Source organism: Nicotiana sylvestris, chromosome 2, assembly GCF_000393655.2.
Source record: "Nicotiana sylvestris chromosome 2, ASM39365v2, whole genome shotgun sequence".
NCBI classification, from domain to species: Eukaryota; Viridiplantae; Streptophyta; class Magnoliopsida; order Solanales; family Solanaceae; genus Nicotiana; species Nicotiana sylvestris.
Window position 1 is genome coordinate 99016939 of NC_091058.1, and position 72089 is coordinate 99089027.

General features: G+C 38.8%; 4 protein-coding genes across 5 annotated transcripts; 1 reads left to right on the forward strand and 3 right to left on the reverse strand.

The window, feature by feature from the left end:
- Positions 1 to 10149: 10149 nt before the first annotated feature.
- LOC138885308 (uncharacterized) lies at positions 10150 to 11179 on the reverse strand. Its single transcript, XM_070166244.1, has 3 exons — positions 11059 to 11179; positions 10518 to 10727; positions 10150 to 10379 (listed from the first exon to the last, which is right to left on the reverse strand). Exons 1-3 carry the CDS (start codon positions 11177 to 11179, stop codon positions 10150 to 10152), a joined length of 561 nt encoding a protein of 186 aa, XP_070022345.1.
- Positions 11180 to 18213: 7034 nt separating this feature from the next.
- LOC104221777 (leucine-rich repeat receptor-like serine/threonine-protein kinase BAM1) lies at positions 18214 to 22270 on the reverse strand. Of its 2 annotated transcripts, XR_011405424.1 has the most exons (3): positions 19507 to 22270; positions 19025 to 19146; positions 18771 to 18908 (listed from the first exon to the last, which is right to left on the reverse strand). XR_011405424.1 is itself a non-coding variant. In XM_009772930.2 (2 exons), the coding sequence occupies exons 1-2, from the start codon at positions 22097 to 22099 to the stop codon at positions 18442 to 18444; spliced, it is 3060 nt and encodes a 1019-aa protein (XP_009771232.1). In that variant the 5' UTR covers positions 22100 to 22270; the 3' UTR covers positions 18214 to 18441. The 2 variants fall into 2 exon arrangements, 1 of the variants encoding a protein (XP_009771232.1); XM_009772930.2 differs by lacking the exon at positions 19025 to 19146 and having other exon boundaries at positions 18214 to 18908.
- A 9293-nt stretch (positions 22271 to 31563) lies between these two features.
- On the forward strand, positions 31564 to 34642 carry LOC138885309 (uncharacterized). The gene is made up of 6 exons (XM_070166245.1): positions 31564 to 31829; positions 32094 to 32233; positions 32330 to 32898; positions 33052 to 33336; positions 33696 to 33801; positions 34323 to 34642. The coding sequence occupies exons 1-6, from the start codon at positions 31564 to 31566 to the stop codon at positions 34640 to 34642; spliced, it is 1686 nt and encodes a 561-aa protein (XP_070022346.1).
- Positions 34643 to 55944: 21302 nt separating this feature from the next.
- On the reverse strand, positions 55945 to 66065 carry LOC104221855 (probable hexokinase-like 2 protein). Its single transcript, XM_009773022.2, has 9 exons — positions 65710 to 66065; positions 65030 to 65213; positions 58138 to 58308; positions 57769 to 57843; positions 57526 to 57681; positions 57349 to 57447; positions 57142 to 57272; positions 56672 to 56753; positions 55945 to 56440 (listed from the first exon to the last, which is right to left on the reverse strand). The coding sequence occupies exons 1-9, from the start codon at positions 65979 to 65981 to the stop codon at positions 56132 to 56134; spliced, it is 1479 nt and encodes a 492-aa protein (XP_009771324.1). The 5' UTR covers positions 65982 to 66065; the 3' UTR covers positions 55945 to 56131.
- Between the last annotated feature and the right edge of the window lie 6024 nt (positions 66066 to 72089).

Below are 72089 nucleotides of genomic sequence, written 5' to 3' on the forward strand. Positions count from 1 at the left end.
TAGGAAGTGCGTCTCCTAGGGGTGAAACTTCAATGATTTAAACTAGGAAGTGCGTCTATGAAGGAAATCTTAATTTAGGAAGTGCGTCTCCTACGGGTGAAAACTTCAGTGACTAAAACTAGGAAGTGCGTCTCCTATGACTAAACTATTGATTTAGGAAGTGCATCTCCTATGATGAAAACAAACTTTTAGGAAGTGCATCTCCTATGGGTAAAAATAAACTTACGAAGTGCGTCTCCTAAGGGTAAAGATAAACTTAGAAAGTGCGTCTCCTATGGGAAAAATAAACTTAGGAAGTGCGTCTCCTACGGGAAAGATAAACTTAGGAAGTGCGTCTCCTAGGGGAAAGATACACTTAGGAAGTGCGTCTCCTATGGGTGAAACTTTAATGATTTAAACTAGGAAGTGCATCTCCTATGCATGAAATCTTAATTTAGGAAGTGCGTCTCCTATGGGTAAAAATAAACTTAGGAAGTGCGTCTCCTAGGGGTAAAAATAAACTTAGGAAGTGCGTCTCCTATGGGTAAAACTTTAATGATTTTAAACTAGGAAGTGCGTCTCCTATGCATGAAATCTTAATTTAGGAAGTGTCTCTCCTATGCGTGAACCATTTCCTTCTTCCTGAATTACCTTCTTACAGAACTGCTTTCCTTAAAAACTCGTGTTGTCTTCCCTCGAAACTGCTGGGGATAACACTGCTGGAGAATTATTTACTTACCTGTTGGGGGATAATACTACTGGGGGAATCTCCTTTCTTCCCCTTTTTTTTCCAAAACTACTTCCTTCAAACCTTTTATTTTCTCTCAACATTGCTGGGGATAAAAATGTTATCAGCTGGGGATAACGCTGTCGAGGATAACACTGCTGGGGGATATTGATTCCTTCAAAACTAGTGCTTCTCTCTTCTGAAGGCTGCTGGGAATGACACTGGCCCTTTGCTTTTTCCGAGCACAAGTTTCATCCTTTTGTTCTGTCCGCTGGGGGACAACTTCCTTCATTAAAACTTGTTATGCTGGGGGTAACACTGGTTCAAAGACCACTTCCCTTGAGACTGGTGTTATCTTTATTCTTCCCCAAATGGGTACATGACTTCCAGAAAATTTTTCTAAATGAAAGGAAAATTTTCTGCCCCAGTTTGATAATCTCCCTTGTGGCATGCATTTCCGTCATCAATGCCATTTCCTTTACCTGTTTCAAATCAAACAAAATTTGTTAGTTTAAAACGTGGTGGTTGGTTGTGATACTCCTACTGGGGATGGCTTTTCCCTTTCTCCTGCTCTGCGTTCCATTACACTTATCAAAACTTGCTTGGGATGATATTATTTGTTGGGGATGATATTCCCACTGGTCTTAGAGCGACTTGCCCTGCTTTACGTCGTTCGGCTATCTTGAAACTTTGGCGATAACTTCTGACCTTATTGTCGATTCCTTATTCACCAACCTCTCAACGTTGTTTTCCATCTGACCATGTATCTTTTCCATGATAGTTGATTCCCCTTGAGGATTTTGCAATGTTTTGCTGATAAACCACATTCTTTGTTCATTCGTGTCACTGAAAACAACCTTTTCTACTGGGGATATCCCTTTTCTTTTGTGGCATAGCTCGGAAACTGGCATTTCCACGACCTTTTAGTCTCATATGAATTTCCCAAATCATGCCCATTGCTCTCTGCGTTGTTCTTTCTTGATTTGTCCACGGGTCTTGGCCTTGAGGTCTATAACCTTTGATTTCGGCGGGGGTATCCCTCTTGACACTCGTCCATCCTTTTGTCAATTCCCTCTTGCTGGGGATATCTTTCTTGACACTGGCCTCGCACTTGTTCCTTGCTGACTATACCACTTGGATGTACTAGTCATATCTCGTCTTGCATAATTGGAAAGTTGATGGCAGATTTTGAAGTCATTTCTCACTTGTTCTGGCCAAACAGACTCTACTGGGGAATTTTTTCTATGAAAGGAGAAAGACAAAAAGGAACAGAATAAAAGACAAAAGAAAGAGATGACTCTCTAATGAGGAAACTATAAAATAAAAACCTATCAAATGCGGATACCAACTCTAATGGTCATGCCATGCACATATGGCCTATCCTCCGTCGTTAATCGCCTTTCACAACTTTCGTCTGGTGATTTCCATCTGATTCTCAATCTTTATTCGACTTGTAGTGCCCGAAGGGTTTTCACTGTCAAGCCTCTCTCATTTTGGTTTTTCTCTCAGCTTTCATCGCCTTATGGTGCCCGTGAAGATTTTCACCGATAAGACTCTCTCATTTGTATCACTTTCCAGCTGGTGATTGGGGTGTTACCGCTAGACTCTCTCATATTTTTTCTTTCTGCTGGGATCATAGTCTTTTCTGCTGTAGATCAGAGTGTTCTCCGGTAAGACTCTCTCATATGTCTAACTTGGCATTTTTTGAAGACTGATCAGAAGGTCTTTCTTTGGACTGTAATGTAGGATTTTGGATAGGCTAAAAAAGGGGTTTTTAAAAGCTCAAAACAAATCGATTTGGGTTCAAAATTTACAACCTTCGGAACCGGATTTCTTTACATCAAGCACAACTTCTTCCCCAGTTTCTTGCTTGGGGATTTTTATTTTTGTTACACTATGTTACACTATGCACACTATGCACACTATGACCGAGCCGTGAAGCACCTACGTATCCTCTTTGAGGAATCAGGTCAAACGTAGTTCCCAATTCCTCTTTTTTCCTTCTTTTTTTTTCATTTACCTATTATTTTCTTTTCTTTTCTTTCTTTTTCTCATTTCTCCTTTCTCTTTTGTCGTTTTGTTGTTTCTGTTGTTTTCTTTTCCTTTTTCTTTTTTTTTCTTCTTTTTTTTCTTTTTCTTTTTCTTTATCTTCCATGCTTGTGTTTTCTAATCTTTGCTACTGATTCCGAACGAGGGGTATGAAAGAAAATAAATAAGTCTCAAAAGGGGTAACGAAGGATAATTAGGTAGCAGAACAAAATGCCTTCGTCATTCCAGTCTTCAAAACATGCCAAGTGCAAACAACACAATTAAACAAAGATTGGTAGCCTCTTCTGATGGTGCTGGACTTGACAATTATATTCACACATTTTCTTTTTCATTTGTCATCTCTAAAGCACCGTTGGGCAACACTCTCACACTCACTATCATGAACGACCCTCATGTCAATTTGGCGAATCTTGCCTTTAATGGTTTTCTTTATGTTTTACTTGCCCCAGTTCCACATGACTCGAGCTCCGAATAATCTCAAACCGTCCTTATTTCCTTTAAATGTTTCGATAACCTCTCAATGGTTTTATGATTAACTTTTAAGATTAGGCTCAAACTGTGTGCGCATGTCATGTCACTAGAATCGGCGTTGAACAAAATGATAAAAGAACTAAACAAAAAGATGACTGGAAATAATAAAAGACCGGCTTTCACATTAGACTAACGGTGAAATGGTTTGAATAACAAAACAAACAAAACCAGACCAGAATAAAATCCCAAAACAAACCTGGACAAAACTAAACAAACCGCTATGACAAAAATGGAAAGATAAGAAAGTTTGACACAAGACAATATCCGGATTACAACCCTAAGAATAATCCGGACAACAGAAATGACAAAAAAATAAGCCACCAAAAGCTTCTCTCTTGCTAACCAAGGAACGGAGCGTCCTCCCACTTTATCAAACCTGGCATCTTAGCCACTGAGCTTCGCATCAATATTGCCAAGACCATTACCAACTTCAATATCATCAACCTCAGTCAACAAGTTCCCAATAGGATTCGAGTGCTCCCTGTCATCAGGCCTCATCCCCACACAGTGTGCATCATGATGTGCAGGTAAAGGATTCTGCGTGATAGTCTGGATGTCATTGTCTTGGATTACAATCAGGTTTTCCTGGATCTTGTGTTTCCGGCTTACCACAAACCAACCACCTTAACTTATTTTGCAATTCAAAACAAAACAGGTTAGAATGGACTCAGTCGGTCATCATTATTAACAACATCTTTTTCCTTTTTTTTCTTTTTTTCATTTTTCTTTCTTTTTTTCGATTTTTTTTTCATTTTTTTTTTCTCTATTTTTTTTGTGTGTGGTCGAATCTTATGGAGATTTCCTACGTATCATGACCCCGCATGAATCAGACCTTGCGTAGTTCGGACTAAATGAAAGGTAACAACAATGAAATATTTTTTATTTTTTTGGAATTCTCAATTTTCATAATAAAACAACCTGGGTTTCAAAGGTTTAAAGATGACCTACAAACTCGAAAATCAACCAACCCACATATTCTAATCAAAAGATTTACAGACTCAAAAACAAACGGCTAGCTTCCTTTCCATATTTGGCAAATGCAACCAAACGGTTATTTTTTGCCAACGTGGCCCCTTCCAAATTTCACATGAATTTTGAGGCCGTGGAGGATTATTTTATGACAGTACAAACTGGTACGTTCTTTTACGAAAATAGCCTTTCGAAAACTAAAAGATACTCTAAGGCTATCTCGACAAGAACGGTTTAATAAATCTCCGAAGCTGGAATGGCTTATTTTGACTAAAAATCTAAGCGGTATTTACTTGACCACTGACTCTCTTTTTTTTTCAAATTAAAATAAAAAGGCCAGGTTTTGCAAAGACGGCATTTCAGCACCTCGGCGGCGAAGACTTTAAGGCTGTGTGGGTCAATTGGCCAAAATCTAAAAAAATGACCCAAAGGTGGCTGTTTATGCAAAGTCAGACTTCCAGCGCCTCTTTCGGGAACATTCGGCTATTTTTGCCAAAAAACAGCATCACCCGACTTATTTATGACTTTTCTTTTCAAAATAGAAGACCCAATATTGTAGACACGGCCTTTTAGCGTCTCGGGGATGAAGATTTTAAGGCTGTGTGGGTCAAACGGCCGAAAACTAAAAAATGACCTAAGGTGGCCGTTTATGCAAAGTCAGCCTCCGGCGTCCCTTTCGGGAACATTCGGCTATATTTGACAAAAAGCGGCATCACCCGGCTTATTTATGACAAAAATTAAAATTGACACATTTTTTGGCTATTTTAGCAAAAGGGGAGGTTGGACCCGATTAGGGCTGCCTACGTATCTCACATCCGGTGAGAATCAAACCAGCGTAGTTCGCCCATAAAACAAACTTCTTTTGAAAATAAGACTCTTTTTCATTGGCAAATAAGACTATTTTTCATAACTAAAACCCTTTTTTTTCTTTTTCTCAAAACTTCGGCAGAGTTTCGACAGTATTTGGGTATTGGTTTTTTCCAAAACAATCAATTAACTCTTCAACTGCTATTTTTCTCTTTCTCTCTTTTTTTTTTTTGTTTAAATTTCTAACATTCCCGAGATTCAGAAGCCGGTCAACATGCAAGCCCGAGCAAATAAATGCACAGAAAACAAATAGGATGCATCAGGATGGTCTTTTCATTTCAGGTTGCTAGCCCTAGACGGACCCAACCCCTGTGTTGAGTCCCCTAAGTCAACATGCACATGATGCAGATAAGCATTCGTACTAGGGATCCGGCATGAAGTTGAGTTATTCTAGGTTCAAAACCTGGGGGTTTGTTCTAGACTGTGTACTCGAGCGGACAACTCGAGTCGAGGAGGGGGCTACGTACCAGGGACCCGCGGGATCGTCCGGCTTTGAAACTTGTCCGGACTCTTTCTTATTTCAGGTATGACACTAACAGAATAGGGAGTCTCGACCAACAAGCTCCTCCCCAGAGGTAAGAAGAGAAGGATTTCGGCACAGTTTATATATAGTTCAGATAATATCAAAGTGGTAAAAGCATCATTTAGCACATTAGGCCCAAACAGGTAACAAAATCAGATAAAGCCAAATATAACAATTTATCTAAGCTCGAATTTTGAACCCTGAACCAGAGATTCTAGGTTCGGATCCCCAGTAGAGTCGTCAGAGCTGTCACACCTCCTTTTTTACCTACACCCCGCAAAGGGGCGTAGAAGGAGTTTTTCCAATTAAAGGACAATCGAAACGGGATTTATTTATTTATTTCAGAGTCGCCACTTGGGAGATTTATGATGTCCCAAGTCACCGGTTGAATCCCGAATCGAGGAAAATATTGACTCTGTTTAACAGTCTGCGCACCAGAAATCTGGATAAGGAATTCTGTTAACCGGGGAGAAGGTGTTAGGCATTCCCGAGTTCCGTGGTTCTAGCACGGTCGCTCAACTGTCATATTCGGCTTGATTATCTGATTTAATACATGTTGAACCTATGTGCGAATTTTAACTTTTAACCGCTTTTATCATTATTATTATTTTTATCGAGAATTGCAACATCGTGGAAATACATCTCGAACCACGTCACATCAATGCACCCGTGGTTGTTGGCACATTTCAACTCTGTTGAGATTTGGATTTGGGTCACATAAATGTGCACCCGAGTTTAAGAAAAATCAATTATTAAAGGCGCGCCTAAAGCGACTAGCGTATCATTATTTTTGGGTGAGGCCGTGACATTTTGCTAAAACGGCCTATCCGAAGTTCAATTAATTATTAACCATTTATTGAGGGCCCCGTAGCTTGCATTTTATTTGGCGAGGCTCGTCTCATTTATTTTTAAAGGGCAATCCTAACGTGCTTACATTTCTATTAAGTTTGTTTCTAAAATAAAGGGAAGAATCCTAGTTAATAATACTTCTTAACTCATGTTGCAATTAACCTTAACTAATTATCCACAATCATTCAAATATCCAATTATCAACTAAAAATGCAAGTCCAGAATCAATTTCAAACTTATTTCCTTTAACAGAATTAATCAACAAACTATTCTAGGCTAATTAGTGATAAGCAGATCCAACAATCAAATTATACCTCCAGTTTTAAACTAACCCACAATTACCATTACTAAGCAAAAAACAATATGACTCCAGGATTATACTGCCAATTATTAGGACGAGTGAGGACTGTGAATCACAAGATCGCTTTATGTTTTGAATAACTTCTGATTTTTAAAACTTAACTACACTAAATGAAATTAAATTACCACATGTCTTAACAAACTATCGGATGTCCCGAGCAGTCCATGAGTTCAACAGTCCAAACCAATCTAAATCGTTGTAAAACAATTTTAATTATAGTCCAAACTGCTACAATCAATTATGATAAAATACGGCAAGAACTAAAGCTTTCAATGAAGTTATATTTCCATTTTTTTTCATTTCATTCCAACTGGACAGCTACATGGTTTGAGATTCAGGACATGTACCTGGAAATGGCAGTACAAGAAGAAGAGAAGGAGGAGTCAGCAACAGTAATAACACAGCAACGCAACAGCAACCCAACAGCAGCAATTCGAACCAGATTCAAGGCTCAGAAAAATTTGAAGAAAACCAAACAAGCTCGATAGAACAGCCCCAAAAGTTTGTGAAAGACTAAACATCAACAACCAACATTACCACAAACAGACTAAACAAGCGTGTATTAAACCCAAAACTAAACTCGTAGACTACTCTGTTTTTGTTTTCTCTTTTTAAACTCTCCAACGCTCTCTTAAGATTTTCAGAAAAATGTTCAACCCCTCTTCAGATTTCCAGAATGTCTTCCTCTCCCCCAAAAAAATCCTCCTCTAACTTGTGTCAAAATGACTCTTATTTATAGCAAGACCCTTGTCTTGAACCACTAACCCGAAATATTCTTCCCCCTCCCCCCACACTTGCATGCTTTGTTCCCCACTATATTAAACAACTACATTATTCCCCACTAACTTATGTCTTGTCCCCCACTATATTAAACAATTACATTATTCCCCACTAACTTATGTCTTGTCCCCCCTATATTAAATAATTATATCAACCCCCACTAACTTATATTTTGTCCCCCACTATATTAAACAATTATATCAACCCCCTCCCCCCCACTACCTCATGTCTTGTCACCCACCATGTACTATTTTAATATTATTAATGCCTAGTGGACAGAGTACTCCTATTAAATAATTGTTCAAATTTTCAATTCCAAAAATACCCCTCCGACCTTACTGAAATTACCATTTTACCCCTGAAAATACTGCAATTTACCAATCTACCCCCATCAGCTATAACCAATTCCTAAACAAATTCAAACAACAAATTCAAACTAAATGATGGACAACAAAGAAACAATTGGAATTATTTTAACTGAACAATATTTTTTAACAACAAACTTACTTTCAGATTCAACAACAATAACAAATTGATCATAACAAACAAGTAGATTCAAATCACTAAACTCAAAAATCAATTGAACTTCAAATTAAATCTAACAACATTATAACAAGGATGAAATGATTCAAACTAAAATGAACACTCGACATTAAATCACTTGACGAACAACTAACAAACTTCAAACAAAAAATGAACACAAATTATCTCTAATACAAACAAAGGTCTAGGTTTGAATTCAAACCAAACCATTGGCACACAAACACAAGAAGAAAAGGAATAGAAGATGAATTCGCTGAACGAAAACTAAGAGATAAGAGAATGGAAACCTACTAGTTTGAAGCCCGGATTCGAACGGTACCTTGACGCGCTAGTTGAATGGAGTTAGAAGCAGAACGATGGGGGTCACTGGTTGGTCGTTTGGAGGTTGACGACGAGGAGATGAAGCAGTGGGGGATGGTTCGTTTGTTTGCCAAGAAGAAGAACGAAGCAGCAGCAGCAGCAACGCTGCCCAACTGGTGGCGGGCGATGGAGGCGGTGATGCTCTTTTGGACGTGACGATCGAGCAGTGGTCGTTCATGGCTGGAGGTGAAGGACAACTGTGAAAGCTGCGGGCTGTTGGTGGTCGCCACTGGTCGACGAGAAAGGCAGCCATGGGAGCTCGAGCTCGATGACGAAGACGAAGAAGAAAGCAGCCTGCTTGGCTTTTGTTTGGAGCTATTGTGCTGTTGGTGGTCGCCGGCGGAGAGGTGATGAAGAAGATGAAGCAGCAGCAGTGGTCGACGTCGTTCATGGTGGTTAGTTTCACGACGGAAAATGAAGACGAAGCAGCGACAGCACTGGTCGTGAGGAGGAGGCTTGTGGACTGGAGGGTGGTCGACGTTCATGGATGCTTGCTTGGCGGAGCAGCTGGTCGTGAGGTGGAAGGGAAGTAGCGAGGGAAGCCATGGGAGTGTTGAAGGGGGTGTTTGGGGAAGATGGTGCAGCAAAGGGGGGCGGATGGTTTTGTTTTTAGGGTTTTGTTTTGTGAAAAATGAAAGATAGGGAGATAAGGGTGTTGGGTCTTTGGGGTTATGGACTGGGTCGACCCAGGTCAAAATGGACCGGGTCGTAGGGAAAGGTTGGGTATCTTTGTGCCTGTGTTTTAAATTTGAAGAAGAGGCTCAATCCGATTTTCGTCTATTTTTTGTTCTCTTTTCTTTTACTTATTGATAAAACTAAAATGTATGAAATTAAATTATAAAAACCAAAATTATCTTAAAATACTAATTAACTTCTAATAATAATTATCACCCAAAATTAAACATCAATAAAATAAAATCACACAATTTGGACATTAAATGCTAAAAATACAAAAGATGCCTATTGTTGTAATTTTTATTCTTGTAAAATAAACTTAATTAGTCATAATTGCAAACCTAAATCCTAAATGCAAATGCGAAATATTTTTGTATTTTTTTTTATTAATTTAGCAAATAAACATGCACAGACAAATGCAAACAATACAAGAAAAATAACACAAAATTCACAACAATTGCAAACAATCAAAAAATTCTTTTATTTTTGGAATTTTTTGGGAGTAATTCTCATATAGGGCAAAAATCACATGCTTACAACCACTACTTCTGAAATAGCAAGGTAGATGAATAGTTTTTCCTCATCTTTTGGTTTGGCTAGCAATGGTGGATTTGACAAATATTCTTTTAAATTTTTGAGCACTTGTTGACATTCTTCAGACCATTCAAATTGATTTTGCTTTTTTATAGCTAAAAAGAATTTAAAGCATTTTTCTGACGACTTAGAAATAAACCTCCCCAAAGCTGCTATTCTTCCTGTCAACCTCTGTACTTATTTTTTGCTCGTAAGTATATCCGAAATTTCTTCAATAGCCTTAATCTATGCGGGATTTACTTCAATGCCACGGTTAAAAATAAGGAATCCCAAGAACTTACTTGATGACACACCAAATGCACATTTCTTAAGATTTAACTTCATGTTAAATTTGCGAAGAATCTAAAATGTATCTGACAGATGTTGAATATGATCCCCTGCTTGTTTTGATTTGACCAGCATATCATCAATATACACCTCCATGGTTTTTTCTAGATATTCTTGAAATATTTTGGTCACTAGCCTCTGGTACGTGGCCCCAACATTCTTTAGACCGAATAGCATAACTTTATAGCAGTAAGTCCCCCTGTCTGTAATAAAGGAAGTTTTATCCATTTTGATCTGATTATACCCTGAATAGGCATCTAAAAACTTAATAATTCATGTCCTGCAGTAGCATCAATTAGTTGATCTATGTGCGGTAATGGAAAAGAATCTTTAGGGGCAAGCTTTATTTAGATCGGTATAGTCTACACAAACTCGCCACTTACCATTCTTTTTGGGCACTACTACAGTATTAGCCAACCAATCTGGATACTTTGCCTCGCTGATAGACCTGATTTTTAAAAGCTTTGGTACCTCATCCTGGATCACCTGATTCTTGAAGGAACCTTGCTTCCTTTTCTTTTGTTTGACAGGTAGGTATGTTGGATCTTCATTCAGTTTGTAGGTCATTACCTCCGATGGTATACCTGTGATATCTGAATGCGACCAAGCAAAACAATCTCCGTTAGCTTTTAAAAATTCAATTAACTTACGTTTCATCTCTGGGCTGAGGTTGGTTCCAATGTAGACTTTTCTGTCCGGCCAATGTACAAATAATACCACAACTTCTAGTTCCTCGATTGTTGTTTTGATGTTTTCATTTTCTTCTGGTTCTTGAATAAGGCCTCGAGTCTACATCTGGTTGCCTGTCTACAGTTGAGGCTTGTGTTGCTGCATCCTCAACTAAATTCTATAATTGCTATTTTTCATCGCTTTTTGCGCTAGAGTCTGCCACGGAGTTAATGCTTCGAGAAGCCTGTTGGTCACCATGTATTTTCCGTATTCCCCATTGTGAAAGAAACTTGATAACTTGATGTAGGGTAGATGGAACAGCATCCATTTCGTGAATCCATGGTCTGCCGAGAATCATATTGTAAGCCATATCCATTTCTATCACTTGAAATTTGGTGTCTTTGACTACTTCTTCTGCAAATGTGGTGAGTATTATTTCTCCTTTTGTTACGACGCTCGAGTTGTCAAAACCAGACAAAGTTCGTGCCTTGGGTATCAACTCTCATTCACCACTCTCAACAGAATGATATTCACAGAACTACCTGGACCAATCAAAACTCGTTTTACATTAGTGTCATGTACAAGTAAAGATATTACCAATGCATCATTGTGTGGGGTCAGCACGCCATCTGCATCATCAAATGTTATATTGTCTTCTTCCAAGACTTGACGGACTCGCTTCCCATGGGTGACTGTGATTTTTGACACCTTATTTGCTGTCGTGTATGTTACGCCATTGATCTCCTCTCCTCCAGTTATGACGTTAACTGTTCTTTTTGGTGATGGAGGTTTCGGCGGTTCTTGCCTATTCTTCATATATGCCTGCTTTCCCTTTTCACTAAACAATTCTATTAAGTACCCTTGCTTTAATAGATATTCAACTTCACCTTTTAATAATCTGCAATCTGCCGTTTTGTGACCGTGATCGTTATGAAACAACAACAACAACAATAACAACAACAACAACCCAATATAATCCCACAAGTGGGGTCTGGGGAGGGTAATATGTACGCAGACCTTACCCCTACCCCAAAGGGTAGAGAGGCTGTTTCCTGGAGACCCTCGGCTCAAAAAGCAACAGGAGCCGATATATTAGTACCATAAAAATGCATAATAAAATAACAGCAATACAAGAGATATGAAATACAGAATACGAATTATGAAAAAGATGGCTGGTATAGTAAAACTAGCAGGTAAAGCCCTGCATCAATAGACGACCAATGACATTCTTAGTCTAACTCCTAACTGGCTAGTCTCACTCTATTGTGCTGTAGAAATATTCACAACTCTCCCCTAACCTACAAACTTAATACTCGACCTCCATAATTCCCTGTCAAGGGCCATGTCCTCAGTAATCCTAAGTCGCGCCATGTCCTGTCTGATCACCTCTCCCCAATACTTCTTAGGTCGTCCTCTACCTCTCCGCGTGCCCACTACAGCCAGTCGCTCACACCTCCTCACCGGTGCATCAGTGCTCCTCCTCTGAATGTGCCCGAACCATCTGAGTCTTACTTCCCGCATCTTGTCCTCCATGGGGGCCACACCCACCTTCTCTCGAATATCTTCATTCCTAATCTTATCCATCCTTGTATGCCCGCACATCCACCTCAACATCCTCATCTCTGCTACTTTCATCTTCTGGATGTGTGAGTTCTTTACCGGCCAACATTCAGTTCCATATAACATGGCAGGCCTAACCACTGCTCTATAAAACTTACCTTTTAGTAACGGTGGCACTTTCTTGTCACACAAGACTCCCGACGCTAACCTCCACTTCATCCACCCCACCCCTATACGGTGTGTGACATCCTCGTCAATCTCCCCGATCCCCTGAATAACCGATCCAAGGTACTTGAAACTACCCCTCTTGGGAATGACTTGAGAGTCAAGCCTCACTTCAACTCCCGCTTCCGTCGGCTCAACTCCAAATTTGCACTCGAGGTATTCCGTCTTCGTCCTGCTCAACTTGAAACCTTTAGACTCAAGAGCATGTCTCCAAATCTCTAGCCTCTCGTTGACGCCGCCTCGTGTCTCGTCAATTAGAATAATGTCATCAGCAAATAGCATGCACCATGGCACCTCCCCTTGAATATGATGAGTCAGTGCATCCATCACCAGGGCAAATAGGAATGGGCTGAGCGCAGACCCTTGGTGCAACCCCGTAATAACTGGAAAATGTTCAGAGTCGCCTCCTACTGTCCTAACCCGAGTCTTAGCTCCATCATACATGTCTTTAATCACCCTAATATAGTCAATCGGGACCCCTTTATCCTCTAAGCAGCTCCATAAGACCTCCCTAGGAACCCTATCGTACGCTTTCTCCAGATCAATAAACACCATGTGAAGATCCTTCTTCCTATCCCTGTACTGTTCCACCATCCTCCTAATAAGGTGGATAGCTTCTGTGGTAGATCGCCCCGGCATGAACCCGAACTGGTTGTCTGAAATAGACACCGTCCTTCGCACTCTCATTTCTACCACTCTCTCCCAAACTTTCATGGTATGACTTAGTAATTTGATGCCCCTATAGTTGTTACAGCTCTGGACATCACCTTTGTTCTTATACAACGGGACCATTGTACTCCACCTCCACTCTTCAGGCATCCTATTAGTCTTGAATATAACACTAAACAATGCAGTAAGCCATTCCAAGCCTGCTCTACCCACACACCTCCACAGTTCAACCGGAATTTCGTCTGGCCCGGTAGCTCTGCCCCTTCTCATCTTACGCATTGCCTCCATGACTTCATCGATCTCAATGTCCCTACAATTACTTAATTCATGGTGACTGTCGGCATTCCTCGATTCCCCAAGTCTAATATCTTGATCTCCTTCTTCACTTAGAAGTTTATGAAAGTAGGTTTGCCACCTCCTCTTAATCTGGTCATCTCCCATCAAAACTTTGTCGTCGTCATCTTTTATGCACCTCACCTGGTCTAGATCTCGAGTTATCCTCTCTCTCGCCTTAGCGAGTCGGAATAACTTCTTCTCCCCGCCTTTGTTCCTTAGTTCCTCATACAGACGAGCAAAAGCTGTCGTCTTAGCCTCCGTCACTGCCATCTTTGCCTCCTTCCTAGCTACCTTATACCTTTGACTGTTCTCTCTCTTCTCCTCCTCGTCAGTGCTCCCTACTAACCGCAGGTAAGCCGCCTTATTTGCTTCCACTTTACCTTGGACAACTGCATTCCACCACCAATCTCCTTTGTGGCCACTATTGTGGCCCGTAGATATCCCTAACACCTCTCTCGCCGCCTTTCTTATACAGTTCGCCGTCGTATACCACATTGTGTTTGCGTCCCCACTACTTCTCCAAGCTCTCATTGACGATAACCTTCCTTCCAACTCCTTAGCTTTATCCTTAGTTAAGGCGCCCCACCTAATCCTGAGGCGTCCTTGTACTGACCTCTTCTTCCTCCTTATCCTAATACAAATGTCCATCACCAAAAGCCTATGCTGCGTTGAGAGGGTCTCACCTGGGATAACCTTGCAGTCCTCGCACAACCTTCTGTCGCATCTCCTGAGGAGGAGATAGTCAATCTGAGTCTTCGCCACCGAACTTTGGTAAGTAACCAAATGTTCATCCCGCTTCGTAAAACTCGAGTTCGCAATGACTAGATCGAAAGCCTTGGCAAAGTCCAACAGCGCAATGCCCCCTCCGTTCCGCTCTCCGAAACCAAAGCCGCCATGCACCTCAGTGTACCCACCTGCAGATGACCCAATATGACCATTGAAATCTCCTCCTATGAATAACCTCTCAGAAGGCGGTATACTACGAACAATCTCATCCAACCCCTCCCAAAAGCGCCTCTTAATATCCTCATCCAAGCCTGCTTGCGGTGCGTACGCGCTAACGACATTTAAAGTACCCTCACCTACCACCAACTTAATAGTCATTAGTCTATCATTCACCCGCCTGACCTCTACCACGGACTCTCTAAGATGGCTATCTACCAGGATACCTACTCCATTCTTACCCCTCAGGACACCAGAGTACCACAACTTATACCCATCCATGTTTTTCGCCCTCGATCCGACCCACCTAGTCTCCTGGACACACGCTATATTAATCTTCCTCTTCTGCAGGATTTTCGCCAACTCTATGGATTTACTCGTTAGTGAACCTATGTTCCATGACCCGATTCTCAACCTATAGGCTCCTTTGCCCCCTCTACCTCCCCTGCTACCCGACCCACCCCCTAACCCCAGCCCCACACTCTGCCCCACCCGAGGACATGCCCTTATTCTATCATCCCAGACTGCAGCCACTACACCTACAACAATCTAGAGAAGACTCGTTAGTGCACAACGTATGCAAATCAAACTAGAAGGAAACAAGTGGTAACTAGTATCCTAGTTGAAAGGTTTAACTATTGCGAAGTAAAGTAACAGTAATTTAGCTAACACCAAAAGGGAAACAGTAAAACAGGAGGTACCAACTCCCGATAACAAAACCTGTGGCTGATTTGTTGTACTCGCACCAAAATTCGCACCAAAATTCGGGATTCCTCCTATTTGGGTTCAATATCATTTCTTTTGGACACCTTACCTTATCCCCCATGCTTCTTAGAACAACCACCAACTCAGATGTGCTTACGTTAAAACTGTAACCACCAATTTTTTCTTTTGAACCTTTGTCGTCGTCTTGCATGTCTCTCATGTTTCAGTCTTTCCGAACCTTGACGACAAACCTGATTCTCTATCCCTTGATCTAGGATCATACCTTGGGTTTTCCTATTTTGAACGCGATCCCTTCTTTCTGGACCCATATAAGGTTCCTACCTGTTTTTACCGGACCTTTTTTGAGTTTCTGCCCACTTTGAACTTACTTTTTCATCTTTCCGAAACTGAGTGATGGTATCTTCTTCTATCCGCAGCTTTGCGTTGTATCTATTGTAAACATCATTCCAAGTTGTTGCAGGAAATTATCGTAAGCTTTCTTTGATTCTCCTCGTGGCTTCTGAGCTTTTTTCATTTAGATTACTGGCAAAGGCCATAGCCGCCCAGTTATCAGGTACACGTGGCAACATCATCCTTTCACGCTGGAATCTGTCTACGAATTTCCTGAGCATCTCCATATCTCCTTGTGTTATTTTGAAAATGTCCTCCATTCTTTTTTTAACTTTTTGAGCTCCCGAGTGTACTTTGATAAATGAATCTGCAAGCTCAACAAAAGAATCAATAGAATTTTCAGGTAAAAGAGAATACCATGTCAACGCTCCCTTCGTGAGTGTTTCTCCAAATTTTTTAACCAACACTAATTCAATTTCTTGCTTGGTCAAATCGTTTCCCTTTACACCAGTTGTAAATGCAGTTACGTGATCCTGTGGATCAGTTGTTTCATCGTACTTTAGAATATAAGGCATCTTGAATTTCTTTGGAATCGGTAAAGGAGCGGCACTTGGCTTCTAAGGTTGTTGAGAGTATTTTTCCATATCTATCCCCTTGATTACGGGCGATACTCCAGGTATTTTCTCTATGCGATCGTTCTGCTCCTTGAGCTGTTTCTGCAAAGTTAGTACTCCCTCCTTTCCAATTTATGTGAACATGTTTGACTGGACACGGAGTTTAAGAAAAAAATGAAGACTTTTGGAATTTGCGGTCCTAAACAAGTCCAAATGGGGCCCAGAGTATTTGTGTGGTTATAAAAGCTTCTCATTAAGGGTAGAATTGTAACTTTAAGCTAAATTGTTATCAAATTTAGAAATGGTTCATTCTTTTTGGAACGGACCAAAAAGGAAACAGATTCACATAAACTGGAACAGAGGGAGTACTAAACTTTGTAAATCAGAATTAATTGGGTTACCTGACCCTCCATCACGAGATTCGCTAGGAGTTCCCCTGTTGCTTGAGTTAACGAGTCCCGAGCGAGGATTTTCTACGGTCGTGTTGTTGTTTGGAGGTGGTGTTGCTAGTACATTCGGCAACCTGCTAACAAAAGCCTGAAGAGCATTGCTAACCTGTTGAGCGATTAATTGTTTCAATGTTTCATCAATAGTTTGATCATTCTCATGTTGCTGATTCATATTTGATTCAGATCCGTCGGGAGTCCCTTCTCGAGATTGTCGAGGAGAGTTTTGTTGTGATGGGGCTGGAGTTCCATCACCTTGTTGATTCAACTGATGTTGCTGATTTTCTTGGTGCTGTGAATTTTGTTAGTTGTTGTCGTTGACGTTCGACATGATTGTTTTGATAAAAGAATTGATTTACAAAGTAAAAGATTATCAGATTCCCGGTAAAGTAACCAATTTGTTTAACCAAAAAATAGAAATTTCGGTCAAAGCTTATTTTTTAGAAGAACTCGGGTTACTGATAATCAAAAAAAGAAATAATTGTATAACGAGAAAGGAAAATTAGACTGAGAAGTAGCCGAATAAGCAATATAAAGCAATGTAAATAAGTATATTCCAATAATAATCAGTGTGTCCATACAAATGTTATTTCTCTCCCTTTTATAGCTATTTCCAAGTACAACGTTTCTTTCCTCTCATAATAGAGCCATTATGAGCATTTAATGACATTAATAAAACGTTATAATTAGCAATAGTAACTGTTTCGTGAAGATTCTATAACGTTTCCTATCATTTACGCTCATTAATTGAAGATATTACGAATCTGTACTTTTTGTTGTCTTGGCTCATGCCACCTGTGTCTCTTCAAATTATCAAGAGACCCGAGTGACCATTCCTTCTTATCTTCATGACACTTCGCTCGTACCTATTAAGACTCGCGTCTGTTTAAGTACTCTTTGTCAGCTGTCACTCTTCTAATAATCCACGTGTCTTGACATGTCAGCCATATAATTAATTCCAAGTGTAATATCGATTTTTCCCCAATACACTTTCGTAATTAGAATTGTACCATAGATAGGATTCCTCTACTATATAAAGAGGATTCTAATCATTTTGTAATCACCTTGCATACACGCATATCAAAGCAATACAATACTTTCTGTCTGGCTTATATTCTTGTTCATCAGTTTGCTTATTTCTTAACTATTCGGGTACCGACCAGTTCGAGGGCACTCAAGCTCGAGGCCTGAATTACGTTTCAACACTGGTTTGCTTTATCTCATTGTCAGTTTCTATTATTGACCTTCATATTCATCAATTGATATTAGGTGAAATCAATTGGTATTAGATAAAATCGTGTGTCGTTAGAACCACATTATAGGTTTAATTGTTATCCAATTTTTAGGGTAAACACTACTTTCACCAACCCAGAGGTGTATAAAATAACTTAACAGAGCCACTAACCGGCAGCCATAGTATTAACCACTCTGGGAGGGAAGGGAAATCTCTTTTTGAAGTTTGATCTGAGTTGTAGATTTGTTGGCCATGTTTATGACGCTCACTCCTCTCCTTTGTCGGGTTAACAGAAGTTGCAGTTAAAAACTAATTAACCAAGCAAGAATAGCAAATGAAGGGTAATTTTCCATTACTTGCTACACTTGAGAAAACCCCACCAATCTTACTGTACAAGAGGAAAACTTCTGAGCATTAAACCCACCTTAGAGTTAGAATAAACCCCTGAACCCAAAAGACCCAACTTTTTTTAAAAAGGAACAAAAGCTAGCACAATTCATCATAGAACTACAGAATCAAAATAGAGAAAGCACTCCTATTTTAAGAACATTGCAAATCAGATGCTGAGTAGGTCAGGTGGAGGTGATTGAGGTGTTGGCTGATGGTGGTCGTTTGTGTCCCCGGAAGCCGAGGCTGGGGACTCTAATGCAGAGGCCACTGATGGTGGGGGCAACTCAGTGACGGTTGAGTCACCTGATTTTGAACCTGGTGGCTTGGGAAGCTCGGTTAGTATTTGAACTACCTCTCGCATGGTGGGGCGTTCCACAGCCTGCTCTTCTACACACAACATTGCGACATAGAACACATGCATCACCTCATTAAGGGGAACTGTTGAGAGTCTTGGGTCAAGGATCTTGAGAACACCATCCTTTTTACCGTCAGTCATTTTCCTAACCCATTGGACTATGTCAACACCGTCACCAAACTCTCCAACTGGCTTTTTGCCACTTACCAATTCTAATAGCACCACACCAAAGCTATATACATCACTCTTCTCATCAACCTTCAGCGTGTAAGCATATTCTGCAAAAATGAAAATAATATGCTAATGAGAAGTATACAAATGAGCAGAACATTGCTAGCAATCAGTAAGTTTGTTAGATAACTAAACAAGAAACCGGAGTTTCACATCTCCTTACCTGTTCTAAAAGTGTAAATAGTTCATCAAGTACCAGTACCACTTATTTAATGTTGCTTTACTTCAGGAGCATGCTACATTTGAATTACTCACCAAGTTACATAAGTACTCATAAATTCCAACCTAACAAATACCGAAGTAGTTAGAGATCCTTTTCAAAGTAAAAAGATCCTATCCTCTAGTTGACTACCAATCATGGACCGCCACTATCCATGTTCTTAGTTGTAAGAGAAAAGGAGACTGATCTTGTTACCATGGTGGAAAGGCAAGACTACAAAATACTAGCACATTCGATGATGTTTAGAACACCTAATCCTGTTTGAACAAACTGGTAACTAGTTTCAGCTGCTTAATTTTAGTTCAATAACAGATTTGTGACTTCAGTACTGAACTAGTATTGCATTATGTAACAAGAGAAATAAATTTGAACACACGTCAGAAACCAAGAATGTCATATGAATTATGAAGGCTTATATAAAATACCTGGAGCAATGTAACCATAAGAACCAGCAATGGCAGACATGCATTCTGATGTCCCTGAATCTTGCAAGAACTTAGCAAGTCCAAAATCAGCAACATGAGCTTCAAAGTTGGAGTCCAGCAGAATATTGTTTGATTTAACATCACGATGGAGGATCAATGGAGAGCAATCGTGATGGAGATAGCAAAGACCCTTCGCAGCCTCCACTGCTATCTTATACCTGGTATCCCAGTGTAAATGACCGCCTTTCTTGCCATGAAGCATTTCCCCAAGGCTCCCATTAGGCATGTACTCATAAACCAATAGATTTGTCTCATGATTCGAGCAAAATCCTAATAACCTAACAATGTGCCTGTGTCTGATCCTCCCAAGAGTCTGTATCTCTGCATTGAACCCATGATCATGAGAGGAACCCCTGCTCATAGCTGGCAACCTTTTAACGGCAACATGTTCCCCACTCGGCATTACCCCCTTGTAGACTATACCAGCACCTCCTTTTCCAATAATGTTATCCTCCTTCAAGCTGTCCAAAACATCATCACACATAAAATCCAAGCGCTGGAAAGCAGTGAGCTTCCAGGCACGAGCCTCACTTGCCTTCTTTAAAGATCGGGCCTTTATAATAGCAGCAACAGCAAACACAATAGAGCAGACAAGCAAACCAATAACAAGTAAAAGCTTCATGGAAGGCGATAAAGCTCCTCGTTGGTGAGGTTGACTAACCCCATCAACAACACCCTCTTTGCAAGGACCCAAATAGGGTCCGCAAAGATCTGGATTTCCCAGAAATGAGGTGTAATTGAAATAACTAAACTGCCCAGTTCCCGGAACTAAACCAGAAAAGTTGTTATATGAAAAATCAACAGAAGTTAGACTCTGCATACTAGAGATAGGAGCAGGAATACTCCCAACTAAGTGGTTTCTTGATAAGTTCAAGTAGTTGAGTATCCTCATACCTGTGATCTCAGTAGGAATCTCACCCGAAAGCTGGTTCCTGCTGAGATCAACATAAGTTAGCAACTTGCACTTGCTAATCTCCGGTGCAATGGGTCCAGAGAAATCGTTGTGACTGAAATCAATTTTGGATAGCTGCTGAAGCTTCCCTATTTCAGCTGGAATTCGCCCCGAAAATTTGTTCCCATCGAGAAGCAATTTTTGAACTCCAGCAAAGTTTCCAATGCTAGTTGGCAAAGACCCAGTTAGGTGATTATTGGAAAGGCTTATCTGTCCAAGACTTGTAGATATGGATTTAGTCTCAGGAAATGTACCAGTGAGAAGATTATTCTGAAGTTCAACTTGTGAGAGCTGTGGCAAGCTTAAGAGCCTTTTTGGGATTGACCCATTCAGATAATTCTCCCCCATTCTAATCCGACTAAGTGATTCACATTGGCCCAAAGATTCAGGAATTGGTCCAAACAAGAAGTTCCCAAGAGTGATTATTGTCTGCAGATTTTTACCCGCGCACATGTTTGGGGGTAAATTTCCAGTCAATTTATTGGAACTGAGATCAAGATTTTTGAGCTTACTGTTTGTGCCTAGCCCCTGTGGAATGCTTCCAGTAAAATTGTTTTCCCATAGTTGCAACACTTCTAGCTCAGGCAAGTCCCCAATAAACTCCGGTATTGACCCATGAAGCTTATTCCGGAAAAGATTCAAAAGAGTGAGATTCTTAAGATCCGCAAATGTCGGCGGCACTTCGCCAGAGAGCATGTTATTTGATAGATCTAAAGATTTTAAGCTCTTAAGAGTACCTATCTCCGGAGTTAAAGACCCAGATAGAGAATTCACTTGTAAGAAAAGAGTATCAAGGTTCTGAAGCTTCCCTAACTCCGCTGGAATCTCGCCGGAAAGTCCACAGTTAGCAGCATCAAACCTTACGAGCTGTGATAAGTTTCCTATTTCCGGCGGGATTCCGCCGGAGAAGGTGTTGTAGTACCCTACGTACAACTCGTGAAGCGTGGTGATGTTTCCTATCTCCGGTGGTATTTCTCCGACGAGTTCGTTGCCGGAAACTGCGAGGTACTCTAGGAACTGGAATCTTCCATACTCCGGCGGAATGCGGCCGCCGAAAAAGTTCCCGCCGAGGTGGAGGTGTCTTAAGTTAGTCATCTGATACACGTCAACGGGGAGGTCACCGGTCATGTTGTTGTTGTAAAGGTCGAGGACTTTAAGGTTACGGAGACGGGTTAACTGAGGAGGGAATCCTAAGCTGAAAATGTTATTGGAGAGATTAAGGTAATGAAGATTCGGAATAAACGAGATTTCAACGGGAATGGGGCCGGAAAACTGGTTAAGGTCAACGGAGAGATTTTGTAAGAAACGAAGATTTCCAACTTCCGGCGGAAGAGTGCCGGTAACATTGAAGCCTGAGATGTCAAGAGAGGTCACGTGACGATATCTGTCGCACGTGACACCCTTCCACGTGCAGTGACTAGTGGAGATGTTCCATGAGGCAAGAGCTAACTGTGGGTCGTCGGTAATGGCAGTTTTCAGAGCAAGCAAAGCCTGGTATTCCGGTATGCGGGGTTGTTTACCGGCGGTAAAGTGAGTGAAATGCATAAGAAGAACAAGAAAAAGGAGAAGAAGAAGACGCATTTTCACTCAGTCTATTGCCCACCAACTGTTTGGTTTGTGGTTTCACTCAGTGAGAGTGAGAGAGCAAAAAGGAGGAAGAAAAGGCTGGTGAGCTGTGAGGAGGGATTTGGTTTGGGGTGGGTTTGGTTTGGTGTATATTCTTCTTGCTACGATTTTCGTTCTTTTGTTTTGAGTAAATAAATAGAGGAGGAGATATAAAGAACATTTTTTTTTGAATTATGAGATAGTACTGAATACACGGAAAATTTTATTTTATATCTCATGCAACTGACACTAGTTGTATGAGGCAACTTTTTTATCTCACAGTTTTGTGGATCCAGATTTCTGTGAACCCAGAAGTGTAAGATTAGGATCCATAAATTTGTGAGATAAAAAGGAGTCTCATACAACTGGTGTAAGTTGTACGAGACACAAAATAAAATTTTTGTGCTGAATACTTATGTCTGATTCAGAGGCCCCAACTCTTTCTGTAATGTGGGGAACAAACTTTTTTGTTCCTTAAAATTAAAAAGTTCCAAGCATTTACACTATTATCTTTTCATGGATAAAAGGTACAAAAGCAAGTTAGTAAAACAAGTTTTGGTCTTGCTTTTCTCGTGTTAACAGTAGTTCTCCTTAATAGAGGATTCATAATTAGCAACCAAGCCAAAAAGAGAATTGAGAGGCTTTTCAATTTTTAATATTCCCTTCAATTCGTTTGTCACATTATACAAAAGCAGTCACAGTCAATGTCCCTATTAACCCCTTTAATTTAGGATGTTAAAACATTTTTATTACTTCTTGTAGTTATCTCTTCTTCAGATTAGTTCTCTAGTTGATAAAAAGGTGGTCCTTAAGGTAATCCCTTTCGTCTTTTTAGTAAACTTTTTGGGATAGGGTGTGCCTTGTATATGGAATAAGTAGGAAGAAGAGAACAGAGCTGGAATTTGAATCATGCACTTAAGTAAATACATAATGACATTATTATCATTTAGTGCAATTTTTAATTCCTCTTAACAAAATCTTTTTCCCCTCAATGTTTGAAATGAATGGAATTTTTGTTCGGTGTTATCTACCTAGTGCAATTTACGTCTAGACAATCATGATCAGGGGCGGACCTACATTAGGAGTAGGGGTTACCGGAATCTGTTCCGCAAAATTATTGTATATTTATGTGATGTATATAGCTATATAAATTAAAGGACTCGTTAAATATTTTACTAGTGCCCCCAAAATCACATAAGGCTGCATGGTAAGGTTGGTTGAGTGAACTGCTGAAGCTGCCTTCCTGCTTGGTTTGAGATCGAAGCCAACTTATGCTTTTAGGCTTTCCTTTTACTACTAAATTCAATGATTGTTTTACTTAGTAGTCAATTGATTAAATTTTTTTAATCTTTTTAAAATTCGATTATCATTTAGTACTTGTACATAATAATCAACTTAATTAATATTATTTTTTTTCAAGTCTCTCACTCAAAATCAAAAGTTCAAAATTGTAGCTCTTATCTCTACAAATAAACAATTACGTACAAATCATTCTATCTCCTTTCACCAATAACTTTGTCTCAATCACTTCGATAAAGTATCAACATCTATTGATTCCGACGACGGCGACTAAGAATTTGTACTTTGTTAATAAGTTATAGTAATCGTTGTGGCAAACTGAATTCAATGATTGTTTTACTTAGCAGTCAATTGATTAAATTTTTTCTAAATCTTTTTAAAATTCAATTATCATTTAATACTTGTACATAATAATCAACTTAATTAATATTATTCTTTTTTAAGTCCCTCACTCAAAATCAAGAGTTTGAAATTGTAGCTCCTATCTCTGCAAATAAACAATAAGTTATAATAATCGCTATGGCATACTGAATTCAATGATTGTTTTACTTAGTAGTCAATTGATTAAATTTTTTTTAATCTTTTTAAAATTCAATTATCATTTAATACTTGTACATAATAATCAACTTAATTAATATTATTCTTTTTTAAGTCCCTCACTCAAAATCAAGAGTTTGAAATTGTAGCTTCTATCTCTGCAAATAAACAATTACGTACAAACCCTTCTATCTCCCTTTACCAATAACTTTGTCTCAATCACTTCGATAAAGTACCAACATTTATTGATTCCGACGATGGCGACTAAGGATTTGTACTTTCTTAATAAGTTATCATAATCGTTATGTTTTTAAAGAGATGCACGCCGAAATTTAACGCTAGCATATGACATATTTAAAGACAGTGTGCCCCATTGCACTTAAATTCTGGTTCCGCCTCTGATCATGATTTTATGAAATAAAGTCACTTTGTAGCTTCTCTCATTTTAGGCTTTCCTTTTACTACTGAATTCAATGATTGTTTTACTTAGTAGTCAATTGATTAAATTTTTTTTAATCTTTTTAAAATTCAATTATCATTTAATACTTGTACATAATAATCAACTTAATTAATATTATTCTTTTTCAAGTCCCTCACTCAAAATTAAAAGTTCAAAATTGTAGCTCCTATCTCTGCAAATAAACAATTACGTACAAACCTTTTTATCTCCCTTCACCAATAACTTTGTCTCAATCACTTCGATAAAGTACCAACATCTATTGATTCCGACGACGGCGACTAAGAATTTGTACTTTGTTAATAAGTTATCATAATCGTTATGTTTTTAAAGAGATGCATGCCGAAATTTAATGCTAGTATATGGCATATTTAAAGACAATGTGCCCCGTTGCACTTAAATTCTGGTTCCGCTTCTGATCATGATTTTATGAAATAAAGTCACTTTGTAGCTTCTCTCATTATAGTGTACATGTTTTTCTTCAAGTAGCACAGATGCGTATTAGAGAGAAGTTTGATTTGGACGCAAATGGCTATTAATACAACAACAACAACAACAACAACAACAACAACAACAACAACAACAACAACAACAACAACAACAACAACAACAACAACAACAACAACAATCCAGTATAATCCCACAAGTGGGGTTTGGGGAGAGTAATATGTACGCATACCTTACCCCTACCCCGAAGGGTAGAGAGACTGTTTCCAGGAGACCCTCAGCTCAAAAAGGTAATAGGAGCCGATATGTTAGTACCATAAAAATGCATAATAAAGTAACAGCAATATAAGAGATATGAAGTACAGAATACGAAATACGAAATAGATGGCTGATATAGTAAAACTAGCAGGTAAAGCCCTGCATCAATAGACGACCAATGACATTCTTAGTCTAACTCCTAACTAGCTAATCTCACTCTATTGTGCTGTAGAAATATTCACAACTTTCTCCAAATTGCTATTAATATTGTTGTCTATTTCTGTGATTCGCTTCCTCTAGCTAGAACTATGATACATGTAAGGAGGTAAAAGTATTGAATCAAAAATTAGGTGACAGTAAATATTAATCCTTATTTCTCAATTTATATGGTACATTATTGTTTTGGTTTGCCCCAAAAATGTCATATTTTTATATTTAAAAATAATTTATATTTAAATTTTATTTTATCCTTAATGAGATAATTTAAAATCATACAAATGTAACAAGCTTTAGACAAGTTTCAAAACAATTCTTTTCTTTTTTAAATTCGATGTCCAAGCGCCATATAAATTGAGACGCATGAGTACTAATTATAGCAATTAAGTGATAAATTATTATTTAAAATATAAATTATATTTATTGAGTTGATAAAAATATTCTTCATTTATAACTTTTTCTCATGCAAGAATCATCACCTATGCTCCTTTTACTCTTTTTTCTTCTTCTACAATATCATTTTTCATAGTTAGCAAACAAGTGGAAAAGAACAACTACAAATAACCATTATAATCAACTTCATGCAGTGGCGGACCCAAGTGGTGGCTAGCGGGTTCAACTGAATTTGCTTCACAAAAAATAATACTGTGTATATGTATAAATTAGGATTAAAGTTGTGTAAATTTTGTATAAATACTTATTTGAACTCACTTGACAACTATTATTTTACGACTAAAGTTATATTCTTCTAAGATTGAACCCGCTTGCATAAAATTCTGGATCCGCCACTGACTTTATGGCAGGGTAGTTTGAAATGTGAGTTTTTGATAATTTGCTCTTTGCTTGGAACTTTCATTTTCCCATTCGGGCCTTTACTTATTTTTCAAATTAACGAATATTAAGGGTAAAGCAAACTCAAATCAAAACAAGAAGAGAAGGGATAGGAAAGTGGTACTGTTTTTGTTTTATCGTGCTAATAATTCTGCTTGGTTGGACGTCTGTAATATAATTGTATAAAGTTATGGAAGAACCCAAGAAGTGTCGTTCTCAGTCACACTCTCCTCCTCACTATTCGAGTGCATAACTTCACGTTACAAAAGTACCCCCTCTCCTTAAGCTAAATTTACAACAAGACAGCAAGTCGTAGGACCAAAACGAGGAGATTCAAGACTGCTTTGGAAAGTGATAGATAGGAAAAACCACATCTTTTATGCCCATTTTTACCCACTCCAAGGTTTGTACTTATTGAGAGTCGTAGAGTGTGTCTTAAGAGTTTATTTACGTTTACCAACAACAAAAAAAATAGTCCACTACTTATTAGTTTTAGACCCAAAATTTAGATCTAGATTTAAACAATTAGATTTTTTAATAAAGAGGGTTAATCTTAGCTAATATTAATATCCAAAAGATTATTTAACTAGTGTCGTAGAAGAATGTCACAAAATATATGTAACAACAAATAGTATTCAATGGCCCAAATACAAAGTGAATAGCATTATATGACAGTAAATAGTATATAATGATATTTATGTAAATAAATGCAAGAGAGATAATCAAAAAGGGATAAAATCGTGTGATATTCCTTCTCACAATGATAAATGATTGATGTGTCTTTGAATATTTGGATTATCATTGGATCGGGGAGAAAAGTCAGGTAAAAATCTCAAGAAAATGTGTCTTTTGTATATATGTAATAAAGTAAGAATCTAGAGAATGTCAATATGTTATTCTTCTCGGTGAGTGTTCAATCCCCCTCTACAACTACTTCTCTTTCTATTTATAAGAGGACATGGGCCACAAAAATCCTAATAATATATATTCTAGGAATATTTACTGGAATATTCTTTTTAAAGTCATTTCCCCAAAACTGGCCGTCACTCTTCCGTTAAGGAAAGTACTCATCCTCGACCTTGATCTCTGTCGACTCCTCGACCTAGCCTTCGTTCTTTGTCAAGTCACTTCGACCACTTATTTGTCTTTTGTCGAAATCATACAAACGACACGTGGCAGCCTTCGGAGGCTCTCGTAGTATCGACGTGGCTCAAATATAACTATGACAATTTTTGGCCTATACAGTGATAACGAACTAGACTTAACATATATATTTTTTAGGAATTATATAATCTTTTAATCTTGTAAATAATTTATATACCAATTAAAAATGAAGAGAACTTTAGTGTTAGAAATTAATGGTTTACAATATTGAACTGAAACATGCTTAAACGAAGGGAGATGAACTCACTTAATTTTACCTTATTTGAGATTGAATAGTAACTGTTGTATTATTAGGGAAGCTTATGGGAATGCGCCAAAAAAGGACACTATTTATCAATATTTAGTCATGCTATCAAAAATAGCCGAAAAATTACCAATGATATATAATATTCAAAAAATGTAGGAAAGAAAGGATTTTTTTTCAATGGGTATTGTTGGGATTTTTTCAAACCACATAGATAAGGCAATATAAAAAAATTCACGAAGTTTGAAGGCGAGTTATACCAGTTTGGAGTCAAAATTCATTATCAATGATATAAAATATTTAAAAAATTAGGCAAAATATCTTTTTTCAATGGGTTTGGTTGGAATTCATTAAAAACATATAAATGAGGCAATATATAAAATTTGAGCAAGATTAAAGGTGATTTGGACTGGTTTGGTATCAAAATTCATAGATAAAATTGAGTTTAAAATTCTTCTGCGACACATGTATGTTTACCCGTAAAACGGTACAGTTAAATTTATATGTGGTTTATAGACAAGTGAATTAATTTGATCTTAAAATAATAAGAGAATTGAATAAATATGCGATACTTAGCCTTGAGATGAAGATGAAATAGCTGAAATAGTAGTTCCGGGAGTAGGGCTTTCGGCCACAACAACAATGTTACAACCCATATTCACGTACATTAGTTTATTCCGTAAGTTAACCAACGTAAATCCAAGAAGATATTATCTTTGAGATGATAAGAAGTTAATCATATTGGTCTTAAATGATACAAAGGTGTATAAAGGTGGTTAACAAGCATTAGAAGTTAAACGAATCAAGGATGTTGTCAGCCGTATTTTCGGGTAAACCTAGATGTGCTTAATACACTCAAGAAGTCGTGTTTTAAGGTATTTGAATCATATAATATCCATATAATAAGTCTTGAGGTCAAACGAGTTATGAAACAAAAGTCGACAAAAGTTGTCGCAACTTACGTTCATAATTTTACTTAAACTTTAGGTCAAATATTACTAAGCTTTTCTCCTAATTTACATTGAATTATAGAGTGATCTACCAACCAAATTGAAGATCTATGAATCTAGTTTCCAACACATTTAACCGTTCGTCGATACGATATCGGAGTAGAGAGATATTTGCATTTTCGCGAGACTGCGCCAAGCACCTCTCTATGAATCCCACATAGTCGGTTTAAGATATATATATATATATATATATATATAATATGCCTAGAACCCGTTTAAGTCATTCATTTTTAGTATATTCAGACCTTAAAACCCTAGAAACACCCTCTCAAGTTTCTCTCAAGATTCAATACCCAAACAAAGGGCAAACAACACAAATCAAGTGTCGGGAATCCCGTGGCGCTAGTAAGTTTCTTGTTCTTCTTGTTGTTGCTCATTTTAGTGTTGTTCCAGCTTGTGTGGGAGGTTGTTTTAAGGGCTTTATGTTCTGTAAATACTCCCTCAAGTTTTTAATATCAACCCTAGGTGATTTCAAGCCTTCTAAAGTGATTCTAGTACCGAAAAACCCTAATTGATTGCTAGTTTCGCGTCCTTGTTGTTGTGGCAGCATTGGAGGGATATTTGGTGGATAATTAAGGTCAAATTGGAGTTTTTCTTTCTGTCTAAAGGTAAAGAACCTCTTACTCTACATGTATTTAAGATTATCCAAGTTGCGGCTAAGTTATTGAAGCTAGAACTTGTGAAATATATATATCGAAAGGCTTGGTAGTAATATTGTCGGTTGGTGGACTGTTTTGGGAGGCTCAATATGATTAATATTGATGTTATTTAGGATGTTTGGTGATTGTTTTCACTTGTGGGAAGTCATATAAATAGGGAAGGTGTTGTCCGTTTCATCGTAAAATAGGTTGTGGTTGGTACATAATAGTTACGACGCTTAAACGTTAATGATAGTGTCATTTCTCCTATTGTAGACTAAGGAGTCATGACATTTGCATAGCTTGAGGTTGGGTAGTATATACAAGGTATGTGAGGCTTTTTTTTTCCTTTTTTTGCATGACTCCGATTGTATATGATGTAATGAACGAGCTTCCAAAGATACTCTACTCTTAGAAGCTAGCAGTACTTACATTGTTTCCCTTCTTATGGAGCGATTAATGTTGATATTGCTTCTCTTATTCTTATGTTATCAATGTTGTTGGTACTTCCTGATTCTTATAAGATTCATGATGAAGAGTTAGTCCTAATAACGTGTACAGAGGATACCGACCTTACCTCATTCCGAAAAGTTCAGAATATTATTCCATTAAGTCCAGCATGCATTATATATATATATATATATCTATTTTACTCTACCGAGCTGCGCTATAGATGGCCGAGTACGACACCTATTGTGCAACTACTGATCAGTTGGGTTTTACCGAGCTCCACGTGGCCTGGTACAATTCTACCGAGCCTTATGATAGCCAGGTACGTTTTTACCGAGTCCTCTTTGAGGTCGGGTATGATATGATGATGATGATGCTCACAGAGGTGTGTGTTTTAAAAGTTTATATATATATGTTTGTATCATGCATTTCATGTCAGTAGCCCACAGAGGTACCCAGATGTTATAGGATGTATATTCTTTATCCTTATTCACATTATCGTTCATACTTATGCTTTACTGCTTTGCATACTCAGTACTTTATTCGTACTGACGTCCTTTTTATTTGTGAATGTTGCATGTCGTGCTGCAGGTCCTGATAGACGGGTAGACACAGCTCCCCCATCACAGTAGGCTGCCTAGTTCAGCGGTTATTGGCGAGATCCCTTCTCCGGACTTGTCGTGGTCTTGGTATGCATTTTTGCTATAGACATTATGGGTATGTCGAGGCCTTGTTCCGGCTATGTTGCAGCACTTATGTTCCTTTAGAGACTCATAGATAGGTATCGACTCATGTATAGTTTGGTATGCCTTGTCAGTTAATTTTTGTTATACAGTCTTTCATGGCAGCGTGGTAGCACGTACCTTATATATAGTTTCCTGACTGTCTGGTTATTCCATGTTAAGTATGTTCATGACAGTATCTTTCATTTTTGGTTGTTCATGATCCATATCTACCATTTATATTGATCTCGTCGGTCGTTAAATATAATAAGGTAGGTTAGATAAAATATACGTTGGTGCTCGGCAAGTATGGACCGGGCGTTAGTCATGACCCTCCAGTTTGGGTCGTGACAAACTTGGTATCAAAGCAAGTCTGTCCTAGGAGTTGTCTATGAGCCGTGTCTAGTAGAGTCTTGATTATGGATGTGTAGCGCGCCACCTTTATAGTCAGGAGGCTACATGACATCTAGGGTTGTTACCTTCTTCCTGAATCTAGATCGTGCATAGAGTTGAGTCGTAAGTGTTCGTCTCCAATATTCACCTTGTTTTCTTTCAGCAATGCCTTCGACTAGGAAACGAGCGATTAGTAGACGGCTCGATACAACTGCGAGAGAGGTTACCGGTCAGGTTCCCTAAGCCAGAGCAAGCCAAAGCGAGGTTCAGAGTGAGATGTCGTCTCATACCGCATCTCCTCCATCTCCTCCAAAGGATATTAGGAGGCACACAGCACCTCCAGTTCCTCTGTCTGGTACTACAGACTAGGATATGCAGAGTGCTTTGCAGTTGTTGACTAGCTTGGTAGCTGCTCAGAGGCAGAATACAGGTGCTGCCAATAAACTAGTTAGTACGAGAGTTCGTGATTTTATTAATTTAGACCCTCCAGTGTTTACTGGATCAAACCCCAAGGAGGACTCGCAGACTTTTATTGACCGGGTCTATTGTACACTACAGGTTATGCATGCTAGTGATACGGAGGCAGTACAGTTGTCTTCTTATCGGTTACAAGATTTAGCGATTTTCTGGTATGATAGTTGGGAGAGATCCAGGGGTATGAACGCTCATCCAGCTGTGTGGAAGGAATTTTCTAAGGCCTTTCTTCGTCACTACTTGCTAGTTGAGATACGACGAGCTAGAGCTGATAAGTTCTTGAACCTTCGACAAGGTAATATGAGTGTGCAAGAGTATAGTATGCAGTTTGATTCTTTAGCAAGGTATGCTCCTCATATGGTGGCCGAGATGAGCGATAGGGTGCACCTGTTTGTGAATGGACTGGGACCACATCTGATAAATGAGTGCACAACAACCTCCTTGGTAGAGGGCATGGATATTTCCCGTATTCAGGCTTATACCCAGACACTAGAGGATCGTAAGCATCAGCAAAGGGCAGATAGGGAGCAAGATAGGGGCCAACATAAGAGGGCGAGATTTGCAAGGTATTCTGATAATTTTAGAGGCAGGGTTAGGCCCCAGTCTTCGAGGAGTTCGACGCCACCTGTAGCTAGTGTTCCTCCATAGTTTCAGAGGCCTCAATATGATCAATTTACCTATTCTGGTCCAGGTCAGAGTTCGCAGGCATCAGGCTCGCAATATCATAGGGATACTAGTCAGATGAGACCCCCAACACCACATTGTGTTCAATACGGCAAAGCCCACTTTGGACTGTGCCGTCAAGGTTCTGATGCGTGCTATTCTTGCAGACAGCCTGGCTATATGATGCGGGATTGTCCTAACAGAGGAGGTGGTGGTATGGCTCAGCCGACTGGATCTGTGTCTGGTTCTTCCTTATCAGTTCGACCTCCAGTGCAGTATTTTCAGCAGTCGATAGGTCATGGGAGAGGTAGAGGTGTAGTGCCAAGTTCGAGTGGTGCTCAAAAGTGAACCTATGCTCTAGTAGGTTGACAGGATCTTGAGTCGTCTCCAGATGTTGTTACAGGTATATTGTCTGTGTTTTCTTACGATGTGTGTGCGCTAATTGATTCAAGATCTACATTATCATATGTTACACCATTTGTGGCTAATAAGTTTGGCGTTGAACCTGAACTGATAAGTAAACCACTTGCGGTATCTACTATGATAGGAGATTTTATGATTGCTAGAAGGGTATATAGAGGTTGGACTGTGATGATTTGTAGTTGTCAAACCTCGGCGAATTTATTTGAGTTAGAAATGGTTGATTTTGATGTGATAATAGGAATGGACTGGTTAGCCTCATGCTATGCAAATGTTGACTTTCGTACAAAGATGGAGAGGTTTCAGTTTCCTGGTGAACCCGTTATTGAATGGAAGGGGAACACTGCTATGCCGAAAGGTAGGTTTATTTCCTATCTTAAGGCAAGGAAGATGATCTCAAAAGGTTACATTTATCATATCGTTCACGTTAGGGATGCAGAGGCTAAGCTGCCTACTATACAATCAGTCCCTAAGGTTAATGAATTTCCAGATGTTTTCCCAGATGAACTCCCAGGACTTCCTCCTAAAAGGGAGATTGAGTTTAGCATTGATGTGTTGCCTGACACTCAACCCATATCTATTCCTCCATACAGGATGACCCCGGCAGAGTTGCAAGAGTTGAAGGTGCAGTTGAAGGACTTGCTGGATAAGGGCTTCATTAGGCCTAGCACTTCACCTTGGGGTGTGCCAATTTTGTTCGTGCAGAAGAAAGACGGGTCGTTAAGGATGTGTATCGATTATCGACAGTTGAATAAGTTTACTATAAAGAACAAGTATCCACTTCCAAGGATTGACGACTTTTTTGACCAACTCCAGGGTGCTAAGTATTTCTCCAAGATTGACTTACGTTCAGGATATCATCAGGTTAGGATTAAGGAGAAGGATATTCCAAAGACAGCCTTCCGGACAAAATATGGGCACTTTGAGTTCTTGGTAATGTTGTTCTGGCTAACAAATGCCCCAGAAGCTTTTATGGATCTCATGAATACTGTATTCAGGCCCTTTCTTGATGTGTTCGTGATCGTATTAATTGATGACATTCTGGTGTATTCTCGTTCGGAGGCGGAACATATGGGCCACTTGCGGATAGTATTACAGATGCTTCAGGATCGTAAGTTATATGCTAAACTCTCTAAATGTGAATTCTGGCTGAACTCAGTAGCATTCCTTGGCCATGTGACATCTGATGAGGGTATAGTGTCAACACTCAGAAGATTGATGCAGTGAAGAATTTGCCAAGGCCTACAACACCATCAAAAGTCCGTAGCTTCCTGGGGCTAGTAGGATATTATAGGCGATTTGTAGAAGGTTTTTCCTCTATATCAGTGCCATTGACTAAGTTAACACAGAAAGCTACCAAGTTCCAGTGGTCTGATGCTTATGAACGTAGTTTTCAGGAGCTAAAAAATCGATTGACATCTGCGCCAATGCTCACTCTCCCTGAAGGAACAGAAGGTTATGTGGTATAATGTGAAGCCTCGGGTATAGGTTTGGGGTGCGTATTGATGCAGCGTGGGAAGGTGATTGCTTATGCATCAAGACAATTATAGAAGCATGAAAAGAATTATCCAACCCATGATTTGGAATTGGTTGCAGTAATATATGCTTTGAAGATATGGTGGCACTACTTATACAGCATCCATGTTGACATCTACACAGATCACAAGAGTTTACAATACATCTTCAAGCAGAAGGAGTTGAATTTGAGATAGTGTAGGTGGCTTGAATTACTGAAAGACTATGACGTCGAGATATTGTATCATCCGGTAAAGCTAATGTTGTGGCAGACGCTCTCAGCCGTAAGTCAATGGGAAGCTTAGTACATATTGAGGCAGGTAGACGAGGGTTGACTAAAGAGCTTCTTCAGCTAGCCAATATGAGAATCAGATTGTTAGACTCTAATGACGGAGGTGTTACTGTATAGAATACAGCAGAATCATCTTTGGTAGCTGAGGTAAAAGAACATTAATATGAAGATCCTACCTTAGTAAGATTGAGAGAGGGCATTCAGCAGTGTAAGATTATAGATTTCGAGATCAGAGAAGATGGGGAACTCAGATACCAAGGTCGATTATGTGTACCTAATGTGGCAGGGTTGCGAGAGAAGATTATGATTGAGATTCATCAATCCCGATATTCCATCCATCCCAGCTCGACAAAGATGTATCATGATGTTAAGGAGAAATATTGGTGGGATAACATGAAGAAGTCTATTGCAAAATTTGTAGCCCAGTGTCCTAATTGTCAACAAGTAAAGATCGAACATCAGAAACCCGGTGGATTGCTTCAGAAATAAAGATCCAACCTGGAAATGGGAGGTGATTAATATGGACTTCATTATTGGATCTTATCATAAGTTTGACTCCATCTGGGTGATAGTTGATCGACTTTCAAAATGTGCCCATTTTCTACCAGTTAAGACAACTTACACGGCTAAAGATTATGCGAAGTTGTATATCAAGGAGATTGTTAGGCTTCATGGTATGCCGGTATATATTATATCATACTGAGAATCTCAATTTACGGCTAACTTTTAGAGGTCTTTTCAGAAAGGTTTAGGCACACAAGTGAATCTCAGCACTGAATTTCATCTGCAGATTGACGGATAGGCTGAATGTACCATTCAGACACTTGAAGATATATTATGAGCATGTGTTCTAGATTTCAAGGGGAATTGGGATGACCATCTACCACTCATAGAATTTGCCTACAATAATAGCTACCATTCCAGTATTAAAATGGCTCCGTATGAAGCACTGTATTGGAGAAGATGTAGATCACCAGTTAGATGGTTTGAAGTCGGTGAAATAGTATATGGGCCAGATTTAATTCACCAAGCCATTGAGAAGGTGAAAGTGATACAAGAATGACAGAGGACAGCGCAAAGTAGGCCTCTTATTCTGATGCACGACGTCATCTGGAGTTTGAGGTTAGTGATTGGGTTTTCCTGAGGATCTCGCCGATGAAGGGTGTTATGCGTTTTGGGAAGAAGGGTAAGTTGAGTCCGCGATATATCGGTCCATATAAAATTCTTCAACGAATTGGACAGGTTACTTATGAGTTAGAATTGCCATCTGAATTGGAATTTGTCCATTCGGTATTCCATGTATCTATGTTGAGGAAATGTAATGGAGACCCTTCTCGAGTCATCCCTATCAAAGATGTACAAGTTACGGAGGATATATCATATGAAGAAGTGCTAGTGGCTATATTAGATCGACAAGTCCGCAAGCTGAGAACAAAAGATGTAGCTTCCGTCAAAGTATTGTGGAGGAACAAGAATATGAAATAAATGACATGGGAAGCAGAAGAGGAGATAAAGTCTAAATACCCTTACTTGTTCTAGAATAAAGATAATGAGGATGTCAGGGAAACGCAGGACGCAATAGAAGGTGAAACAGCTCTATGAGGTAAGTAATAGCTTGAGAATACTCTTCCTTAATACAAAATGGTGATATGCAGATATTGTACATATCCATTATACTTTATATAATATTGTAAGGTTATACGTTGGGCTTAACTGCTTGCAAGTTTGGATAGTGACCAATTTACAGGGGAAAATCGACCGAAAATTTTCGATGGAATCCACGATGATTTGGACTAACCATAAACCCTTACATTCGAGGACGAATGTTCCTAAGGGGGGGGGGGCGTTACAACCCATATTCACGTACGTTATTTATGCCGTAAGTTAACCAACATAAATACAAGAAGAGATTATCTTTGAGATGATAAGAAGTTAATCATATTGGTCTTAAATGATACAAAGGTGTATAAGGGTGGTTAACAAGTATTAGAAGTTAAATGAATCAAGGATGTTGTCAGCCGTATTTTCGGTAAACCTAGAGGTTTTTAATACACTCAAGAGGTTGTGCTTTAAGGTATTTGAATCATATAATATTCGTATCATAAGTCTTGAGTTCAAACGAGTTATGAAACAAAAGTCGACAAAAGTTGTCGCAACTTATGTTCTTAATTTTACTTAAACTTTAGGTCAAATGTTACTAAGATTTTATCCTAATTTACTTTGAATTATGGGGTGATCTACCTACCAAATTGAATATCTATGAGTCTAGTTTCCAACACATTTAACTGTTTATCGATACGACATCGGAGTAGAGAGATATTCGCATTTTCGCAAGACTGCACCAAGCACCTCTCTGTGGGTCCCACATAGTCGGTTTAAGATATATATATATATATATACATAATATGACTATAACCCATTTAAGTCATTCATTTTCAGTATATTCAAACCTTAAAACCCTAGAAATACCCTCTCAAGTTTCTCTCAAGATTCAAGACCCAAACAAAGGGCAAACAACACAAATCAAGTGTCGAGAATCCCGTGGCGCTAGTAAGTTTCTTGTTCTTCTTGTTGTTGCTCATTTTTGTGTTATTCCAGCTTATGTGGGTGGTTGTTTTAAGGGGTTTATGTTCTGTAAATACTCCCTCAAGTTTTTAATATCAACCCTAGGTGATTTCAAGCTTTCTAAAGTGATTCTAGTACCGAAAAACCCTAATTGATTGCTAGTTTCGCTTCCTTGTTGTTGTGGAAGCATTGGAGGGATATTTCATAGACAATTAAGGTAAAATTGGAGTTGTTCTTTCTGTCTAAAGGTAAGGAACCTCTTACTCTACATGTATTTAAGATTATCCAAGTTGCGGCTAAGTCATTGAAGCTAGAACTTGTGAAATATATATCGAAAAGCTTGATAGTAATATTGTCGGTTGGTGGACTATTTTGGGAGGCTTAATATGATTAATATTGATATTGTTTGGGCTGTTTGGTGATTGTTTTCACTTGTGGGAAGTCATATAAATAGGGGAGGTGTTGTTCGTTTCATCGTAAAATAGGTTGTGGCCGGTACATAATAGTTATGACGCTTAAACGTTAACGATAATGTCATTTCTCCTATTGTAGACTAAGGAGTTATGACATTTGCATAGCTTGAGGTTGGGTAGTATATACAAGGTATGTGAGGCTATCTCTTTCCTTTTTTTGCATGACTCCGATTGTATATAATGTAATGAACGAGCTTCTAAAGATACTCTACTCTTAGAAGCTAGCAGTACTTACATTGTTTCCCTTCTTATAGAGTGATTGATGTTGATGTTGCTTCTCTTATTCTTATGTTATCAATGTTGTTGGTTCCTGATTCTTATAAGATTCATGATGAGGAGTTAGTCCTAATAACGTGTACAGAGGATACCGACCTTACGTCGCTCCGAAAGGTTCAGAATATTATTCCATTTAGTCCAGCATGCATTATATATATATGTATCTATTTTACTCTACCGAGCCGCGCTATAGACGGCCGGGTATGACACCTATTGTGCAACCACTGATCAGTTGGGTTTTATCGAGCTACACATGGCCGAGTACGATTCTACTGAGCCTTATGATGGCCGAGTACGTTTTTACTGGGTCCTCTTTGAGGCCGGGTACGATATGATGATGATGTTGCCACAGAGGCATTTGTTTTAAAAGTTTACGTATATATATGTCTGTATCATGCATTTCATGTCAGTAGCCCACAGAGGTACCCAGATATTACAAGTTGTATATTCTTTATCATTATTCACATTACTGTTCATACTTATGATTTCCTATCTTTACACACTCAGTACTTTATTCATACTGACGTCCTTTTTATTTGTGGACGCTATATGTCGTGTTGTAGGTCCTGATAGACGGGTAAACGCAACTCCCCCACCATAGTAAGCTGTCCAGTTCAGCAGTTATTAGCGAGATCCCTTCCCCAGACTTGTCGTGGTCTTGGTATGCATTTTTGCTATAAACATTATGGGTAAGTCGTGGCCCTATTCCGGCTATGTTGCAGCACTTATGTTCCTTTAGAGGCTCATAGATAGGTATCGACTCATGTATAGTTTGGTATGCCTTGTCGGTTGATTTTTGTTTATTCCATGTTAAGTATGTTCATGTCAGTATCTTTCATTGTTGGTTATTCATGATCCATATATACTATTTATATTGATCGCGTAGGCCCTTAAAGATAAAAAGGAAGTTTAGATAAAATGTACGTTGGTGCTCGACAAGTATGGCCCGGGTGCTAGTCATGACCTTCCAGTTTGGGTCGTGAAAAGTAATGAAATAAAAAAGTAAGAAGATAAAATTGTATAAAGTTTTGAATAGATTATAGCATAAGTTTGCCAGAAAATTCGTGTCCTTTTAAATGATAATAGAGCTAACTATTTGTAGCTGCACTTAGGGAACATGGTCCTAGGATCATGCCCCTCTTTAATCTCAATTATGAGGGCCATTGAAGAATGTGTAGTGGAGGGCATGAATGAAAAATTCTTTATAACGGATAGAGTATTAGATGTTGTAGAATATTTTCCATTAAATGCTACCGGGTGGTAGGCATTTATTGCATCTTCATGAGCATATTTCCTTCCGGTAACAGACGGAACAATTGTCTTCAGGTTTAGCTATCATCTACCTTCAGCTCAACGTGTCACTCCCTTATGCAATCACTTAACATAACGTTTTTTACACTATACATATAGTCTCTCTGCTTTCCAGTGGCATAATTTTGTGTCACCGGGAAGTTGGTAAAAACATTCTTTTTGGCGGGAATTTCACTGACCCCTTCTGAAAGCTTCTGACGGTTGATTAGACACACGTCTTTCCGCATTTAATGCACCAAACACATGTTATCCCACGATTTAGCATAACTTTTGCCAGCTATTGAGGTAAGTATGGCCACTAGTTTAGCCGCCTAAACTTTTACTTATGCGCATCAATATCCTTTATTCACACCTTATAATTCTCCAAACTCTCTTCATTCAACTTGTACTCTGTTCTTAAATCTTTTAATTCTTTTCTTCTCTAACATAAAATGGCTTCTTATTCAAAAAACCTTTGTTCCTCAAAGAACAAAATCAAAGCCGATGAAGTTTCTCCTCCTACAGTAAGCACCATCATCCCTAGAAGTCTTGTCACAACTAAAGACTTCAAAGAGAAATTTTCTTCTACTAACCCTCATACATGGGTCGTTGGCAGATATCCTTCTTCCATCCGTCCTTCCAGTATTCCTGCTGTGAAGAAAGATTGTCACTACCAGGATTTAGATATTATTACTCCTGATTTGGCGGAGCGGGTAAACTTACCCAAGAAAGGTTTTACATACTTCTACACATATCCCTTCACCTTGGGGACGTTTTCTCTGAATGGAGAGCTTGACTCCATTATTGCATAGTTTTGCCTCCGCTGCCAGGTATGTTTGGCACAGGTGAGTCCCTCCTTGTGGAGGACGATTGCTTGTCTTCGGCGCTTGTGCCAAGAAATGAGGGAGGAGCCAACCCTAACTCAAGTGATGAATCTTTATTCCCCCAAGATCTTCCGTGAGGGATGATTAACTTCAGCAAGTGAGGCCACCATGCACTACTATCCAGCATGGATGATAATAACGACCGTGGGTGGATGGAATGGTTTGTTTCAGTTGCCACCAGTAACATTATCCCGACCTCGGCTCTGCCTTTCCCAAAATTATGGAACCGCACTCACAAGTATATAGTTTGTTTCTGCTTTAGTTAAAGATCGTTCCTTGTCTTATTAACTTTTCTTCCTTTACTTGTCTTAGCAACTTGGCGGGTTCTCCTAAGGTTGAGGCTTGAACCAATGGGTTCAAAAAAAATTGGACGTTACTACGCCCGAAACCCGTACGTGGAAAGAGTTAACCCTGAAATATGGGTAGAAGTCCAAAAATCATAGTAAGTTGAACTCATATCGCCTTTACCTTTTCTTATGAGAAAGTTTTCTGATTCTTCTCTCCTGTTGAATATAGGTCTACCCAGGGCTCAGTTGTCGTCCCCGAGGAGGACATTTTGGATGATCTTGCTGATGCGGCAAGGTTGCTGCAGAAGGCTTTTTCGTAGACAGGCGTCTCCGGGCCTACTACTGGTATGAGTGCTTCTTCTCGGAGTCCCCAATCAGAGAACAAGAAACAAAAATAAGGCATTCCTCCACGGCCGGGGGAAATAATAAGAGGGCAAAGAGTGCTGCCCCGGAGTCGTCTCTGGAAGTCGTGGTGACGAGTCCTCTGCCCGGGCCATTCATAGATACTGTGATGATTGACGATGTTAGAGAAACTAGTAAGGAGGGAGATTCTCTACATAGAAGACGATGACATTCCTCAACTTAACAAACTTCTCAATCTCTTGAGTTAGTTATACCAACCAAGGACGATGCCTCGACGCTCTGAGGGGAGCTTGAAATGGTATAAAATGCCAACTCCCATTTTCGTATCTTGATCACTGTGCCTGGTATTATGGGGCTGAGTATCGTGTCCTTGTCATCTTCGGTTGATGAGCAACCAACAACCAGTACTGCATTTGCCGCAGCTGCTTCTCACCCTTCAACACCATCAGTTTCATCTCTTTCTTTACCAACTCTTCCACCAACAACTGCTACATCATCTCTATTGGCCTCATCTGTCTGAGAAGGGGATGTTTCTCTCCCCCAGTCCTCAGTTCATGGGAATTTGGGGCAAAATTATGCTGTCCCCTTAGAAGATCCACAAAGGACGAGAAACGTTACTCTCTCAGTCTTTCCTAGATGCAATTTGTTGTCCCCGCTGGTGGAACTTGCTAACTATCTGAAGCAATTGGCTTTAGAGAAAGATTGAGAAAAGATACAGGCTCTCTCAAGAGAGTGCTTATTGAACAATGCTATGCACAACACCGCAGCAGTATACTCTTCACTTCCTTCGTCATGTTTTCTATCTTTGATTTAGTAGTATTTTGATTTTGCCTTTCTTGTTTCGCAGGCCAATTCCTTTGCTTTCGAGGGTCTCCAAATGTTGATTCGGGAAATGGAGGAACTTATCTCCGAGCGATATCAACTTTTACCCAAGCGGGAATAAACTATTGTTCGCCTCTATGAACTAGAAGCCAAAGTTGATGAGGTTGTTGTGTTAGAGGTTCATTTGCAACAAAGAGAGCAAGAAGTGGAGACCTTTAGCCAATAGATTTCCCCGCTGAGGGTTCAATTTGAAGAGGCTAGAGTTAAATGGGCTGAATTCCATAATGTTGTTCTTGCTGCATCCGATCGTGAGGCTACCTCTGCTGAAAGATTAAGCAACTTGGAGGAAGCCTTGAACTCCAAAACTGAAGAACTTGCTACCGCCGTTGTGAAATATGACCAATTGGAGGAGAAGTATAAGAATACCATTGAGCATAATAGAATTTTCAGCTTTATTGTCCGCGAACTCGACGTTAGCCTCAAGTCCACTAGATCCGCCCAAGAAAAACTTTCTGCAAGGTTAACCAACTCAAAGAACAACTCAAGCGCTAAGCGGCTTCCTTAGTTGTTGAAAAAACATATATTATGTACAACATGAGGCGAAAAAACTTTAAAGAGGCTAAAGCGGGTGTCATTACCTTTGATGCCGAAATTGCTAAGCCCGCAAGCTAGAGTCAGCTGCTAAAATGGGTCTCTTGGCAAAGCCTGATGCTTTCGGCTCTTCTGGTGTTGGTTCCGAATCCCCGGGAACTAAAGAGGAACCGGAGGGCAAAGATGTTGAAGGCCAAACTGATGAGGGCCAAGATATTGAGCCAGTGGCGGATCTACCCACTTCCCCTGGGGTCGCAGATGCTTCTCTTCCTCCGGGTTCCGGAGATGCAACAGTTTAGCTTTTCCTTTCTTTTCCCAACTTTTTTGCTTGTGCTGTTTTGGCACATTTATTATGAATAAAAACATCTTTTGCTCAAGTATTGCATGAGTCTTTCCGCGTTTTTTTGCTTGAACATTTATGCAAGTTTTGATCTTTGCATTCTTTCTTGCTTAAGTGTTTTTGCGCAAGTTTCACTGTTTGTGTCTAATTATGCAAGGCTTTGGGTATATTCCCCTGAAAGCATTTGGATTTCGGGCACAAATTCTTCCGAAATCAATCCTTTACCGTGAGGATTTTTATAAGAGAGGGCCCTCTTATGTTTACGGTGCTTTTGAAGAGGACGTCTCATGTTCATTATGACACTAGCATTTAAAGTACTTGTTTAACTTTTAAATGACAAAATCAATTCATCGGTTAGACAAGAAACAATATAGAAATAAAAGGACTTTACTTTATTCCTTCCATTTTCAAAAAGTACATAAACATTCGTTATGCTAAAAAGAAATTGCCATTTCTTGTGGCTAACTTGTATAATTTGTTTCTAGGGGGCTAGCCGTGCAGTCCTCGGTCCCGATGATATAACTATGTTTCTGGTTTTCATATTCTGGTCGATGTGGATGCCATTGTTACCATATCCTCATATCATCCATCCCCAGTGTTCGAATGTGAATTGGAACACTGGAAGTTTTGCACCTTCGAGGACTTCAATAATAAATTGCTAGATAATCTTCAGTTCGGTAACAAACTTCACTTCCCCTTAGGAATTTATGCTATCGAGCCAAAGACTATCTAACAATCCCCTAGTGGTTTGCACTTGCGAACGGTTGGGTAATCTTTGTTCGGTAGCAAACTTAACTTCCCAGTGGGAACTTTGCTACCGAGCAAAGATTATCTAACCGCTCCAAAGTGGTTCTTTGCTTTTGTGCCTTGCCATTAAAAGGTCTTATTACTTGTTACATCTCGTGCGTTTAACAAATTGACGCCATTATATACATTTGATATGGTATTTTGAGTGGAATATTTTTGTAAAATAGTTTGAAAAAACTATATGATTTTATATAGTTATTAATATTACTACTTTCGAATATGCTTTAAATTATACACATAATATGAGAAAGTTTATGAGATTTTCTTTATTGTAAAGATAGAAATTATTTTCTCACAAGAAAAGAATGTTATCTTTTTACCATTTTAAGAATTAAGCATACAAAAATGTTTACTCTTTATATGAGATTAGGAAAATTAGAAGTTGAGAAGATATGTGCATTTTTTTACACAGATATTTTAATGAAATAGTAGTGTGTGTATTGATTTTATATGGTACCACATGACCATAATAGTAAGGTGTATAAAGTATATTAAAAGTGAGTAGTACTTTAAGTAATTTGAGATAATTCTTAATTAAGTAGATGAAGACTGGATAAAGATTAACCCCCACGTGGCAACACCCCATCCCCATTTATGACTCTTTAAGTCATTATATAGGTGGAAATATTAGAGATGTGAGATTTGGCAAGATTTAATAACGTGAGTCACCTATCCTTTTAGTAAAAGAAAACTATTATAATACTTAAGGAGCTTGAAAATCACACCTCCATTCTTAAAGACATGTAAGATTTCAAGGATTTTGCAAGAATGGAAATATTTGTAAGTTTCTGCATTGTGGATTTGGTGAGGAAAATACTCCTAGCAATGTTGAGTATTTTGATGAGATTTTGCGTGTGAAAGCTTTACAACAACGGCAAGGATTTTGCAATTATAAGGGGTACGGTGCAATCTTTCTCAAGGATATCATAAGGATTTTTCTCTACTTTGATCCGGTGTTACATGTTCTTCGCAAAAGACTTGTGTTAGAGGAATTGTCAAGAGAACCAACTCAGGTATGTTAAGGCTAATCCTTCTTTCTTTTGGCATGATCCAAGTAACGATACGTAAATGTAATATTATTCCATAAGTGGTTCTACTCTTGGTAGTTAAAGATGTTTATGTTATTCATTCCCGTAAATTGATATTCAAGCATGTCTAAGTATGTATCTAGTTCCCTATTGAGGTATTTGATAAAGATGTTAATGTTCATAATATAGTAATAAATGCATCTCCATGCATATGCATTTACCATCGAGCTACGATCGGTTGGGCAGTTACATATTTATCATCGTGCTACGGCTGGTCGGGCAGTCATGCATTTACCATCGGGCTACAGCCGATCGGGCAGTTACCACCGGTTGGGCAGTTATGTATCATTATTTACCACCGGTTAGGCAGTCATACATTTACCACCGTGCGACGGCCGGTGGGGCAGTTACCACTGATCAGTTGGGTAGTCATGCATCATAAGATATGGATAATAGTCTCAAAGAGAAACATGGTATATATATGAGTATAATAAGCATGCATATATGGTGGCACATCAGAGATTCAGGTTGATTCCTATATATCCTTAATTAATGTTGACTTGCTGTTATCTTTCAATTCTAACTTACATACTCAGTACATTATTCGTACTAACGTCCTTTTGTTGGGGATGCTGCATTTATTCCTACAGGCATAGATAATTAGTTTGGCGATCCCTCATAGTAGATGAGATTGGCATTCAGCGAAGGATTGGTAAGACTCCACCTCATTCGGAGTGCAGCTGTGTCTATGAGTCATCGTGTTAGAGTTCTGCTACAGACTTATGGGTAGGCCGATGCCCTATCCCATTTGATGTCAAATAATCTTAGAGGCTTTGTAGACAAAGGTTCATTTTGTACAGTATGTCAGAGGCCTTCACGACCCATATGTATTCATGTTTTAAGAAAAATGGTTCAGTGAAACAGTATTTTCCACTTACAGTTGTACATTATGATTGTGGCCATGTGGGCGCATGATAGTTACGAAAGGAATGAGTTCAGCTAACTCGACCTATGTATGTTCTAGTTTTGGTCGAACGATCTTGAGTTATAGAGTGATTTCGCTGGGGCCAGTACGACATCGGGTGCCAGCCACGCCTCCCCAGGTTTGGGGCGTGACATTACTGTTGTTGAAACCTTCTTCGTAGTATGCTTTCCATTGTTGCCTCATTAAAAACCTTGCCAAGAAAACCCAATTTGGACAAAAACTGGACAAGGGGAAAAAAGTGTAGCACATACTTTCAGTATATGTGATGTTCGTTAGTGGCGAACGCAAAATACATACTTAAATATGCTCACTAATCGAATATAGTATAATATAATATCGTATTCACATGGATTGGATTTAAACATCGTTCTTGTAGTTTCTAGGTTGATTGCTATTCAAGATGATCAACAATTGATATTTATTTGATTAAGAACTAAAGTTAACTAAGAATCTATGGTTATTGACTAATGACAATCGAATAAGAAGCAAGCAAAGATGGTAATCAGTGGGAGAAAACAGGATTTTAATAGGATAGGTGCAAGACAATTGTTTGGGATCTAACTCTAGATAATTCACTTCTAATGTTCAATTGAGTCTCTCGAATTCACTCAATTATTAGTTCACACGTTTAGTAGATACTCCTCTCTCGATTAAGTCTCAATCTCACAAGATGAACCAATTTAAGCTCTGTGAAGATATGCAAGAATTCGTGGTAGATGGTCTTTAGGAGAACCTCTCTCAATTATCCTCCTAACCCGGTTTAGTCAACAATTCAACTAGACTCTTTCAATTACTAAGAAGAATTAATGAATTCAACTAACAAAATATAATGCAAAGATATCACAAATTATGCCTCTCTCAATTACATGAACAAGTGAATATAGATGCAACAGTTAAATCATCCAAAACGATTTAATACATAAACTATAGTTATAATCCACAAACAATCATCAACACACCAAATCCATTAAACCCTAAAGAGAATTACTACATAGACATGGAGCAATACCTCACAAATATGTTTAAAGTATAGAAAAACATAAAATCATCCAAACTCGTATCTTGAGTGAGGATTGAATGATGAATTCCTTGTGATTTTTCTTCTCCAACTCTTCCTTAGCCTCCTTAGGTCTAAGATGTGTCAAAAGTTCAGAAAATAATATTTTCCCATGTATTTATACCAAATAGGGTCAGGCCCAGACGAAACCACCTTCTCCTAGCCAAAATAGGAAAATTACTCTATAAAAATTGCACAGGTGCACCGGGTGGGGAGACGCACCGTGCGGGGCTTTAGTGAGGATTATTAGGAAGCTCACCAATTCAACAAGCAGCAAAATTACACTGCTGCGTTGCACTATGCCTTGCACCCTGTGTCGCACTAGTGCAAATTTCTCAGAGTACGACCCAAATCTTGCATTTTGAGTCCTCTACCCCCGAACACGATCCTGACTTAATCCCTTTGGCTTTTACTTAAGCTTCAAAGCTCCAAATAGCTCGAATTAACTCCGCAATATCTACATAGCTTGAAATCATTCATACAAGGCATAAAACACACACTAAGTTCAAAACACTACCAATTAAAGCTCATAACAAGTGAAGTGCAGTGAATTAGAGTGCAATAAGCGACTAAAATACGTAATTATAGCCTATCATCAGTCAACAATAATTTCTTTTAAGGTGTGCCACATTCCAGATGTTTGGCAACTTTTCTCCATCCTGATTTTCCGACTCATATGAACCGTTCCTGGTGACAACTGAAACTCGGTAAGGGCCTTCCCATGTTGGACCTAGCTTTCTTGTGTTGAGTTCCCGGGTGTTTTGGGTTACTTAGGACCAAGTCTCCCACTTTGAAATTACGGAGGTTGGCTCTTTGATTATAATATCTTTCTATTCTCTGCTTTTGGGCTGCCATTCTTATATGCGCCAAGTTCATGCGCTCATCGAGTAGCTCCAAGTTGACAAACATTTCTTCGTTTTTTGTCTCTTCACTTGCTTGGAAATATCTCAAGGTAGGCTCCCCTACTTCCACCGGGATTAAGGTTTCTGCTCCGTACACAAGGGAGAAATGAGTTTCTCCTGTGCTCGATTTGGCCATTGTTCGGTATACCCATAACACTCAAGGCAACTCCTCAGGCCATTTACCTTTAGCTGCTTCCAACCTCTTTTTGATATTTTGTATAATCACTTTATTCGTCGATTCTGCTTGACTATTTGCGCTTGGATGATAGGGAGAAGATGTGATTCTTTTGATTTTCAAGTCTTCAAGGAACTTTGTGACATTTACGCCTATAAATTGTGGCTCGTTATCGCATGCTATCTATTTTGGGTATTCTAAATCTGTACATTATGTTCTCTCATAAGAAATCCACCACCTTACGTTTGCCGATCTTCTGATAAGGACATTCTAACCCACTTAGAAAAATAATCAGTTAAAATTAAAAGAAATCTTACCTTACTAGGAGCTAGCAGCAGTGGTCTGACAATATCTATCCCCCACTTCATGAACGACCATGGAGATAGAACTGAATGCAATAGTTATGCTGGTTGGTGTACTAGTGGTGCATAGCATTGACACTAATTGCATTTTTGTGCGAAAGCTTTGGCGTCTTGTTCCATTTGGGGCCAATAATATCCTGCCTTTACGAGTTTTAGTACAAGAAGTTTGCGCCCGAATGATTTTCACATATCCCTTCATGGACTTTTCGCATAACATAATTAGCTTCGGAGGCTCCCAAGCATTGGGCCAGCGGGCCTTGGAAAGATTTCCTGTACAATTGGCCTCCTTTGAAGCTATATCGTGTTGCTTTGGCGCGCAGTGCCCGGGATGCCTTGGAGTCTTTGGGAAACTTCTTGTGTTTGAGATAATCAATAATCTCATTCTTCCATTCCCAGACCAAATTAGTCGTATTCACCTTATAGCAGCTATCTTCATCCAGAACCGAGTGCATGAGCTGTACTACCGTCCCGAAATCTGATCCCTTCATTTTCATTGATGAACCGAGGTTCGCTAATGCATACGCTTCTGCATTTTCTTCCCTCGGGATATGCATAATTGACCACTCCCAGAATCGAGCAAGTAGAGCCTGAACCTTCACTACGTATTGTTGCATGTGCTCCTATTTGGTTTTAAAGATCCTGTAGACCTGGTTTACTACCAGCTGGGAATCACATTTGATTTCTATGACCTCAGAATCTAGTCCCCGGGCCAATTTGAGTCCTGCAATTAAAGCTTCATACTCTGCTTCGTTGTTATTCAAAGGGGCCGTTCATATGGCCTGCCTTAGGGTTTCTCCCGAATGCGTGATTAATACTATGCCAAGCCCAAACCCCTTTACATTGGAAGCTCCATCCGTAAATAAGGTTCAAGCTCCTGATGTCGATTGTGACACCATCACTACTTCTTTGGTTGCTAGAGGCAGCAATCCCGGACTGAAATCGGCCACAAAGCCGGCCAAAACTTGTGACTTAATCGCAGTCCTAGGTTTATATTCTATGTCAAATTCACTCATTTTGACGGCCCATTTGGCCAACCTACCTGAGAGTTCGGGTTTGTGAAGGATATTCTACAGGGGAAATGTGGTCTCCACAGCTATCAGGTGACATTGGAAGTAAGGCCTTAGCTTCAGAGCGGTGACTACGAGAGCTAAGGCCAGCTTATCCAAATGCAGGTAGCGAGTTTTTGCTCCCGTTAAAATTCTACTAACGTAATAAATGAGAGATTGCATACTTTTGTCCTCATGAACTAAAACGGCGCTTACTGCTACCTCCGAGACTGCTAGGTAGATTAATAATTTTTCACCTTCCTCCGGCTTTGATAATAACGAAGGGATTGACAAGTACATTTTCAAATCCTTCAAAGTCTGCTGGCATTCCAGGGTCCATTCCAAGTTTTTTTTCTTTTTGAGCAGTGCGAAAACGGTGGCATTTCTCTGATGACCGGGAAATGAACCTGCTCAATGCATCGGGAAAATTCATTAACTCGTGCCCGACCGTTGCATCAATCATTTGATCGATGTTTGGCAGCGGGAACGAGTCCTTTGGGCACTCCTTATTCAAGTCCTTATAGTCTATGCACATGCAAAATTTATTGTTCTTCTTAGGAACTACTACTATGTTAGCTAGCTAGTCTGGATACTTTACCTCTCGGATCGAACCGATATCAAGTAAGTGAGTTACCTCTTCTTTGACGTATTTATTTCTGGCCTTTGCAATAGGGCATTTCTTTTGTCTTACTGGATGGATGTTGTGATCCAAGCTTAACTTGTGTATGTCCACTTCCGTAGGGATAACTATAATATTCGCATGCGACCACGCAAAATAATAGGCATTAAATTTAAAAAATTCAATAAATCCATACCTGAGCTCGGGGTACAGTGCTATCCCCAAGTGGAACTTCCACCCCAAGAACTTTTCAAATAATACAACTTGCTCAAGCTCTTCCACTGTGGACTCTGTTGCGTCCGTATCTTTTGGTACCTGGAAATACCTTGGCACCTGATAAGATTCTGATGCCTCTTCCCCCTGGTTGACTTTACTTGATTAGAGATTAGGCACCAGTTCCTATAATTTCTATGCCGCATGTTCCTTCCCTTTGCTACTAGAGACCGAAATTGTATTCATCTCCCTTGATGCCGATTGATTGCCTTTAATATGTTTAACCCCCCAGGAGTTAGGAATTTCAGCAACTTATGATACGTTAAAGGCACGACTTTCATCTCATGCAACCACGGTCTTCCCGGAATAATGTTGTCGCCTATGTCACTGTCCACAACCTCGAAAAGGATCATCTTCATCACCCCCTCGGCATTTGTGGGCAGCAGGATCTCTTCTCGAGTTGTCACGCTTGCGAGGTCGAATCCGGCGAGGAGTTTTGTGGCCGGAATGATGCTTCCGGTAAGTTTGGCTTGTTCCAATACCCTCCATTATATAATATTGGCCGAACTCCCTGAATCCACCAGAACACATTTGATTTTAAAATCTAATACGTTTAGAGAAATTACCAATGTGTCGTTGTGCGGTTGTAACAATGCGTCTGTATCTTATTCCGTGAAAGTAATGTTATCTTCAATGACTTCTCGGAGTCTTTTACTGTGGGTTACTGATACCTTCGTCTTTTTTGCCATCGAGAAGGTAACCCCGTTAATCTCGTCCCCCCTCTTCCCCCCCCCCCCCAAAAAAATATTATCTTGATCATCTAGCGCGGGGGATCATCTCCTATTTTTAAGGACTCTGTGCTATCACAATTGTGACCGTAATAGTTTTTGGCCCGGTCACTTAAGAATTTCCTGAGATGACCATTTTTCAGTAGTGTCGCCACCTCTTCATGCAGATGCCAACAGTCCCCAGCTGATGGCCATTCACACCTTAAATTAGGGTCCCTCTGGCTGGAATCGGATCTCTTCGGCTTCGAGAACCGTGCTTCTTTAATGTTATTCATTGCCGATACCAACTCTACTACACTAACATTAAAGTTGTATTCTGATAGCCTGGGATAGGAAGGATCTCGAGAACCTGACGTTTCTTTGTCATGCAATGATCTGTTGTTCCGACCGCGATCAATTCTTCTATCAGTAGCGAACCTGTCTACTGTCCGGAAACCTCTATCGCGTCCTTCGGCCCATTCGTAGGGCAAAAATCGGCCCCTCGAAGATCGTCTATTTGTGTCGAAATCGTCTTTTGATTTTTCTTTATTCTTCTCCCAAACTTTAGCCGACACCGGAAAACCAATCTGATCATCCTCAATCCTTATCTTCGACTAGTGCCGGTTGTGTACATCTGGCCAAGTCATCGCTTGGAATTCGAGCAAGCTTACCTTCAACTTCTGAGAAGCATCGGAACTTCTCGGATTCAAACCCTTGGTGAACGCTTCAGCCGCCACTCATCCGGGACAGCCGAAAGCAACATCCTTTCCTTCTGGAATCGGGTTACAAATTCCCCAGCAACTCAGACTCTCCTTGTGCAATTCTGAATATGTTAGCCTTCCGGGCCTACACCTTTCTAGCTCCGACATGAGCCTTAATTAATGAATCCACGAGCATCTCAAAGGAATCTATGGAATGCTCGAGTAACAGCGAATACCACGTCAAGGCTCCCCTCGTGAGAGTCTCTCAGAATTTTTTCAGCAGAACAGATACGATCTCATGGGGAGCTAAATCATTCGCCTTCACCAACGTTGTATAGGTGGTAATATGCTCATGAGGGTCCGAAGTCCCATCACATTTTGGCACGTCGGGCATTTTAAACCGCTTCGGGATTAATTCTGGTGCCATGCTCGGTTTGTACGGTAATTGAGTGTACTTCTTTGAGTCTGGTCCTTTTAGCACCATGGTGCACCCGAGATTTGGTCCATGCGGGCGTTCACTTCCCTCATAAACCGTAAGAGTTCGCTTTTGAAGGGATCGCTTTCGTTGTTGTGACCAGATCCACTCCCCCGGCCCTATCAAAGCTGACCTCATCCCTCAGGGTGTTGTTGTCGACCTTCTGGCGTTGGTTGATTTGCGGAAGCAAGAGGAACTGGACCTTGACCATTCGCGTTATTGTAAGCACCCGATAACCTCTACTTTAGTTCTGTCATAACCTTATCCTGCCGTGTGAGATGGCCTAGAATGACCTCTTGTTGCTCCTGCAGGACCCTTACCGCTTCAACAACATGCTGCTCCTCAGCATCATCGGGAGTCGCCTACCGAACATGTCGCGGGTACCGCCTGCCGTGGACCGGCGTGGCATCGTTCCCCTCATTGCGAGTATCGCTTTGAATCCTCATGCTGAGGCTGGTCTCCTTGGGCCTCAAGATTGTATGTGTTGTCAACACCATTATTTGCCATTTTTTGCTAAGAACAAATAATGAAAACACGTTAGTAAAAGAGGCAAGGACCAACTAAATTACACGATTGTCTAGGCCCCCCGGTGGGCGCCAAACTATTTACCCGTAAAATAGTACAGTTGAATATATACGTAATTTCTAGACAAGTGAATTAATTTGATCCTGAAATAATAAGAGAATTGAGTAAATATACGATACTTCGCTTTGAGATGAAGATGAAATAGCAGAAATAGTAGTTCCGGGAGGAGGGCTTTCGGGCACAACAGTAATGAAATCAAAAAGCAAGAAGATAAAATTGTATAAAGTTTTGATAGATTATAGTGTAAGTTTGCTAGAAATTTGTGTCTTTTACAATGATAATAGAGCTCACTATTTATACACCTAGAGAATATGGTCCTAGGATCATGCCCCTCTTTAATGTCAATTATGAGGGCCATTGAAGAATGTGTAACAGCGGGCATGAATGAATTTTTTTTATAACGGACAATGTACTAAATGTTGTAGAATATTCTCCATTAAATGCAACTGGGTGGTAGATATTTATTGCATCTTCATGAGTACCATTCCTTCCGGTAATAGACGGAATAGTTATCTCCGCGTGTCACTCCCATATGCAATCACTTAACATAACATATTTTACCTTATACAATGTATCACGCATGTATCTCACACACGAGTATACATGGATATACGTGTGATTACATTTGATACATATGTGATACACAAATGATACGCAGTGTGATACACATATAGTAATTTTTTTCATTTCCATCTTCTACTTTAAACTTTCAATTCAAACCACTCAAAACTCTGTAAAAATCGCACGGTATAGCCAGTTTTCGAACGGGTCATTCAAAAATAACCAGCGTTTACGAAGTTAATGAAATAGCCACTATTTTGCTGCAACAGAGACCGGTCCAGCATAATATACTAGAGTTCGGTGCACCTGTGTATGAACTCTAGCATATTATGCTGGACCGTTATACTTTGCTGACTCCAGTATAATATATTGGAGACTGGAGCATCGGTGCTCCAAACTCCAGTATATTATGCTGGACAATTGTACTTGTTGGAACTCCAGTATATTATGCTGGAGTTCCAGTATATTATGCTGGAGTTCCAACATACTTATCCTGGAACTCCAGTATAATATGCTGGAGTTCAAGCATACTTATGCTGGAACTCCAGTATAATATACTGGCGTATTTTCCGGGTTTTGAACAGTGTTTTCGCTCAGATTTATCTTTATATAAAAAGTTGCTAAATTTCGATTACTTTTGAAACTGAGCTATTTTTGAACGACAAGTTGTAAATCTGGTTATTTTTGAATTTCTCCCCAAAACTCCACCAAGTCATCCCAAAATTCAGATTCCTTAAAATGTACCCAGTATATTCCAACAACACCCGCTCAAAAGAAAACAAAATTTGACTTCTTTTTTTTTTTTTTGCTACAAATATCTATTTGACTGATATCGGTAATATTATATAAATGGACTAATTTCCCGTATTATTATTAGAGGAGATTGATCATTGATTTGGCTACGTTCCCAGGTTATTTTGGTCATTTCAAAATCTGGTTCCAGCTGTCCGTTACTTTCCTAACTTGGACTATTTTGAGTATTTTCAGTTGGGTGCGATAATTTATACTATCAACTAAAAATGGCATCGGGCTCAGTTAAATGCTACGTAGCCCGATGCTCTCTCCAACCCACAAAACACGTACTGTAATTTCAATCTCCTGCTTCTCCCTTGTCTTATTACTAAGTTTTTATAAGGTCTCGAAGTTTGTTCACCTTGTCCCCTAGTCATTTGGCTTTGGACATATAAACATAAACAAATGATTTTCTCTTTGTTTTTTTACTATTATTTAAATTGAATCGTTATTGTCTTAGGTTAATCATAATTAATGAATTAGGGGGAAGTAATTGTGTGATCTAAACTTTGTTAAGTAGGTCATTATCATTAGATATATCCCTAATTGTATCCTAAATTTTAGAAGCCGCAAATGCGTGCAATCTGTCATTAGTATCTGTCGTCCGAATCATTCTAGGTTAATCATCCTGTAATATAGTTTATTAGTCAATTTTATGAAATAATGTACCATATAATCAGGTGATCGATACGCCCAAAAAAAATATCATGCTCAATATTTTCTCAAAAGCGTAATAATTTCTCCGATTAAGTGATAAATTGATGTGTTTTGTGCCAATGCACTGCACAAATGCTCTGCTTGGGCAAAATTTTAGAAAACTTTAAAGAAGTGTTTAGTAGGCTGTCTATATAAAATTTCTAAGTGCTTTAAAGTGAAGCATTTTTAAAAATTTAAATATTATTTAAGGTTTAAGTAATTTTCTATTGAAAAAAATATAACACAAACTGCTTTGCATGGTCAAAGGGCTCTTAAATTTCATGGGGCAGAATCTAGTTTTATGTTAAAACTGCAGAACAGCACGCGGGTCTCTAGAAAGAGAACGTGTAAGAGAGACAGATAATCATACCTAATTAATTATGATGATTACTTTTATCTTTATCCTATGGACCGACGAAATATTATGGAGGGGCAAACATCAAACTTTCTGGCATACATTGCCCTACATTTTCCTTTACTTGGTCCTTCCCCTGGTCCATGCCAATCTTACAAAATGAGTATATTGCTACCTTAGATGGACTTGTTTATAAATATTTAATACAATTATTTCGCTGGATCTCAAATTATTACTAACCACTCCAACGTTATAAACTTCAAAATACCTCTCACTTTTGAAAATTTGATGGCCTTTTGATTGCCATACTATTTTCGTCCATGCTAATGTCGAAAAGTTCCTAGTAATTAAAAAAAAAAAAAGGTGAATCATTTGCTACAATCTTATGGAAAAGGGTCTTACTGTGAAATTCAGAGCGGATCCAACTTTAAGGTATGAGTTCCCGAGAACCTATAGCTTTTGTCCAAATTCTATATTTATATAAAAAAAAAATCCACTAAATATCTATCAAAATTTGACTAGGAATCCAATTATTATTGTATATATAATTCGAGATCGTTATAGGAACCCATAAACTTCAAATCCTGGATCCGGCTCTGGTGAAATTTCGTAGACGGATGCTAGTGAATTGACGGATACATGTATAATATCTAGCTGAAATACGTATACGTGAGTAAATGGTTTCTAAGGAAGCAAGTAAATAATTATATTTTCATCCATGCCAAGTTGCAAACCATTTCTAATGACTCGGGAAAATCTTTACAAATTTTAGTTTGTATAAATTCACAAACTTGATTCTCAATTCACGTTTATTTTGTCAGTGTTCGTCCTTTCTCCATCTGTAATTCTGTTAAATGTGAAAACTAAATTTCAAAGGCAAGTAACACTTATAAAAATTCAAAGAATCCAAAGTGGTCCTCCTACTGTAGTGGGCGTGGGGTAAGAAAACCATGTTCGTTTTCCCAACTTCAGCTTAATGGTTATGGGCTTTGCATATGGATCTTGTCTCTCCCAATCCAGAAAGTCTGGACAAAGGGCCCAACTTCCATTGGACGCATTAGTTGTTTGAAAGTAACAGTTGGTGTATATGGGCACATCAAGCAGCAGATTTCATGTAAAGTTTTGAGGGTGCCTTTGTCTCTATGCTCGTTTTCTTTCATTTATTATAGAGAGGTTCCTACAGATAGATATACTAATAACATGCTGGAATTCTCTTTGTAGTTCCTTTAATTCAAACCTTTTTCCCAGAAGTGAAGGTAACCGTATATGTAAGACAACAAGCAAGACATTGTTTCAACAAATTGGTGTTTTACCTTAGCTGCTCTAGTCCTTTTCAATCTCTCTGTCGCATTTTTATATATATAATAGTGGGGACTGATCCTTGTGATTGCACCATCATTTCTATCTACAAAAAGTATATCTTACTTGGAATATGCAACTCTCGTAACACACTTTTGTTTTACGTGTAAAGAGAAGAAAATGTATCTAATTAACTTGGCTGAATAACAATATACACCAGAGGCTGTGAAAGACGTTAAACAGGAGTCTAAGGCTACGTATTATATGGAGAAGTACTGATATCTGTGCTTGATTAGTATATTCTTGGATATCATTATTGTGTAATATAAGGAACAATCCAACATATACTACATCAATTTTCTTGATTTTCAGCATTTGATACAAAGGAACATAATAGAGAATTCAGAAACTATGAGCAGCGCTTGCCCTTTCTTATTTTGCAAACCTACCACTTGTTGCCTACTCAAACAGACAGTAAATCATGAAATGCAGATCCTTTGTTTAATATAAAATAATATACTGAAAACAACATCTCAGTGGATCCGAGGATGTGAAAAAATACGAACAAATAAATAAATAATTAGACGCTGCAATCATATGAACCACCCAAATGTAACTATCTGTCACGGCTAAAAGAACTAAGTTACTATGAAGTTCGAGGCTTATGGTTGTGAAGCTGCAATAAAGATGGAACTGGCACCAGAACCGCCATGAGAATGTTCAATAATCACATTGTCTGATAGTTCATTGCCAAGCATCTCCCACACACTGCTATGCAGATAGTTCCTGAAAACGCGATAATGCTCGTAGACACCACCTTCTACTGTAATAATGCTAATCCTATTAGAAAGCCTTCCTAGTTTCTTTACAATCCCCACGATGCCAGCTCCAACTAATCGAGCTCCACGTTCTGCTACAACATCACAGACCTCTGCAACTAGTTCTCTTGCCATGGTTGTAGAGTTATTTATCTGCAATCAGCAGATAACTAATTAGCACGGTAGCAAAAACTTGTCCATATAATCTACTTATAAATAATGCACATTGAAACCACCTAGACGAAAAAACACTTTAACTAGAGAAATCACATGTTCAACCCCCTCCCTTACCACAAAAATGAAAAACTAGTATTGGAGAAACTGTAAGAACATTTCTCAGGAAATTACTACTTAAATTTGACAATTCTGATGTAAAAGCCCTACCCCAAAAATTTCTGTCAGTTTCTCATCAATTACTTCATAGTCCTCTGATGTGTCTTGATGCATAGCAGCCATATCTGGGGACCTGCCATTAACTATAGCCAATAATACAAAAGATAATGTGACAGTAATTATGAAGTATGGAGCTCCAAAATGCCAATTGTTTCAAGCTGATTTTACTGCCAATGTCTTATGACATTTACTAATTACTATACACTACCAAAAAAACATACGTAAATGATATCTGTCACAATTAAACTGAAGATGGAGAAATAGTTTCTTATCCTGGCTACTTGGGTGGTGGGGCAATTTCCACATAGACGGAGGACAAATGCAACTTCTGAGTGCAGTTGATGGGGAGAATTTCATTTTGAAAGAAAGAAAGAAAATCTACTAGTATTGAGTTTCTAATAAAAAAAAACCATAAGATCCAATCAACCTGTACATTGGATTAGAAATAATCAACATTTTACCTCAACAAGTATGGAATTGCTAGCTTAGGTGGGACTCTATCTCCAAATAAAGATGATTCCTGAGCCATCTTTAGTAAGACTCTCCTGACAGCTTCTCCTAAATATGTACCCGAAATAAGCTTCTCAAATATCTGAAGACAAAATGAGATTAAGGAGTTAATGGAGATCACAGGGAACCTGAGGGGGGCAGAAAAGTTAAGTGTCCACCTGGCTACCAGGATTTGAACTTTCGGCATCTAACGATGTATCAAATTCGGTAATTGGAAGATGGGAGGACCTAAAATTCCCCCATTGGATATTAATTGCCTGCACAAACAAGCACTATAGTGAAACATTGTAAGATTTTATTAGCTGGTATACTTAAAAGCTGTCACCAGAATTTACTATTTCTTCTGGTTTTGGAGCCTGATCAGGCCATTTTACAACAGATTTTGCTGATTCTACATACGCAGCATTAGTGCCCATGCCCAGAGTGACTGCAGCCACACTCTCTTTACTATAGTACCTTCCTCCAGCCAAAATTCCTATGGTGTCATCAACCTGCGGAATTGCTATTTGAATCACATTCTATGCAAATAATTGTACCTTTTCCGCTATACGAGAAAGGGAAGATCCCAGAATTTTTACCAGGGCAAAAACTTGCTTATCAACACCGTGCTTCTCCAAGGCGAGATTGATTTCATTCAACAACTTGTTCCCTTCCTGAGATTACGATGTAGTAACGTATTCATGTTCTATCTATATTCATGTAAACACTGTGAATCAATAATTATTACTCAAGCTTGGAAGGGAAAGTACAAAGACTTAATCATCAAATGAGCCATTTTGCTTGATAACCGTATACACCTCAATTTCCTTTCTTGTAGCTGAATCTTTGAAAGATGTTGTCAATTAAATCTGACTGTTTTTAAGTCCAAATGCATGGGAAACATATTTGTTTCAGAGAATCTTTGTCCCTTAGAGATTTAAATCTACTTAGGTATAGAAAGACTCAACTGCGTCTCCAAATAATGAATCCTTCCATTTAATGGCTGTTTCCTTGGAGGCAGCTACTTCCCCAATTGTAGGTGATACAGTAAATCCCAGATTTTTCTCTCCTCCTTGCAGACCTTCACTATGCATGGAGATGAATTTTCCAAGCTCCACCGTTATCCAATCAAATAATTCCTGAAACAGGTTCAAAAGGAAGATATTTCATGAAACCTTTAGCAACAGTAAACCTCATAGTTTGACACTAATTGACTGGTGATGACTACTAGTCAGAAACTATTTCGACAAACTTCAATAGAAAATTTCTTATACCTTTGAAGACCTTGATGAAATTAAAAGAACATATAAGAAGCAGAAAAAGAGATAGGACCTAACATCATCATTTAGTAATAAGAGACTGTGGATTTCCGCTATGGGGTTTAAATAATAAAAGTTAAAACATTAAAAGGGACTATGCCAGTAGGAATTGAACCAACACACAAAAGTTTTGACCCCCTTAACCACTAAGCTATGCTTTTATTCTGTAGCAAGGAGATTCAATACATGATATATAGAGGCGGAACATGGATTTTGCCTTATATGTACAATGTAATTTTCCGGCGAAGGGGGTGTCCCTAAATCCGCCCATGATGAGCGACCTATATGACTACATTAAGCTTATGACGCATGGCATTTTTCATATCTGAATCAGCATTTAGGGCTGAAACCTTAAGTGACTAAAGTGAAATGAAAATGATGTAATATAATAACTGCAATCTTAAATGCTTTACAAACTTTGGCTAGTACCATACTTATTAGTTGTCATTTCACCACATATTGAAAGATTTAAATATAAAAAAGACATCAAAAAAGAAAAAAATTGAAACAAGTAAAACTTGAAAATTCAACAAAATAAAACCAGTCATGGACAAATTTAGAATGAAATTATCATGTTTAACATGTTCCATGCTTTTTTCTTTTTCTTTTTGAAGGCAACCTATTCTATTGAAGGAGCAGGTTGTTAGCCGTTTGGAACATTCTTCGTAGCTCTTCATTTGGACTGTAAGATCGAAATTGTTAAGGATCTTATGCAATGTGGTATACCTGTTGGGAATAAACCCCCATAGAAATAATATTCACGGTAATAAAAGCAGAATAATAATGTAGCACTGAGATACGGTAATTAACAAGAATAAAAGAGTAACAACGACACCAAGATTTTTACGTGAAAAATCCTTTTAATAAGGGAAAAAAAACCACGGCCCCGAGAGGAGCAACTGATATCACTATAGTAAGGAATTTTACACTTTGTAGGTATGAGTAAAATACTCCAAAGACCACTACAACACTCAAAAGAAATAACCTCTTTTGATATTCTCACATCACTACAATATCGCTCACTCTCTATTTTCCTCACAGACTATTTTCTTATACCCTATCTGTGAAACCTCACTCTTTCTTTCTCTCTTTGTTGGTGTGAAGAAATGAGAGTTGAAGCTCTCCTTTTATAGCCAAAGCTTCACTCTCTAAAGCCTACAATATTTGACAATTTACACACACTTTTCACAATTCAACAAAGTTGGCTACCAAACCAAAGAAATTCAACAAGGTTGGCTACCAAACCAAACTAATTCAACAAGGTTGGCTACCAACCAAACCAAGTCAACAAGGTTGGCTACCAAACCAAAGAAAACTCTTATTAGGCACATGCCTAATACTTCTTCAATGAGATGGACATCATCAATCTCCCCCTCCAGTCTCATTCATCTAGAGGAGGTAGCACTGTCTTCTAGTTTGAGTGCATGCCGACAAGTTCTTTGCATAGCTCGAACTTGTTCCTTGGTACCACCTTGGTCAGCATATCTGCGGGATTCTCACTTGTAGAAATCTTCAAGACTTTTAGAGATTCATCATCTACCATTTCTCGAATCCAATGATATCTCACATCAATGTGTTTGGTCCTTGCATGGTACATAGAGTTCTTGCTAAGGTCTATTGCACTTTGACTGTCACAATAGACGACATACTCCTTCTGATGCAATCCAAGCTCTTGAAGGAATCGCTTGAGCCATATCATCTCCTTGCCAGTTTCTGTAGCGGCAATGTACTCTGCTTCAGTTGTTGAAAGTGCAACGCACTTCTGCAACTTAGACTGCCATGATATAGCTCCCCCTGAAAATGTAAATAAATATCCAGTAGTAGATTTTCTGTTGTCAATGTCACCTGCCATATCAGCATCTGTATAGCCCTTCAAGATTGGATCAGATCCTCCAAAGCACAAACAATCTCCCGTGGTACCTCTCAGGTACCTGAGTATCCACTTGACTGCTTCCCAATGTTCCTTTCCAGGATTTTCAAGAAACCTGCTGACAACACCAACTGCGTGAGCAATATCAGGTCTAGTACATACCATTGCATACATCAAGCTTCCGACTGCTGAAGAATAAGGAACTTTAGCCATGTTCCCTTTCTCTTCCACTGTTGTAGGACACATCTTTTTACTCAACTTTAGATGACCAGCAAGAGGTGTGCTGACTGGCTTAGCATTCTTCATGTTGAAGCGTTCTAGTACACGTTCAATGTACTTCTCCTGAGATAGCCACAACTTTCTACTTGTTCTCTCTCGAACTATCTTCATCCCTAGAATTTGTTGTGCTGGGCCCAAGTCCTTCATATCAAATGACTTGGACAGATCTCCTTTCAACTTTGCTATCAACCCCTTGTCTTTTCCTACAATTAACATGTCATCCACATACAACAACAATATAATAAAGTTATTCTCAGAAAATCTTTTGAAGTATACACATGGATCAGAATAGGTCTTTAGGTATGTTTGACTTTTCATGAATGAGTCAAACTTCATGTACCACTGCCTTGGTGCCTGCTTCAATCCATAAAGACTCTTATTCAATTTGCACACCATGTGTTTCTTTCCAGCTACTTCAAATCCTTCTGGCTGCTCCATATAAATCTCCTCTTCCAAATCTCCATGAAGAAATGCAGTTTTCACATCCAACTGCTCCACTTCAAGATCTAGGCTAGCTGCTAAGCTCAAAATTGTTCGAATAGAAGTCATTTTGACAACAGGTGAGAAAATTTCGTCAAAATCAATACCTTTCTTTTGTTCGAAGCCTTTAACCACCAATCGAGCTTTGTATCTGACCAGCTTGCCATTTCCATCTTTCTTGAGTTTAAAGACCCATTTGCATTTGAGTGGTCTTTTACCCTTTGGAAGTTCAACCAGCTTGTATGTGCCATTTTTCTGTAGAGATTCCATCTCTTCTTGCATAGCTTTCATCCACTGGTTCTTTTCTGGATGGGACAACACCTCCTTAAGACTTTCTGGCTCCCCCTCATCACTGATGAGGACATACTCTGTGGAAGGGTACCTGCATGACTCTACCCTTGGCCTCTCTGATCTCCTCAGAGGTTGAGGTTGTTCTTCTCCCTGAGTGGGGTGCTCCACTTCCTCGACACCTTTATCAAGTTGCTCCCCCTGCTTAATAACCTCACCAGGTTGCTCCCCATGCTCGGAAACCTCGCCGATCGTACTTTCTGCACTTGTGGGATTGTTAGAAGTAGAAGGAATAGTAAAAAGGTTAGGAATTATATCATTCTTCGCCTTTTTTAACATATCGGCAGCAGTTCCAACTTCACTTTCTCGGAAGACTACATCTCTGCTTCTGATGACCTTCTTCTTTACAGGATCCCACAATTTGTACCCGAACTCTTCATCTCCATATCCGATAAATATGTAGGGAATAGATTTATCATCCAGCTTTGTTCTCTGCTCTTTTGGTACATGTGCAAAAGCTCTGCAACCGAACACCTTCAGATGCGAGTAGGACACCTCCTTGTTGGTCCAGACTCTCTCTGGGATTTCAAACGCCAACGGAACTGATGGACTCCTATTGATCAGGTAACAGGCTGTCTGAACTGCTTCACCCCAGAATGACTTAGGCAGTTTAGCCATTCTGAGCATGCTTCTCACCTTCTCCACAATGGTGCGGTTCATCCTCTCGGCTACGCCATTGTGCTGTGGGGTTCCAGGAACTGTCTTTTCATGTCTGATCCCATGACTTGAACAATACTCTTCAAATTCCCTTGAAGTGTACTCACCTCCATTGTCACTTCGGAGACGCTTTAGCTTTCGACCCGTCTCCCTTTCTACTAGAGCATGAAACTTCTGGAAAACTTGAAACACCTGATCTTTGGTTTTCAAAATATAAACCCATAATTTTCGTGAAGCATCATCAATAAAAGTAACAAAATATTTGTTACCGCCCATTGATTCAATTTCCATTGGGCCACAAACATCAGAATATACTAAATCAAGCATATCCAATTTTCTTTCAGACAATGTCTGAAATGAGACTCTATGTTACTTACCAAATAAACACTAGTCACAAGGTTTTACCGTTGTACCTTTGGCATAAGAAATAAGTGATTTCTTGGCAAGAATCTGCAATCCCTTCTCGCTCATATGACCCATTCTTTTGTACCACAAATCTGCAGAAATCTCATCTTGTGCCGCGTTCAATTCACCTTGGCATATTTCTGCATTTGTCCGGTACAACGTGCCACGAGCAACTCCCTTTACAATCACCAATGATCCCTAAGTGAGTCTCCACTTTTGATTTGCAAAATAGCTCTCGTATCTATCTCGGTCTAAAGCAATTCCTGAGATCAAGTTCATCCGCAAATCAGGTACATGCCGCATATCCTTTAGAACCAATGTGCATCCAACATGTGTCTTGATACAAATGTTACCAATCCCCGCAATCTTTGAATAACTTGTGTTACCCATTCTCACTGTGCCGAAATCACCTGCTACATATCTGCAAAAAAGATCTCTTACCGGTGTGGTATGGTAAGATGCCGTTGTGTCAACCACCCATTCTGACTCTGGACCTGACAGGTGCATGCATTCCTCTTCCTCATTTATAAAGAGGACAACATTATCATTATTTTGCACCATGGCGGTTGTGTTGTCGTCATTCTTCTGGCCACTAGTTTTACCTTTGCCCTTCCTTGGATTTGGGCAATCTCTTTTGAAGTGACCTGGTTGATCACAGTTGTAGCAATTTCTGGCTCTTGATTTGGATCGGTTCTTTGACTTCCCACGAGCTCCGGATCTACCATAGTTGTTCGAACTCCTTTGATAACTTCCTGCCTCTACCTTCTGTGATGAGAGCATGTCCTTGATTTTCAGGCTTCTTTCTCATCTTCTCATTGAGTAAAAGAGCCGATGTGACATCTTTCAACTCAATAGTAGTCTTACCGTGCAGGATGGTTATTGCCAAATTATCGTACGAAGATGGCAATGAGTTGAATAGCAAGATGGCTTTATCTTCTTCCTCGATTTTCACTTCGAGGTTGGCAAGCTGTGTGAGTAGTCCGTTAAACACATTTAAATGTGACAAAAAATTCATACCTTCACCCATGTGTAAGGCGTATAACTGCTTCTTCAGGTACAATTTATTTGTCAACGTTTTGGACATGTATAGGCTTTCCAACCTTGTCCAAATTCCATGTGTAGTATCTTCATCAATGATGTTATTTACCACATCATCTGATAAGTGCAACCTGATTGCACTAGTAGCTCTTTCATTCAAGTCAGCCCAATCCTCAGCTTTTATGGTATCAGGCTTTTTGACATCAGCATCTAGTACCTTGTGTAATCCTTGTTGGATGAGCAGATCTCTCATCCTTCTTTGCCATGTTGAGAAACCGTTATTTCCGTTGAATTTTGCTACCTCATACTTTACTCCGGACATTTTTATTTTTCACCGAATATAGTACTACCGATAGTGAATAGTATTTCAGTGAACGAGCAGAACATGTGCTCTGATACCAGTTGTTGGAAATAAAACCCCACAGAAATAATATTCACGGTAATAAAAGCGGAATAATAATGTAGCACCGAGATACGGTAATTAACAAGAATAAAAGAGTAACAACGACACCAAGATTTTTACGTGGAAAACCCTTTTAATAAGGGAAAAAAAAACCACGGCCCCGAGAGGAGCAACTGATATCACTATAGTAAGGAATTTTACACTTTGTAGGTCCGAGTAAAATACTCCAAAAACCACTACAACACTCAAAAGAAATAACCCTCTTTTGATATTTCTACCTCACTACAATATCGCTCACTCTCTATTTTCCTCACAGACTATTTTCTTATACCATGTCTGTGAAACCTCACTATTTCTTTCTCTCTTTGTTGGTGTGAAGAAATGAAAGTTGAAGCTCTCCTTTTATAGCCAAAGCTTCGCTCTCTAAAGCCTACAATATTTAATAATTTACACACACTTCCCACAATTCAACAAAGTTGGCTACCAAATCAAAGAAATTCAACAAGGTTGGCTACCAAACCAAACTAATTCAACAAGGTTGACTACCTAACCAAACCAAGTCAACAAGATTGGCTACCAAACCAAAGAAACTTTTATTAGGCACATGCCTAATACTTCTTCAATGAGATGGACATCATCAATACCCTGCTTTCCTTAGAAGCTATAATGACTTGTAAAGAGTTAATCAAAGACCTTTACTTCCAATTCAGAAAATTTGATTATCCAACCTGCTACTATATTTATTTCAGTTACTTGGTAATGTTGAAGAAGTATGTTCTTTCATATGGTTCAGGGTCAGTATCAAGGTAAGTGGTAAGCTAATCATAGCCCATAACGAGTACGTAGTTAGAATCATTCATCGGTCTAAAATAATTAAGGAGGAAATCCCAATATAACTAAAATTTTGGACAAATTAGGAATTTCATCATAAAATTACTTATTATTATAAAATATGTTTCGAGCGATAAACGAGACATATTGCTACAAGTTACTAGCAAATAACACTTCTATTTATTTATTTATTTATTTATTCTTGTTACAGTACGAGGCAATGGACAAACCTGGGAGCTGCCCTCTATTATGTTTGGAGGAATTTGAATTTCTTGCCTATATAGATCCGAAATGGGTTCATTTCTTCCAGCAAGACGTGAAACGGGTGGTTCATTTCTTCCTCCAAGACGTGCTTGCACGATGATGAAGTTAGTTCCGCGAAGATTAATCCCGTAGTATAGACCTTTCTCATCTCTGACACCACATATGTAAACAATTAATGAGCAACTAATAGAACCATGCAATTCAAAAATTAAAATGTAGGAGCAATTGTCCTAATCACAAGAAATATTCTAGAATAATGGTACTCTGCACTTACGGACTTAAAATTCTATATCCACATCTACTTAAAATGGAATGCAAGGGTAATGCGATATTTAATTCTTTTATTCAAATATCAAGGGTTCAAGTTGGGTGTGTGTTTTCCTTTCAAAATTTCATCCATTGATCAAACTAATTTCAAAATCTAAATGAAACCACCTATGCTTATAGTTTAGTGGTATCAGTGAGAGTCTTTCACGCAATAAGGCGTTGATTCAATTCTCACGATCCCCCTCCCCTAATCCCCCCAGTATTATTAAAAAAAAAGCATATATAACCTACAGGCTACAGCAATGGAAAATGTAATCAACATTAGAGAAAAAAGAAAATTAAATTCAATCTTCTCTACTAAGAATGAAAACTATAGTACCCTGTGGGTAGTGAAGCTAAGCAAGAAGGAAGCATTTGGAGGCTGGATTCACTTGAAGTTAGACCCGATTGCATCTCAGTCACAAGATCATCAGCAATTTGCCATAACTTAGGAACAGGGGTCGCACATTCTCTTGCAAATTTTCGAAGAATGCGCTGTGCATGCCTCCACCGTTGCTCGCTTCGCCTCTTCCATTGCCTCACCAACAGCGCCGCCGCTACGACGGTGGAAACCGTCGTCACTGCTGCCAACACCACCACGTCCTTCCTCATTCTCTACTTATACGTTATTTCAGATAAGTAGTTTCTGATATTTTATTAGAGTTGTAGTTTCTTTTACATCCATGCATCTGATTATTTTTTCTAATTTAATTTTTATGTTATCAAAGATAACTGATCCACGATCCGTGGAATGAAGAACGAGTTTCATGGCAAAACTTGTTCAGTGAGTGTATTATCCAGCAAGGTCGGGTTAAACCCGAACTCACGATGGTGGGCTTTTGGGCCTAATAACGTTTCTTCTAGCTTTTATGTTGGGTTTGAGATTCAATTGCAGTTCTGTTTGATCAACAATTTTTTTTTTTGGGTCACTAGCTCTGTTTTGTTAGATAAGTAAATGGGACATTTGCATCTATACCCGCTTTTTGGTCACGTTTTAACTTATACTCGCTTTGCAAAAAAAATTACAAGCGTACCCACTTTTCGCGTAACTTCAGGCATACGGGCCTGAAGTAGCAAATGCAATCACACAAACTTTAGCATTCTAGTAGACAGGCCTGAAATAGCAAATTGCTGAACCAAGTGGTGACTGAAGTTTTTGTTTGTAATTGCTGAACTTAAGCATCTAGTAGCTGAAGTTTTATTCTCTGTTTGCTGAAGTTTGTTCTCTATTTGATGAAATTTTTGTTTGTAATTGCTGAACTTAAGCATTCTAGTAGTTGAAGTCTTGTTCTCTATTTGCTGAAGTTTTTGTTTGTAATTGCAAAACTTAAGCTAGTAGCTGAAGTTTTGTTCTCTATTTGCTGAACTTCAGCATGTTTTAGCTGAAGTTTTGTTCTATATTTGCTGAACTTTAGTACGTTTTAGCTGCACAAACCATGCTCTCAAGATATGCCTATAAATTTTCTGCTTGAAGGGATTCATTATAGTTTGACTATTTTTAGGATGGTAGTCATTACTCAACTTTCTGCTAACATCTTCAGGCTTTAGATTTTTCTTGTGCAATTAGTGTTATCGCGCCCCCTTTTTTCCCTTTTGTGGGAAAGTCCGGATTTCGACATTCATAGGGGAACAACTCGTTTCCTTTTGGGAATTGGGTATTTGAAGAGTCGTCACCTAACGGATTATGGTGCGTTAGAGAACCTAGAGCGATTAACTCATGTAACTAGTTTGCATTACCAGAGATTAGAGTAAGGACTCAAAATAACCTTGAGGGGAAGGTATTAGGCGCACTTTACGGTCCACAATAGTGGGTCCCGACCGAACTCAAACTATGTGAATTAGTCATTTAACAAGCAAACAAAGCTCAACACATATTCACAAATAAAGGCATGTTTTGACATTCTAAATACATATATGATTCAGGTAATGAAAGCAAGGGAGAGGTTTAAACAACTTGCACATGTATAAAGAAAAGGAAGTTTATAAAATTTAAACACATAGGAAGTGGGAAAGGGAAGTTCTAAGTTGATTAGCCTACAAGATCATACCCATGCAATGCCCGGTAATCACTCTTCAATGAGGGGCTACATGTGACATTAGCGCGCGATCATCATATCCTTTTACTACCCATTACCCTCCCCATAGTGGTTATAAGCGAGTTTAATTAACGACTTCTAAGTGTGCTGCTACCTGTCCCTTCCTTATGGTACTGGAGGAATTAAGGACCACTAAATCTGGACAGTTCTAGACAACCTAAGGGTTTTTTAAAAGGTAAAAATCTAGGCGACAGACAAATAACTTGTAGGACAAGCAAATAGGGACAAATAGTTAGAAGGCTCACATTTACCTCTGCATGTATATAGACAATCAAACAGCGCGTCTAAAGCACAGACTTTCAAAAGAAGTTCAGAAATCCTAAGGACGTGATATCTAGATGAACATCACAAAAACAGAACATGCAGTGTTTGTTTTTAGGGAAGTGGTAGGATCCTAACCAGTTTGCCTACTGGTTTTGCAGTTTGTTAAACCTGAATGATTTCACATATAACAGAACTGGTTTCACAATTATTTAATGCCCTAAAGCTTGCCTAAGTGCGTATATGCAGTCACAATTCTGGGAAAACATTTTGAAGTCTTTTATCCTATAGACATGCTTTCTAGTGATACTAACTAACACAACGTTGAAGGCTATCAAAGAAACAAATAGGATAATTAATAAGATTGATTCAAGGCTTACAGGCGTGAGTTAAAATTAAACTGATTTTAGATCCTATAGGCATGATTTCTATAATTAAAGCTGATTTTAAATCCTATAGGCATGATTTCTAAAGAGATAAATTTGAATATATGCCGTTATGAAAATTGAACCTTAGTTATTTTATTCCCTATATGCATGGTGTCTAGTCATGTAAAGTAAAGTAGGGAGAACTTATTTCAACCAAAGCAAACCCTATAGGCACGTTGTCTAACATAGCACATGAAAACCAAAATAAACCCTATAGGCATGATATCTACCCAACTTTATCCACAGTATACAACTACCTTCCCTTTTCACTAGTCACCCCAATATCTATTTACAATTAATTATTACAGACCAAGGATTGAATTATATATAAATAGAATATAAATTAAGTTATAGGGAGCCTGAAGTAGGCCCAAAGCAAATCATGAGATACCAGACCTTCAGTAGTCTCAAATGCCCAAAGTTTCATAGCCAATTTCATGTCTAGGTGTGTCAGAGTTCCCTAAGGACCTCAAGGATCCTAGGCGGTGCTCACACCCAGACCTTCCTCGAATAAAGACTGATTTATGTGCAGTGTGGAAGTGTCAGCCCTGATATGCCAGAGTTCAGAGTGATCTCAGGGACCTCTAAGCAGTACACATACCAGAGGGGCAGAACTTAATAACCTAAGAATAAGTGAGAGTGTTTGACTTGATTTGAAAATGTTTGGTAAATAGTATAAAGAAAGGTCTTAGGAGTGAAAAGATTTTCTGAAAATCAGTACTAATTTAGTGGTAAAACAGAAGTTAGAAAAGCATGGGAAATAATTTGCAATCAGAACACAAGTCACAGAACAAACAGCTTTAGAAAACACTTTGGCAAACAGTTTTCACACAAGGAAAAAGGGGTTGGGGACACATAGAATACACCTTGGTGGAGCACATAAACAACATGGTGCATAGAGTTCTTAAGGGGGGTCTACAGAACTAATAGGTTAGAGAATGTAGGTCATTGAAACATGAAGTAAAGATCACAGCAGAAACATGTTGAGGGCACATAAACAACATAACTAGAGTTACATTGGAGAGACTAGATAACTTAGCAGGAGTAAGACAGAACAAGCAAGAACTGAAATGGACATGCCAGGCAAGTATTAACAAGTGTAGACATGCTAATCACACACTTACAAAACAAAGTTTAGGCATGCTAGAAAACAGTAGTCAGGCAAACAGGCTAGTCCCATGTGGAATAAGACAGTGCAAGACATATTAAACAAGATAGCAAACATGCAAGTAAAGTGGAGAAATGCTAATTACATATTTGAATAAGGCAGTATTTGGCATGCTAGGTAAGCAGTAAACAGAAGCAAGAATGAACTCAAGTCTAATAAACTAAGGCAGTAAATAAACACATAGGTTTAGATTCTTAAAAATTAATCAGAAGCACACCAGTTAGAGAAAGAAAACACAAGATGTAAGACATGTGTTGTGCAATTTCCAGCCTTGGCTTGCAGCCGGCTAGACTAACAAATATCACAAGTAGCAGAGAGAGAAGAGAGATAAAAGAGCTTTTTAGAGTGTAAAAGCAGTGGTTTATGAACTAAAGTTCATGTCCAGAAGTAAGGAGTAAAGGAGAGTATATATACCAGTTTAGGAATGGAGCAGAATAAGGTAAAGAAATCATAATTCAGCAATCGGGGAAATTACAAAATCAATCACACATGAAATTAGCATAGTCTTCCTTCAATTAAGGACAACTACCCAACAGGTAAAGGACATGAGTCACTGAAGGAAAGAAAATCAAATCAGACCTAAGTAAAGAGATAAATAAACAGAAGTTTAATTAAGGAAATAATCGTGAAGAATCAGCAACATTACAGACAATAAGGTAATAAGAATAATTAGAGTCGTAAACAAGGGAATAAATCAAGAATCAGCACATAATTTTTTAAACAAGGAAATCAGTAAATCGAAATTCAAAATAATACTGATTTAAAGAGAGGAAAAAAATATCAGTTTTCCACAAATAGATGAGTAGGATGAACAAAACTTCATAAATACACATAAATTATCCAAGAGATCGACTTAAAAACCCTAGTAAAGATGAACTAGGGTAGTAGTCACTAGATACTGAATTGGACTAAGGAAAAATATGAGAGTCAAAACATAGACCAAACAATGTAACCAGTAACACGGAAAGATTCAGAATTGAAGCAAAAATTTAAGAAATTAGGGCTTTAGCATAAATCGACTAGGGTCCAAACAATATTAACACAAATCAGTCAGTAACACTTAAGAATCACGATTACACTCAAAAATCGAAAAGTCTTTAAAAGAGTGAGTTTAGTAAACCATAATTTTCAGGAAAAATGGAGAATCAATTAAAAACCATAAGACTTTCGTGAAAAAAATGTGAAATAGACTCGATTCATCTCAGATCTGGGCAGATCTGAGAAGATCAAAGGATAAAAATTAGGTTTTTTTTTGGGAAAAGCAACAGAGACATGCATAGACTTAGGAAACCACGGATCCAAGACAAAAAATGAGAAAGATCTTACTCAAGATCAAGCTAAATAGCCTGAAAGCAACAAGAAAACCCAAAGTGTAAATAGACCGCCTATGTCCCTTGAGGATCTCTTCAAGGATCCAAAAATGGAGATGCCATAGCAAATAAGAGGCCATTAGAGGCCTGAGGTGATGAAGAACCACCATAGGAGGGCAATAGGTGAGTGACGACATTTGGAGATTAGGGTTTAGGTCGAAAGAATTTGAGAGAGGATAGGAATAGTGACGGCGGGGAAGAGTGGTAAAGTGATTAGGGTTTGGGGGATATAGGTTAGTTTAATTTAGGTAAGATGAGATCTGGACCGTTGATCATTTTGATCAACGACCAAGATTTAATAAGAAATGGGTCGGGTAGATAAAAAGTTTAGGCTGGGTAGATTTTGGGCCTGATTTAATTTGAATTGGGGTTGAAATTGGGCTAGGTAATTAGGCTAAATCCGAAAATAAGAGGGTCATTTGTTAAATACCACTTTAAATGATAAAACATTTTTTAAAAATAACTAATGTGTTGTAAAAATGATTTTCATGCTTGGAAGTATTTTAAAATAATTACTTAATATTTTAAAAATGTAAAATGCTATTTTCTGAAAATAATATAATACTGCATGCATAGGCTATAATTGCAAAGTAATTGCGATTTCATCCTAAAATACAAATGTGGCTATTTGTGCAATAATTGAAATTTAGTACAAATGGAAATGATAAAATTAAGCCATAAAAATTATTATAAAACTATTTGTGATGCAATTAGTGATTATTTTATGAAATAAATGATGGGGTAAATTAATTAAAATATTTTAAAATGCAGAAATTGTATGAAAAAATACTAATTGATGCCTAGGCATAGTTTTAAAAAAATATTATGGGAAAAATTGGGTATCAACAGCTGCCCCTCTTTACCCGGAAAGGATGAAAGAGTTTTCGGGTAAAGAAATGATGGCCAATTTTGACCGGATGGGATGTTTTGAAAGATAGAGGCCGAACTCTGGTCTTTGAGCTGCCTACATATCCCTGGTTTTACAAGAATCAGGCTGTGTGTAATTCTAGATCCATCGACGGAATGTACGGATGAAGTCATTACAAGAATGAACACGGGATTGCGGGATGAACGCAAGAATGGTTATGGTGAATGGTCAATTTTGAGATGGTGGTTGCTCACTGGTCACCTGCAGATAAAGAGATGCTACAAACATGTATTTGTGCGAAAATTTAAACATGATGCAGATTCCCTTTGGACCATGAAAGTTGTCTTCTGACGGTTAAGGATAACGTCCTCAGACCATGATGTCCTGGGCCATGAATTGTTAAGTGAGGGATTCGCAGGCCATGAAATGATTTTCTCGGGCCATGAAAATGGTGCCTCCAAACCATGACGCCTTTGAATAATGATATGCAAATTTGAGAGATCCTTAGGCCATGATATGGTGTCTTCCG

What these genes read in the sequence shown, in the direction of transcription:
- LOC138885309 (XM_070166245.1), top strand. Translation starts at nt 31,564, where the DNA reads ATGAGTGTGCAAGAGTATAGTATGCAGTTTGATTCTTTAGCAAGGTAT. An exon ending in GTCGATAGGTCATGGGAGAG is followed by an intron (nt 32,234 to 32,329) that starts GTAGAGGTGTAG and finishes ATGTTGTTACAG; the next exon opens with GTATATTGTCTGTGTTTTCT. An exon ending in AGATTGAGTTTAGCATTGAT is followed by an intron (nt 32,899 to 33,051) that starts GTGTTGCCTGAC and finishes TTGTTCGTGCAG; the next exon opens with AAGAAAGACGGGTCGTTAAG.
- LOC104221855 (XM_009773022.2), bottom strand. Translation starts at nt 65,981, where the DNA reads ATGAGGAAGGACGTGGTGGTGTTGGCAGCAGTGACGACGGTTTCCACC. An exon ending in TAATAGAGGGCAGCTCCCAG is followed by an intron (nt 58,309 to 65,029) that starts GTTTGTCCATTG and finishes AACCTGTTTCAG; the next exon opens with GAATTATTTGATTGGATAAC. An exon ending in ATAAGCAAGTTTTTGCCCTG is followed by an intron (nt 57,682 to 57,768) that starts GTAAAAATTCTG and finishes GCAATTCCGCAG; the next exon opens with GTTGATGACACCATAGGAAT.
- LOC138885308 (XM_070166244.1), bottom strand. Translation starts at nt 11,179, where the DNA reads ATGGATATGGCTTACAATATGATTCTCGGCAGACCATGGATTCACGAA. An exon ending in GGGAATACGGAAAATACATG is followed by an intron (nt 10,728 to 11,058) that starts GTGACCAACAGG and finishes GGTCGCATTCAG; the next exon opens with ATATCACAGGTATACCATCG. An exon ending in AGTAGTGCCCAAAAAGAATG is followed by an intron (nt 10,380 to 10,517) that starts GTAAGTGGCGAG and finishes ATGCCTATTCAG; the next exon opens with GGTATAATCAGATCAAAATG.
- LOC104221777 (XM_009772930.2), bottom strand. Translation starts at nt 22,099, where the DNA reads ATGCGTCTTCTTCTTCTCCTTTTTCTTGTTCTTCTTATGCATTTCACT. An exon ending in TTATGGTTACATTGCTCCAG is followed by an intron (nt 18,909 to 19,506) that starts GTATTTTATATA and finishes TCATTTTTGCAG; the next exon opens with AATATGCTTACACGCTGAAG.